Genomic DNA, 72,089 nt, shown 5'->3' on the forward strand with positions numbered 1-72,089 from the left:
TAAGACGAAATCTTGTCACTTATACTTATTAAACAGTGGTGGCGTTTTGGATGTGTCGCTTTCCGAATTCCCTCGATTCGATTGTGAGAACCACAATACTCAACTTTCTTTCCATCTCAACATCTCTCTTGGTTTATTTGAACCTTTATTCTTAATTACGGTAAATGCAGATAAGTTTGGCGTGCTTGTTTATTATTTAGGCCATTCGTCAATTTGTATCGAATTTGGTTATCATTTGCGACGAGGGCACACTGTCAGAGAGTCCAATTACCTGGTTACAAATGCTTTTCAGGAACAACATAACTATTACTATTAGAATATCACAAAAATGCAACAAAAACTCCCGTCATGACGATGACCTGGGTACCAAAGTGACCAGTGAAAGGCGTTTTTTTTACACTTACACACTAAAGTAACCTTACATTTTTTCCGCCATTTAAACATGAATACAAAACAGGAAAAAATTAAAGCATTGGAAGCCACAAAAATTTAGTGCCCATCAATTCTACCAATGATGACTAACGAGTCTCGGGGCAGTTCTAGGAGCCCACGAAAGGAAACGTGTTCTTTCGTACTTTGCATAAGGCATCCTTTTTAGTTAAGCACCTAAATAAAAATTGGAAGGGCTATATTTTTGGTGTAACATACAAACATGTAATTGTCTATTTCACTCCCGTACAAGTCCACGTAGCGACTGCAGACTGGAATTTCACAATATTTACAATTTCACTGTGACCTACGTATATAGGAGAACTTCAATAAATACGGTGTAATGTTCGAGTGGCACTAGTGGCTTATTGCCTGATAATATCCTTTGTTGTACTTTCAATAAATAAAAGTTAAAGCCATGTACGTCAAGCATACTCCTTAGTACAAAACGATAAATTTACAATAGACAGTAATTCCGTAACTTTTCCAATTTCACTGGACACCAGTGTTGACAAGCATGCCATATTCGGCGTAATGCAAGAGTAGTCCTAGGAGTCAATTTTGAAACATTTTTTTTTGTTTTCACGATGCCTACAATAGATCCAGTGCTACAGAGCATTCACGAGAAAGCTGACTTTGCCATACTATTCAAAATTATTGGTCAACACGACTCCGTAGACGGCCGCCATTGGGGAGTCCGAGACATAAACAGTTTGCTGCAAAACCATTTGGTTGCTTTTCCATCTCACACATTTTGTAATGTATTTGTCACTTGACTTCAATAAATTACTGGATTTTTTTCTTCGTACAAACTTTTTCCAATTTAGGGATTGCCTATACTGGTCGATTATGACCCCTGAAAAGGATGAAAAATCGTCAGAGTTTGAAAACGAGTCGTTCAGACGCTTACTGAAGACGGCGAAACGAAGTCAAGGTGGTACAAAATATTAGTACTCATGTGTATAGGGCACCCGTAAAGGTCTCGTGGAATTTTATAAATGTGAAATGGACCGTTCCGTTAGATATTTTGAGTGTTTTGCGTGATTTTTCTGAGGGTAGGGAAAATTTGGTACGGAAAGCCCATTTCTTAAGACTTCATATATGTTAGAATCTTTCGAGTCTTCTTGCTTCTTCACTGAGGTAAAATATTACTTGTGGTAACGGGTCTTCGAGTTCATCAAAATAGGTGCTTAGCCTTTTTTTAAGATTATCGCATCCTAAACAATTTGTTACATTAATTTAACGGTTCTCTATACTCTCCACAGTGTACCAAATGTCTAGAAAATTTATTCTGACACGGCACTATTCTTATTCCTAGACCTACGCAGCGGCATTTCATACTGCGTGGACGGTTCGCGCCACCTCATGCATCCAACGTAGCAGCATGAACCTATATAAAATCCCAGAAATAGCCAGTTTGTTTGATGGTGTGTTGGAAAACGATTCGTCAGATCTCAGACAGATCAATAAAAAATTACACCATCTTCCCGAGGAGAACTCTGAGGTGATGAGAAGCATCGCGGAGTTCCCTTTATTTTCACTTGCGTGGTTACCCACATCGCGTGAACGTTGTTGGAAAATCTGCGATGCTGCGCATCACCTCAAGGTTCCCCTCTGACAAACGGCTCTGTTAACTGGTTGGCTGACGCTGGCTGAACTTGTGCCCGCCAATCCTCTAGCAGGACTGTCGGTACTCATCAGACGCCGGAGCGAGACTCATCCGACGAAGCAACTCAGGCAGCGGCGCGTGCACGCGGTTATATAGAGCGCTCGTTCTACTCTGTTTGCCAGTGCGGAACGCATGCTTTGCAATTCGTCACCCGAGTTAATTAGCAAGGAAAAGTCATCAGCAAATCTCTTGTTACTGAGGTATTCTCTATTGACCCTTACTCCCACCGGTTCCCAATCCAATGTTCTGAATACTTCTTGTAAACATGCTGTCAATAACATTAGAAAGATTGAGTTTCCTTGTCTGACGCCCGTCCTTATAAGTATTTTACTACTCTCCTTATGGAGGATGATGGTCGCAGTTGACCCGTTGTAACTATCCCATAGTATTCTTAGATAATGCTCGTTTACACCCTGGTTCCGTAATGCCTCAATGACTGCTGAGGTTTCGACCGTGTCAAAGGCGTTCTCATAATCGATGAAGGCTATATATAGAGGTTCAGTATCTTCCACGCACTTCTCTATCACCTGATTGATCGGCTGAATAGGGTCCATTGTTTAATAGCCTTTACCACACCCTGCTTCTTCTTTATGTTGATTGAAATATAAAGTGGCAGAAATTCCGTTAGCGATTACTTTGGTAAGTACCTTGTAAACGACTGACAGTAAGATGGTCGGCCGGTAATTTTTCAAGCCCTTCATGTCACCTTTCTTATGGATTAGGATGATGTTCGCGTTGCTCCAAGATACCCGTACACTCGTGGTCATTAGAAATTGCGTGTACAGGTTTGCCGGTTTTACTAGTACAATTTGAGCGGCAACCTTCAAGAGGCCAGCTGTTATCTGATTTTCACCAGGTGATTTTCCCCCTTTCATTTTTTTGAAAGCCTTCCTTGCTTCTTCGGTCGTTACTGGTGGGATGTCTATCTCCTCTGAACTACTTTCTCGTCCGGCATTATCCTGGATGTCCAGGCTACTGTACAAAACTCTATAGAAGTCCACGGCCACTATGGCGATGTTATCCCTATTTGTGGTAAATGTCCTAATTATCTTTGTTCAAGGATGTGGGCCGCATTTCAAAGCTCACCTAAATTAAACTTCGCACTAGGCAGGCAGAAGGTCCACAGCCAGAAGTTCCTGCACAACATACAAAAGTGTTGTGTCCTCGCGCTCACAATAATGAAATGCGCGAAACTTCCGGGCAATCATGGGCAACATTTGTAATATGATCAGGAAAAGCTTCAAATTCTTGGGTTACTTTACTACCACTTTAGGGGGCATTACGTGGTGGTTGAGTCAGATTTTCTATAGATTCACCCTAGACACAAGGTGAGAGTTTACGGAGGTAACATACTTTATCGCTCTTGGTCACGTTTTCCCAGTATTATAGTAGCTGACAACGATATCTTTGAAGAGTACGGACATCACAGTGGAAGAATTGAGGTGAGATATTTTAGAATATAAACAAATGGGTTGTTCCTAAATAAAGAACAAAGGTAACTAGGACGCTGCCGGTGACAATGATTCCCGTCACAAAAGATCGATCTCTTCTTTGGTTCTTCAGGTTTAAGTGATTTGGGCGTTGTTGCGTTAGGAGGCAGCAGGGTGTCCAGGTCTCGCGATTTTTCGCCGAGCTAGCGATTTTTTTAGCCTCGTCGGATGGCAAACTTGGTGTGCCGACTTCGCTACTTTGTGGCTTCGTTCAGCATTGGTAATTTCATATATTTCCGGTGCATTCTTACGCTCCAGGTGCCACATAAAAGGCCCTATATTACATTTCAGTGCATTTAAGCCGTCAAGACAAACTGAACAAACACAACGAAGAAACTTTTAGGAACATGACGGGGATCTGGCAAAATCTAGAATAGTTCCCAACGAATCAGTCACTCAAGCACAACCCCTTACAGCCCGTTTTAACGGCACGAATCAAAATTTACCTTGGCCTTTTTAATATCCGGCACCTGATAACGTATGAACAGCGTCAAAGCCTCCAGGCAACGCCATTGGTTTAAAGTGCAACGCTTCAGTAATTACGGTAGCTTGACATTTCATGCAGAGTAGTGAGAAGTGTGTATGTGTATGACGATGTGTAATGGCCACAGCAATGTACGGAGGCAGCGAATGTAGTCAAACACGGTATGAAGACAACGCCCGTTCTCAGTTACTCATATTCTTTGAATGACTTACCTAAACATGCATACTTTAGCTTCTTTGTAGACAGTAGTCAACCGCTGTCGCTTTCGCGCACGACAGCAAACGAAAAAAATTGGAGATACCATACCATTTTCTGCTTTCTCCTTTCCAGATACTCTGCACATTTTCCGCCACGGTAATCAAAAAGTACTTAGTAGCATCCCAGGCAGCAGAAAGTGCAATACCCAGGCGTGGCAAGTCATCAGCGGCCAACATGTTTGAGCTTGGCAATACCACGGCCGTCATTATTGGCTCGTGTTTAGGAAAGGTCCCCAACTACCAATTGTCCCAGCTCTGGAAGGCCAATATTGGACAATGATTGGCAAGGCATATTACCATGCTAATGCCCGCTCTATTTTCTATGGAACCCCCTCTATTTTCATGCACATTTTTGCTTTGTGGCCAGTCCTTATGGCCTATGCCTGTTTTACGAGTTGCCTCGCCGCCTTATTTCTGTTTTTTACATGCCATTATTCAGGCAATAATTTATTGCGCACTCGTGAAATAATTTCCTGTACAATAGCAGGTATAAAAGAGAAATCAGACCGCGAGGCACAATAAAAAATTGCATTAACTTTGCGAATCAATCACGTGACGTGTCAAAAACAATTGAGCGACACAACACACCAGGTCTCTTTGCTTACTTTTTTATTATGCATATCAAATTCCCAACGAGAAACCTGGTTTAACGGTGCCAAGAGTACGAAACAAGCCTCTTCAACACACAAACACGAAAGCAAACGCAAACGCAAACCCAGTAGTTGAGAAAAATAAAAAAAGCGATGCTCATGAAGCGTGAACCACTCTATTCTTCGTTTAATTGATTGAGATCCCTACAAAACAGAAGCATTTAGGTAAATGAAAACAAGACCCTCCTCCCCAGTAAATCACCGAACTGCCAACATCACAATATGTGGTTGAACGGCACTATTGTACAGAATAGTCAAGTTTGGAAGGCCTCTCTTTGCCGCATCCACCACTTGTCCACGGGAAACACCTTTATGTTGTAGCGCCTGTAGTAGGTAAAAAAACTTGTTCGCTACAATGGTAAATGCACGCTGCTCACAAAATACAGCATCTAACACGATCCTTTACACATGCGCGTGTGAAAAAATTCAACATAAACCTTTAGCTTCTTAACACTCGCGATGAAACATAAAACGTACTGCACTCTATATTTTTCAAGACTGCGTTTTACGGTAGCAGTTACTTGGCTCGTTCTTAAGAAAACAGTCCCGAATTTCACCGAAAACGGGATTCACACTTATTGCAGTCGAGCAAGGTAATATAAAAAAGTCCAGCGGTTCCCTGAAAATTTGTTGTGGGTACTGTAGTCACAAAATTTTTTTCTAGACAGAAATGTCGTGCCCTCAACGTTATAGTAGCGTAAGTTTTGTTTTTTCTAACAGCTCGGAATCGCAGACTTTTACAAGGCAATGCACTACACAGTAGGTTCGGAGCAACGAATGCTAGTCTTTTTTTTTGCAAGACATCTATGCCAACTTGGAGGCAGATGAGAAGCGTTGTGACCTTTCAAGGCGTTATATTTTTAAGGGGTAACCACATCAAGCGACAATTAAAGCGACGCTACAAATCTAACTGATTTGGTAATAAACTGCTCACGGTGTTTCTGTCACCGCCGCTAACTTTTTCCTCGTCAGACGCGTCAGGTACGCACGGAACCGACGGAGAACTTGGAGAAGCCTTGCGGTAGTGTTAATGCTTTGTCGCTCGACCATATCTTTACGTTGCTCAAGAAAATAATGAAAGAAAACTTAATTTATAGCCAGAGTTTAATGAAGCCAGCCTAATACACCCGTAGCATTTACACCGCAGACGAGTCTTGCTTCAACGCATGATGAACGTCGTGAACCTGCAGTAGGAGCACGGCCGCTTGCTCGGAAAACACGAAGCCGGAAAGAGGATATACCTAGAACTGGCGTCCCCCAAATGGAAACACATGTAGGTTGCCGTTTAATTCTTCGCAAGAACCAAGAACACTAAGAAGCACTCACGCGCGCCAGTTGTTATTAACGATAGCTGAAGTTCTGGCGGGAACGAGCACGAGCTATCCCATTCCGCGCAAGGAAATATGAAATGGTGACTCACGTTTTCAGCGGCCGCCCGCAGCAGGCAAACGATGTTATTCCACCAGTCAGGTATACTTCAAAAACAGCCACTGACACCAAAACGCACCTCACAGACACGTACAGGAGTACTACAGCGGTTTCAATGCCACAAAAGAGACGCAGACATCAGATCGACGCGTCCACCTACCAGCCCAGCCAAGGAGAAACCGAACGCGCAAAGGCACAACGCTCAAGTAGTCCGGCGAACCCCGTTGCGTTAGGACACGCAAATGACCCATTCCTAGGGATGTGTAACACTATCTCGCACGCTATCTTGAATACCCTGCGCTTTATTTTGAGTACGCTTTGTTTACTGTCACGGGGCTGTGGCTCTTTAGGTAACTATGTTTTGCTGCGTTGTTGCGTGTTTACCGCACTAACCGTCATGTTTCTACACAGAAGGCCCTCGACAAGCGTGTGGCCTTATTGCGCTTTTATCCGTCTGCTAAACATCGACTTCCTATGGGCTTTCCGTGTGACATTACTCCCGGTCGCTGTTTGCTCGGCGCTCAAGCAATCTTTCAGCCGAGTACCCGATGAGTGGCCGATAGCTAGGAAGCCAATGGGGTCCCATGGGGCTTCCAGTCATTGGCAATCGGCCTCTGCTGCTTGGGATCGCCTTGCTTAACATGGGGGCTTTTGTAGTTCCTTTTAAAACATTCACTTTAAGTTCGCGACTGTTTTCGCTACACTGCGTAGTTTCCGGGCGACGTTTCCTTCTGAGAACTTCGTGCCCGTGGGAGGCAGAGTGATGCAATATCTGAGAACGACGGAGTAGATATGGCGCGCAAAAATATATACGCTCGTCACCTGGCTGGGGGGCACGCCGGCAAGCTGAAAAGCGGAGGGCCAGCTTCCCTTGCGATGACAAGTCTTGTAGCTCTCGCGACCACTTGTATCCAGTAGAGATTCGAGTCATGCCGCCAGTGCGGGCTGCCGCCTAAGCAGAAGTAATGGAAATGACGGCGAAGAATTGCCGCTATTGCTCTGCAACATGAGGAACGACAGGTGTCCAATGCCACTACTAAAGCGAAAAAATATGACAACTAAGATGACTAAACCACTAAGCAAGTTTGGCGCGGTGTACGAGTGGCGTGAAAAAAAACATTGCGTGCCGATCCTCTGACGCCGGAGTAGTACGGCGCTCGCATCGGGGTGAGCCTCAAGCCCACGAGGGTCAGGCGAGATTCCTCCGCATTCAAAGGGAATGACGAATAAATCATCAGTTATTTTGTCTTTCTTGCTGTATATCCCTCTAAAGTATAACGGGAAATACTCGGTGTACATGGAACTAAATATGTGTCGGCCAAATATTTTCACACGACACCGAATATTATTAAAACTTACGATGTGCCTTCCCTCATATAAACTTTCACTTTTTAGAGCCAAAGCTCTATTACTCCAGGTACACTCTATAAAACGCCTAGTCCTTCAGTTCCTTGCATCCTCATCCTTGCCTTTAGGCTCAGGTGACGTCAAGCCAGCGCATCGTCTGGTTGCGCGGACTGAACGCGTTCGCTTGTTCCTTCGAAGTGGAATGGGGCGAAGAGGGAAGCTAAAGAGCAAAAATATAAGAAAGCATTCCATAGAAGGCGCTGGCTCTATCAAAGCCGACTGCACGGTCGCGGCTCGACAAGGAGCTGCTCCGAGAAGCGCTAATTGTCGTGTGGTGCGCGTTCGCTGCCTGTGGTTTGGCGAAAATCGAGCTATAGCTCGACAAGCTTAGTTTCATTGGTTTAATTGCGTTCCACCACAGTAGGTGATTTGGTACACCCTATAGTTACTGCCAACCATCCCTCCGCCACGCATACGTAATGTCTTATTTCGCAGTTTACCTTTAACAGCCTTTTGTGTTTCTAAATAAAGCTTTCTGCATTGCACTCCCGGTCTGGTCGCGTTTATGGGGATTACACCAGTACCACGTAGGCTACGAATCAGTTTTCTTTTCCTGCCACCTAGTTTACTATTTCCCGACATTGCCTGGACCTGTTTTTTGTATACCGCACATCTTCATTGCACAATAAAAACTATATTAACCTTTCTTCTTGCATGACGCATTCAAACTTCCAAAATTACCACTTGGGGAGGCGTTATAAAATTCTGACGGAATACACGGCCATACCCCCACATCAAACTTTTTAAAACCGCTATGTGTGCTACAAAGACTGGAAATATTTTTCGAATAACTATTAGAGCCACACCAAAACACTCAAATACAATTCTTTCGGTGAAAGCAAGGAAAGTTCGTGTATGCCCAAATATCATGCTATATTTCCGTTGGGAGATTCTATAATTATTTTTCCTGCAAATTTAGTTTCTAAAACAAAAAAAGCTTAAAATTCTGGGCACTGTAATGCACATCATAGCGCAACTGCCGAATATACCGCCTCGTTATTTTGCAGGATAACACGTTAGTAACACCTACGTTCAATATTGTATACTTCATATCTGCCTATTTCCCCAACGAGTGGAATGTCCGGTTGATATTCAGGTTTATTGAACCTTCCTTCTTGTCTGTCAGGTCACAAACACAAGTTAACTTCGGAGCGTTTCTTCTGAAGTTTCGCTAAACCTTTCCTTACTTGAAAGTCCTTCTTAAGAGCAGTTCTTGTCTCCGGCGCTTGTTAAAATGTCGAAGGCTCTGACAAAGGGTAATGAATAGCATCGCCAAGAGCTCCTTGACACCTCGGCCGCATACTCCAGCAGAGCCAAGAAAAAGCTTAACCAGAGCTGAAATTTTCTGCGGGAATATCGTCAAGGTGATATACCCTTAAGCCCGTTGTGAAAAGGCCGGAATGCAGGTCGTTAAGCGTGAAATTGTCCGTTATGAAAGTGTGTTTTTGCGGAATACATATGCAAGTTAGCAGGAACAACTTCATTCAAGTGTCATAAAAAACCACGAACTTTGCCATCCCTTCCGTGAAAGTTTGTCGTTGAACCATTTGCTTGAAAATCCTTATTATTTTTAGGTGAAAACAATTCTGTTATTACGTTTGCATCGAGGAAATGCGTATATGTTTATATTCCGGAGTTTTTGTCTATGAATAAGAACTCTTCTTAGACAAGCTCGCAAGTAAAAAAGGCCGGTAGATCTGTTTTGTGGCACAACTATCAATAATAGTAATAGAAATGATGCGCCAAATAAAAATTGTAGCATTTTGGGAGGTGAAATTATAAAAGCCTAATTTTAGTGCATGACATTTGTCCTGGTCGCTATGTCTATTTTTTAATAAACCGTGTACGTTGTGGCTTTATTGCGAAGCAATTTACAGGCGTGATTACCATGGGCATAGTCGGTTGTTTACATTCTATTTATGGCTTTTGTCAGCATAATAGAGGTGCGGTGTGCTGCGAGATGTGTCGCACCCAGTTTACTCTGATGCTGGCCAAAATTTTGGTTGTTGTCATTCAACCCAGTAGTACTAAGCAAGGAGCCATCTTCGGAACACCCAAGGCCGATAGCACATCCCCAGGTTTATAGTGCCTGCTTCTTCCGGTCAAAAAAAAAAAGCTGAAAGCCAAATAAATGCTCTTATGCGAGAGTAATGAGAAATGCTGACTTATTCCTGGCGATGGCGAAAGCAACGCCGCGCCAACCGCGTGGGTTTCAGCCGTGGCTGGGCGTATGACTGTGCGAGGACCAATGAACCGGGGGGTGAAGCTAGCGAAGAGGCTCACACGACGAGGTGGACTCAAGAAAAAAATCGGAAAGCCAGGCGGAAACGACGTCGTACGGCGCTTCCAGTAGTTCCCCATTTTTTCGCTGCTTTGGACTTGGCAGAGCCGCATGCGAGCAGCATGGCGTGCTGTCTTAGCTCTGGCGTCGCTGGAGAAGGCGCTGAATGGGATTGCAATACCAGTAAGTAGGTTGTTGGTTCATGTGATGAGGTTGGTTCATGTCCCTACAAAAGATACGACAAGAATAGCCAGCCGTATTTTCACAGGAAGAACTATAAGCAAAGGTGACATCCTTATTCATGAACAGTTAAGAGGACACCGACGCACTGCTGCTCTCCGACCTCTACTGCCCTACCGTAAGACACCAATCACTGGCATTCAATTATTTGTTTGATGGTATTTGTCATCCGCAGCCAGCAGTCGCAGCAGAAAGCCTTGTCACATCAAATAGTAGGGTATAAAGTTTGCTGTTGATCGTTCGTGGTTTGTCGTTGTTACCTGGGGCGTTTTTTTGAAGTTTGCGCCAAGCCTCGCTCGACTAGGCCTCCGACATGGCAGTTTCAACAGCGGAACTGTTCATGCCGAGCAGTATACGTCCGTCGCATCAAGGTGTGAAGGAAAGTTGAGAGGGTGCAAGGAGCCCACGAGCAGGGTTTTGGAGTGCACACCTCAATAGGAAAATGCGGTTATTAAGATGCCGGGAATAGAACCGGGACTTCTACGCCGTGACACCAGCAACCGAACCACTGGGCCACCCAGACGTCCCGAGGGGTACGGGGGTAGTAGCGGCGGGGGCCAATAACATGCGCAGACAATCGGAAAGAAAGAAAACGCTCCCCGTGGTCGGAATCGAACCTGGGACCCTGGCGATATGAAACCAGCGTCTACCCGATTGAACTCTCATCGCATTCCGGGCGCACAGCATTTTCTTTGGGCTCGTAGTGTGGGCGTTGGCTTTGGACTTGTGTGTGGATTCTAGCAGGTGCTACCGTGGCGCACTTTGGGAGAGATGTGAAAAACTGCTGACGAAACGATCCGGGCCTGCAAGTCATGGTGAACCGCCAGCGGCTAGTTCGCAAATAAATGTGCGGGGAAACAACCGGGTCCCCGACAAAAGGATAGGGCCGCCTGCCCTGCCGTTTCTGCAGCCTTGCACCCCTCGTGCAAGCTGCGTTATTTTTATCGTATCAGACAGGCATGTTTTGTTCTTTCTTTGAACGACAAGAATCTTTTAGAAATAAGTGCGCTGATACATGATTAAAAATGAACTACGGAGCGAGCTGATGAACGCCTGACTTTCAACAAATGTTTACTTATTATATAGCCCTCAGTGCTGGCGCTGACTTTTTGTGGATAGGTGTTATTCATTGAAAAAATTAACAGCCAGTTTCTTCGCTTGGCAACACTATAAACGGTCATAAACTAGGCTGAAGCACCACGGACATGGCGTGGTTTGTGCCACTACGGCAGCTGACAGATGGCGCCACCAGTCCACGACCCGCGCGCCGCTCGTGGGACCTTGTTCCCGGCGGTTGCACTCGGTCTTGCAAGAGGTAGCGTCAAACATCCCCCTCGCGAGGGGCACGATCAAATGCAGAGCATTTCCGGTGGCGCACGACGTTGAGTAGTTTGCGTTACGTTGATGTTGTTGCACTTGTGGCAACTGCTGACGAGAGAGCGCTCGTCAGCTGTAATTTGAATGAGTCAAGGATATAAGGCGCGTCCGTAGCCTCCCATTCTGTGTCGGCTTTGTGGCGCAGTGGTTAGAGCACCATGTACATTGCGTTCGCCCGCAGGGTCGAGGGATCGAAACCAGGCGCCGGATAGTATTTTCTTTTATATAGTGTAGAGGGAGGGTTGCGGACAACGACGGTGCGGACTACGACGTGACAACGCGGGTGACATCGTGAGTTACTGAAATGCTCTGCATTTAAAAAAAATAACACCGGCATGCGTCGTCTGCTCCGTTTCAACCCGATTATGAACGATGGTGCCCCCATAGTTGTTATTAATTGCACTCGCACTTGAGTCGAAGCATTAATTTGCGTTCGGCAGGCTAGAGCTTGGAATGTCCAACCCATATTACAAGCTTAGCACGGACAAGTACCGCCATCCCGTGAAGCCCGACGTAACCAGTGACGGCGCACTCACATGGTTGCCTGCATTCGTGCCTCGCTATTGAATACAGGCTATAAAGTGTAGGCAGTCAACCTAAAAAAATTGTCAGGTCTCGGAGTCACTTGTTTAAAGATAACGCAATTTTTTCTTTAGTAAGAGTAAGAGGGTAATCAGTACACTCGCCTACGAGAGATTTGTTCTAAGCAAAAAATTTCACAGTATCTTGTGTCACCTGGTTGCGATAACAGAACTTGATTTGCTTTTTCGGGGAATTTCTTTGAAGCCATGTTGACGGGAGTGACAGGTGATTACCACCTCTGGGGGTGGGGCATAGGCAACCGTTGACGAAGTTCATCTACCGCGTCGTACACACCACAACCTGAGTGCCAGCAATCCATTTCACACATGCTTTGAACAGCATTTGTTGTACAAACACTGCTGAATGCTACGCTCGGGTAATCAGTTACCAAACAAAGTCCGTTTATGGCCATCGCACAGTCACGGAAGATTGAAATGGGAACAAAAAAGTATGAACCGAAACACGCCAAGTCAAAGAATATGATTAGTAGAAACTAAACACTAGCTCGCTAATGGCTAATTTGGAAATACACCTTCTGATTATTTGTCAATGTAATAAATTTATGAGAAAGAAATCGCGCAACTTCTGTCTTCAGGCTCATATTTTTGTGTTCACGTTTCATTTGTCCACGACTGTACAAGGGGTGTTTTTCTGATATGTCCATAATTGCCATGCTGCAGTTGATATCAATAGGTTTATCAAGAAAAAGCTACTGCTGAGTTAAGACGTGTTTGTACGCCCTTCGCAATGTGCAGAAACACGACAATGAACCATTAGCCGCCGCGAACGTTTATGCAGAAACGAAAACACTTCCATTAAAAACGAATTGATGCCTCTCGTTCTTCGTTGTCTTTGTTCGATTAATTAGCATCCGCGAAAATGTAACGTGCCTCTAACAGAGAATGCCCATGGGGTGTATCATGCACATAAATGGGCCTCATTGGTCGTCGTCACGGAAAACCGGTACTCCGGACTGCCGTCGCAGTAACTATTGTGAGGCAGCAACGACGTGTCTGTTGTACTAGCCCTTAAAGTGTGGACAAAACTTAGAACCCGTTTATAGTTCTTTTCTGAGTCCATCTAATTACGGTAACCTCATTGATTATTCTAAGTACCAGTCCCTCGGAAGAAGCGGAAAAAAATGTGGTTGATCCCCCTTTCATAGGAATCGGCAAAACACGAAATTTAAATGTGCCTTCACAGGAGCAGCTGACTGTTAATTGTGCATCGATATAAACTTCCACATCACTATTTATATTACATCGGTATGGAACCGTTAGGCGCATCAACATTAGACACTGGATTACACGCTCCGGTGAATTGTGTAAATCAGAATGAAACTGCAGGCGCTCGCCAACCGTGCGAACGATACCGAACGGGTTGGCAGGGAATCGTTTGGTGAAGTCACGGTCTGCTACAGCGAAAAGAGCATGATTGCCGGTCGGCAGCAGTCTTGTGAGTGAGCTTGGCGAGCGACGTCCTTCTGGCTGTCGCTTCAAAAAACGGACGACCACTTCGGTCGTGCTCCGCAGCCCGTCTGGCAGACGCTGGCGATGCGACGAACTAGCTTGCCGAACGCGAAAGGCAGAGTTCTCAATTTGATTGTGAATGCGTGAACGCGTTCTGCTTGCCGCTGGTGTGTCTCTCGTCGCAGCAAAACAGTCAGGAGACTGACATTCACCAGTCGGCGGCGTTGCCATTCTGCCTTAATGCAACAGCTTCCCTACACGGGGCCACGGTGGAGGAATCTACGGAGGAGGAATAAATTATTCCTCCACAGTGCACGGGGCTATCACACCCGCAGCATAGGCGGCGGACGGATATGAACACACAGCTTACTCTGCTATACGCTTCTCTATCGAGGCGCCAACTAATCATTAGCGTCATGACACACTACTTCGCTTCACCTCTCCTAGACGACAGCATTATCTGAATGAAAAAAGGTATAGGGAAAGACATTAGGCGCGTTCGTACATTTTTCCGGGCTTGACTTCATGGTCCAGTTGGCACAGCGGTTCTCACCTCCCGTTACGGTCAGAGCGATCGTGGGCTCGAATCCTAGCCCCACCGCGGCAATGGAAGTTTTCCTGGTGATGTCCGGCGGGGTCTGTGTGCCCCGGCATAAAACACTTTCGTGTTAAAAAGTCCTTCCGTCAAAGTAGTTCGAGCTCACGTGTGGGAGTCGATGGCGTCGGTGAGCTGGGGCGGTGCACTTGCTCGGTGCGATGGCCGCTGGCGCTGGGCCATTTTTACGATGACGCTGGTCGTTGCGATAGGCACGGCGTGCTGCCACGGTGCCCTTGTTGATTATATTGCTGGTGCCGATAAACGACGCATGGAATTCGGCCCGGGTTCTCCGCGACCGGCCTCGACTGAAAGGTGCGTCGTCGTCAACGGGGAAGCTGTGGCTCGGAGCGGTGGTTCCCCGAACGTTCGCGTCCGGGACGTCGCTCCCCGAACATCGTTCTTCCTGCTACCAGGGTCTGCGGGGCAACGAGAAGGCGCATGCGACCGCCCGAGGCCTCACTTACCGTCCGATCGCAGCTGACTCACCGCCTCCACGCGAGGAACCCCTTCCTTCACGTGATGAAATAAGGACATTATAAGAAATAATTTCTCATTATAAGCTCGGTCGCAAGACCTATCCAGCGGAGGATAAACAGCTCAGCAAAAAAGAGGAAGTTATGTGGAGGAAATTGCAAACCGGGGTGTTTCCGAACCGTCAACTATACAGCAAATGGCATCCGGAAGTCTTTATTCCTAAGTGCACTCAGTGCAATAGCATTGCGGACCTAGTCCACATGGTCTGGACATGCCCTTTCTATAACGACCCGAACAGAAATGTGGAATCCTGGGATATCTTATTACTCAACCATAAAGCACAAGAGCAATCATGAAACCATAAAGGTTTCATGACCCCACTGATGACGTGTTCGTTGCGTTGGCGTGAGGTTTAAACGTGGCCGTCAAACAAACCAATGCGACCAGTCCGGTGTCTTCAGTGGTAGAGGGGATTGGGTTGACAAGTTACACAAACAGTAAGATGCCTACGACGCGGGAGAGAAAGAGACAGCTCAACGTTTTTCCGCTAGGGTAAAGATAATCATCATCATCATCAGCCTATCTACGCCCACTGCAGGAAAAAGGCCTCTCCCATTAATCTCCAATTACCTCGGTCCTGTGCCAACTGTGACCAATTTATCCCCGCAAACTTCTTGATCTCATCTGCCCATCTACCTTTCGGCCGCACCCTGCAGCGCTTGCCTTCTCTAGGGATCCACTCTGCTACCCTTAATGACCAGCGGTTATCTTGCCTTCGCATTACATGCCCTGCCCACGTCCATTTCTTCTTCTTAATTTCTACTAATATGTCTTTAACACCAGTTTCTGCCCCGTAGGTGGCAGAAACTCGATCTTTACCCCGTAGGGTAAAGATCGGGTCTTTCCAAATTTCATTCAAGCAATTGGCTAGGAAGTATGCTCAGTCGTAAAGTACAAACAGACCTGCTTTATTTCTTGCGCTCCGTGGAGGGCTTCCAGATTTGCAGGTCATCCGTTTTCGCAGAGTGGATGGGCACTAATTCGTTTTATTTATTTGCTTTCTCACGAATTGCGAGGTAGCCGAAATGGTCCCTGTTGTGTGGTAGCCGTGAGGGGTGGCAACTGCGTGCTTTGTGAAAGAGCAGGCAGTGGGTAATCGTACCTAACGTTGGTCATGCCGGAGTCGAAGGAACCTATGGCTGAGCGAGTGATAGGCCGCCGAGAAAGTTGTAACTGAAGAAAAAAAAAAGAAACCAAACGGACTTCGACGAAGACCAGATACCCAAGGTACGGCACCTGCGACGTCCATATCATGCCTTCGCCCACGACTGTTTAACGACATGCTTTCCTTCTTCTGCATGTATCAACCAACTCGCTCAGCAACGAGTTTTGTTAAACTGCAGGAGAAGATCGTTGCAAAAGTTCACCACGAAGCTGACGTTTTCATAGGCACGCTAAAAAAAATCCAAGCTCTTCTAGTAACTTATTTGAAACAAGGGTAAAATCAATACAATAGCAGTCTTAAAAACTATCCCACAAAATATTAACGTTACTGTTAGCTACCCGCTTAGTCTGTTGAATCGTACGCCCAACCATTCCGGTAAAAATAGGCTTTACTTCCTTTTTCCGTAGCTTAAAACAGCCTGTTTAATTTTCCCCTGATATAATACCGTAACATTCTTTGCATTTTTGTGGCACTGTGTTCGAATATACAGCAACTAAACCGGTTTAATCCAATCCAATGATGAAACTAAGGCGAGTGCATGGTATAATGGCGACCCATGTTGACACAGGCGGCATTGAAGTGAGGCGCATAGACGCTAGCACCGGATTCCTCTCTAGTGTATATACAGTATTCACTGACGTAATGTTCGCACTTTTTTCCCCCCAAAATTGATGCAAATTTAGCGGTGCGTTCATAACGCGGGGTAAAATTCTCGCAGAAAACTTTTCAGCACAAGATAGGAACGCAAGTTGTGTGTCAAAATGTTTACGATAGGTCTCGTGAGTATAATAAAACTAATAAATAAAACATAAACACTCCGCACACCACCGCAAGCCGGTTTGCGAAGTGTCGCAAAATCCAGTGATTTCATGAATGGCGGAAGGCGTCGGAACGAGTTTGCTGCGAGGTAACAGGGAGACCAAGAAGTAGCTGCCGCTATCACAGGGCGGATCATCAAGACAGACATGGGGCCGACGAAGCAAGCTGAGCGCATTTGTTTTATTGTCTTGTGAGTACATTATGTGCATGTGGTGAGATTTTCTTCCTCATCAAAACTGAACGCATGCTTGCCGATATCGCTAATATCGGCAAGTCTGCGGCACTAACGTAGCCGAGTGCTCTTTGAACAGGAAGGAAACAGAGGTAAGCACGATCATCATCAGCTAGACTTGGAACACATACGGCAGACTGCTGCGGCAAGTTCAGGGTGCATTCGTTGCGTGGGAAGTTAAAAACAATCGAATGTTGACGACAAACTTCATGGGTGCGATCACTATGCGAGTAAATACGGTAGTAAGAAACTCTATGGCGGCAACGGCCGCGGCTACATTCTCGGCGGCGGTGGTGGGGCGCCTTCAGGGGTTTTTGCACCCGTTCGCGCTGCTGTTGATTCTCCGAAACTATCCGATAATTGGGCTACGGCCGCTGTCCAACGACCGCGTAACTTGTAAATGAGGCATCGGTGGTTGCCAGGGTAATTAGCTTTGCATTAACCGTTGCAAAGGAAGGGTCGGCGGTGGCGAGGAGGAGCCCCAGAGCAGCGCCGAGTAAATATCGCCTTCACTGGAAGGATAACGGGAGGGGTGGGGGGAAGGAGAGGGGGGGAGGGGTTAGAAATATACTGCTTTGCAGTAAAATGACCTCTATAGCTCTACCAACCAAGTGATGTCAGCAAAAACCTATCATCATTAAGAAGGCGTCAACATACTCATTCACTAACAGCAAGAACATACCCAGGTGGACTGGCCATAACGGTAAAGATTACAACCGTGAAAGCTACTCCGAGTGCAAAAGTTCCCTACAGAATAGGCATCACGTAGTAACATCACAATGCTTCAATGTATAAAAAGGGAGACTGGTATAGCACCTCCTCCAGTTCACTGCAGGCTACCTTGGGTAGACCACGGAAAGTAAAGACACCACAAAAACAGCGAGACGAAGAAGAAGAACATAAATGAAAAGCCCGTGATGTTACTCACCGACTCCCCGTCCGGGTGCATGGCTCTCTCAAGAGAAACTTTACATTATATTCTTAAAAGTTTTTATTCTTGGGTCCCCATTCACGAGCGGGAGATTCAGCTCGTTTGGCTGCCCGGCCACTTTTGGTTAACCCTCAATGAAAGCGCTGACATTAGCTAAAACAGCTTTGGCTTTAGCGATCGTAGAGGTTCTTCTTCCGTTTTCTTGCGTGTTGTTGGCACGTTATCGCCAATACCTGTTGAATCGGGATGCCTCTGATCACGGTATGAACACTTCTCCTGAATTTGAATATCTCAGGTACCGCTGGAAGAGAAGTATCTGCAAAACTCGCTTGTGGGAAGTATTGCTGACTTCTTTTCGCTGTGGTGTGCGTCCACATAATCGGTATCTACATAGGGCAAATCTGACAACCTCCAGCTTGTGCAAGTTTTGCCAAGAAGATTTCTTTCTTTTTTGCCGCCAATTTTCTAACCATCGGAGAAGGCTGCTGGAGATTCCTCTGCTACGTCTTGGACTGCCTTTGTACCGGGCTTTTGTCGTTGGGGAGGACTAGGCTGGGTTGGTGCCATAGGGACGTGCGCAACGCCATCCACTCCTTCATTTCGGAGACAGCTCGTCTGCAGTGTTAAAAATATTCCGATTAAGCTGACTTTAGGCTTTCCTACTCATCTTTATGTTGTTTTTTACGTGTTTTTTGTGCTCTCTCTCTCTTGAACTTAGACCAAATTCTTCCTTCTGCTCCACTATTCGCATGATTGATTACAATGGAAACATAACTCTTCATGGCCAATTCCCCTAAGTGGGTATGCGCCATTTTTCGGGCCACCATCACTAGTCTTGAATGTCGTTGTACAGTAATATAAAAGGTAGTTAAGTACATTTCAGCTGTTTTTGGTTTCACTCTTTGGGGAGTCGTGTGTGAGAATTGAAGTGATATCGCATGGGTAATGGTTCTCGGTGTCATTTACAGCTTCGCAGTACAACAACTTTCCCCGCGTGTATTGGAGCCACATTTTTTCTATGGTTTTCCGCACTTTGTCTGATCTACCTGAATAGCGCGACACATGAGTCCTATGGAGCGAACGCGAAAGCTTAAGAGCGAATAACTGAATGGCGCTTCGTGGTGCCGCACCGTGATTGCACATGCCTCCGTACACTGGAGCGCTTCCGCGAATGATCTGTTTCATTTCGTGACGAACAACATGACCTCCTACTGCGTCCGCAATATCAAATGATTTTTCTTTGTACCTAATTTTTTTTTCTAACAATAAACTTCGAGGGGACAGAGGGAGTCAACGGTGAAACCCAAGCTTGAAAAGGCCAGTGTTGGCGAGTGCGCCGCTGTCGCCATCTGGCTAAGTCGGGCCTAACTTCTCGCTGGAAACGGTCTATACGCAAATGCAAAGTACCTGGATACCAGAGTTCCAGTTGCGAAACCTCCTATTGGTGCTATGTATCAAAAGCAGGTCATTCGTTCCCCCCCTGCGCATGGGCAAGCGCAGGGCAAGTTGACTAGCGTGTCGTCTGTCGACAGAAAGTTTAAGCAGTACTCAAGTGCTTACGGCTGCTGCTGTGTGTCATAAAAATAAAAAATTGCGCCCACCTCCCCGCGAGGGGAACCCTTTGTAGATGGGACGCATCGTGGGGTCCACTTGGTGTTTTCGTTGGATTGATACTGAAATCGCGTGAAACGTGTCGGGAACGCGTATGATTATTATGTTTTATGATTACTATTATGTTTTATTGGCCAATCTTGGTCAATCTCTCTAAGTGGTATGCTTGGGGCTTCGCTGCCGCAACGACCTTTACTCCATCGTTGTTGTTGTAAGTGGGAGCTTCTTTTCTTTTTGTGCAAGTGTTAATCATTGCCCCATCATGCGTTGTATCAGTAGCATCTTTACGTAGTTTGAATGAGTCAAGGATATAAGGCGTGTTTGTAGCATTTGATTCCGTCTCGGTTTTGTGGCGCAGTGGGAAGAGCACCATGTACCTCGCGTTCCGCCCACAGGATCGTGGGATCGAAACCGGGCGCCGCTAACTATTATTATTTTTTATAGTGTAGGGGGAGGGGTGTGGACGGACAACAACGCCGTATGGAGGGACAAGGCGAGTGAATGAGATGCAGTCGCATCTGAAACCATGAACCATAGGTACATTTACCTCATTAATGTCTTGTACTTCAAAAGAAACATTTAAATTACAAAAAATGCGATTAAGTAATAGTTTATCCAAGTTCTGTTTTTGTTCCGTAGGAACGGGCCAGTACAATTGCCCGTCAGCCTCAACAGAGCAGAAGGGCGCGCGCCACATGGACTCTGAAGCGGAGTTTCGCAACTGGTACATATTGAAGAACTCTGCGCTAAACGGTCGCGGTGGCACCAGACCTGAGCAATAGCGCAGCGTGTAAGAAACGCAAGCGGGCCCCTAATTGACGGTGGAAATGTCCAACAATTGCGTGAACGACCGTATTGTCAGAGTCCTTCAATGCTTCTCTGGTCATGAAACTCCCGGCCAAGTTTTGTACGGGGACAAAGGCGACCGCGAGGGGCGCCAACGCAGATCGGAGGGCATCGGGCGGCCGCCTCTGCTCTGCAGCCAGACCGGCATTCAGGAACGCATTAGCAGTATGCCCGTTCGCACCAATTTTTTTCGCCACTCAGTAAATGAAAAGTCGATTTGAGCGGCCCATGACGCGTAAAACGAAAGCGCACTGCTGATAAGGCAGCCAGCGTCTGTTTCATCTTACTCTGTGGTCCGTTCCCTGCCAAACGCGCTCTGACCACACCCCCGGCTGCCCTCCGATCAACACCAGCGCAGCGGCGCGGCCTCCCTGGGCAGCGTACGAAGCTCTCCCATAGAGGGACGGCGAAGTTTCATGACCAGAAAGGCATTGAAGGACTCTGGTATTGTGCTTGCCGCCCCCCAAAACTAGCCCCCCCCCCCCCACCACCCCTGCCTGTCCTCAAAACACTCGGTTCCCTAATTCCAAAACTAATGCGCGGACGCCAGCAGGGCGACCGCGAGAAATGACCGGCAGCGCCTGGGTTCCACCCGTAGTAGGCGGAGCATGTGCCTCGGCTGCTAAAAAAGGCATGACGTAGCGCCAAGCGGCACCAATGACTGCGCGTATCTCTGAGCGCAAGAGCCGTGACAGAGGTCTCAAGCTCAAGCTAGTTTCCCCCCAGTGCTGGTGAGCTCGTAGTGTCAGCAGTGCTTTGAGGCGGAAGAAAAGAGCAAAAGCCTCAGGCTTGATGGCTGGTCCTTTTCAGTAACTGAAGGCCCTGTTAATTCGTTTTATTTTCAAACCATTTTTGCAGCTGGGTTAGTACTCCAATGACTGCGACCGTATATTCGCACACTCGTAGCAGTATTTAGGGCCCCTTTAAGGGGAGGCCGCTGGTGCTGTTGTATGGCCGAATGCGCCGCTTCAACGCTGCAGATGCCTCTCACCCGACGCTCCAGTGGTGCGAAAAAGAATCCTGGGTTTCTCACAAAAAAATCACGCCATATCGACGGAATGAATGATGATAAGTGGGGCGAAGCTCAAGGAGGGGGAGATCATCGGTAACCGTAACTCTCCCGTGAAAGTTCGCCCATTACATCATTAAGAAAGACGTAAGACTGTGTGCGTACATTGTACAAATCAACTTTTATTTTCGGAGTCAATGCTCCCAGGCCCAGACCAGGTGAAAGACCCCGCGCCATCGAGGACTACCCCGCACCTCCACCACAATTTGTCACGTAGGATGGGACACAACGGTAAAGAAAGAACTTTTTTATTTAGGGCGAACTTGTGCCCGAACAAGACGAGAGGAAACGAGCAAAGGTCCTTGCGTCTCGTTCGATCTCCGAGAACGACTGCCTGCGTTCGTTGCGTGATCTCTTGCGTGATCTCCCCCTCGCAGTGCACGTGCGCTCGCGCCTCCGTTGGCGAACACAGACAAGCTCGCGCTCCCGGTGCTGAGTTTGCGCTGCCGGTTGCAGCCGGTTCTTGCGCGTGCAACGCGGCCCACTTTGCGACATTTCCGAAAGCATGCGGCGGTCACGTACCACGAGACACAAGGGATGGACAGACCCATGGCTTTAGGAGCTTCGCCCCTAAAACATCGGGTAGCACGCAGGCTTCCGCAGCCGCTACTGAGACAGTTAATTGCATCCGCAGAGCTTGGAGCTGGCGTTGGAAGGGCTTTAAACCATTACGCAAGCACACGTTAGCAAATATGCTAAAACAAATTACACCTACTTCACTGACTTAACTTGGCGAGCGCTGCTGTGAACAGCGAAGCTGCCTGGCGTTGCATAATGACAAGGCTATGCTTCATAGAACTTCTCAAGGCCAGGAGACCGATTCCAGTTCGTGCCAATTTTTTTGTGCCGCGTTCCACTCCTCACGACCTCTAAAAAAACCATTTGTTACTTTTGAACTCGGGCGACTTCCATGAGGGAGCAGCACGTGCGCCTTTTTTTTTTTTTTTCACGGCGTGTATTTTGATTTGGCAAATATATATCAAGTACCCATGTAATTAAAATAACAATGCAGATATCACTTATGTATGCCTGATGTTTTTTTCTTTTTTGCTTAAAACTTTTGGCAAGTATATGCATTTCCACCTCATTTAGTAGTTAAGAAAAGGCTTGTTTATACAGTTGAAACCTGATCTAACGAAGTCCCCGTGAACCGCCAATTATTTTAGATAAATCTAGAACTTCATAATATCCGTACTGCTGTTGATTCGATGTCCAAAGGGAGGCGCATCTCAGCATCTACCCTGACGCTGTAATTGCGGCGGCCGCCGCGCTGGCGGGGCTGTAATGGAGCCATGGCCTATATGTCCGCGGGGAAAATATTAACCATGAAACGCTTGCGCTTCGTGGGGGCACAAATTGCCAAAAGTCTGCTATTTTCGCCTGCGTGCGCTTCGTTCAATTCGGCGGGAAGTCGTTTCGTAGCACGCTAGTGCGTTCGACGCGTCCTCTGTTCGTTTCTTACCCTCAGCAAAGCGCTTGGGCAAATCAATAGCGTCAATTACGTGTCCTAAAGCGGGAACAGGAATTTCAACTATTACTGGGTCTTCAGCATCCTCTGACACCTCCTCTTTTGTGCCGAAAACTGTAAAATTTCTGGGTCTGCTAGGTTTATCTCGTACAGCTCCGTAAGAACAAAACTGGATGCCTCGGTTTTCTTCTCCTGACGTGCACGCGCAATAATCATCGTGGCGTCCTGACGAAATACTTTCAAAATGTCTCCACTTTTACTTGTTTTATGTGTCTGCCTCTTGAAATACTTTGTTAAATCAGGAATGGCGTTGACTCTATTTCCTCAGTTCGGTTTCATAAAAGCATTGAGCCGTATACGCACCTGCGAGGGCAATCTGAATTCGTTTGTTACATCGGGAAATTCGTAAAGGTGGGCTACGTTAAATCACGTTTTTATTGTATAAACGTTCTGTTCAAGCATTTGTATCTTGCTTCGGCTACGTTAAATCACGTTTTGACTGCATAAACGTCGTCTTGAAGCATTCGTATCTTGCTTGGGCTACGTTAAATCTCGTTTTGACTGTATAAACGTCATGTTCAAGCATTCGTATCTTGCTTAGGCTACGTTAAATCATGTGTTGACTGTATAAACGTCGTGTTCAAGCATTCGTATCTTTCTCCATGTTTTCCTGGCACATGATGTGCTCCTGGCTATCTATGCCCTCTCCACATGGCTGGAGAAACAGCAGCGTGGGCGGTTCTCTCCCTTCGTTGGACACCCGGGTGCAGCACCTCACATGAATTTACGAACTTGCCGCTGAAAGATCTCCGTGGCTAGAAGCCCAGGATCGTGTTGTCCGAACGCTCTCACATCTCTCCTAAAAACGGCTGCATTAGCACGCGCTAGAACTCGCGGCTACCTTCTTCGTAAATGCGGCGTCTGCAACGCGAACTCGGCGGCTGTGCTGCCCACTGCAGCCGCCAACGCACGTGAACTGGTGCGAAGAACAGAACGCGAGAGATGACACCACAAACGAAATTGCATATAAGCTAGTTTCATAATGTGAGGTACCCATGGGAGATGGCGACCACGGGAGGCGTTTTACCCCTGGTTCGTCTATATTTGTTTCCTGCAGCGGCGGCGTTTACATTGCTTTCGGTTGTGCTTGATTTTGGGGGTTAGGTTACTGCTTTTTTCGTTCTTTTGTTCTGTATTTCCAACCTCCCAAACCCATGTCTGCATTTCCCTTCCCGTAGCGTAATCAGGCGGTCTGGAAGAGCGAGATGGTGTGGTTTTCGCACGCAATGGGCGCCGAAATTTGTTGATAGGGTATTTTTCCCGCTTTTAATATTAACTAATTTGTGTACTACTTGTGAAAATTCCTATGTGACATTGCTTTTTGTAGTTGTGGCAGCCTGCGCACCGACAAAAGTGTTTTTTTTTATTCCGATTAGCTGCACATGTTTTTGTTTCTGCCGCTGCTAACAACGTACCCTTCAGGCTTTTGTGGTGGCCCAGTGGTTAGATAGCCGGTTTCAAGGAGTAAAGGTCCCTGGTTCAATTCGCCCGACTTCCCTAATCACATTTTGTTCTTGAGGAGCGCGCCCCCAACATCTGCTCGTGGGTCCCTTACCTCCTCGCGACTTTCCCTGGCACTTATTGATCTATATAATTTCACCCCCTTCACTTCGCCAATCATAGTGATCTAGAAACTTCCCAGGGCGGAACTAAAACCTTATACAGCTCCGTGGTTAAAACGGCCACGCGGTTTAATAGGCTCAAAGGCCTCGTGCGGAACATTAATTGCCCTGCGGTGGAGCTGAGCTGTTTACCCGTTTCTCCCCTGACGCTTTATCACGCCCAATGCAAACTGTGAACGCTTTAACCGTCACGTTCTTTATGTTGACCGACTATAGCTCGTAGCGTCGTATGCACATATACTCAGGACCCTAGCGGGTCACCTAAACAAACTTCTCGTGGAGCACGAGGCTCTCGGAATCGCTTCTTTTGTCTTGCTCTTTCCTCTGTTTGATTCTTGACGTCGTCCTCGTGCGTGGGCCTCCCTTTCCGAGTCCCTGTTGCTGCCAAGACGGGCTCCTTGGGCAAAAGAGCCTGAACGACCACACACTTCCGAAGTCAGACGAGCGCCGACGCCACTACTATCAACACTGTGCCACACCCTTCGAGAACACGCTTGTATGCATACGCGAAGAACGGCGGACGACAGGGTGACGCCATCCCCGCTGTCTCACCCGAGCCCCGACAGCCGTTCTAGCGATAGCGGTGTCGGTAATGCTTATCCGGTGGGGGAATGAGCTGCACGCAACGCTCGAGTCAGACCGGCAGGAGCGTGTCGCAACGGCGCCTGGAGAGCCAACTTGCGGGTGATAAGTGCGTTCGCCAAGTGTCGACGGCTTGGTTCAAAAAGAAAGAGTGAGGACAAAAGTTTCAAAGAGGAAGAGAAGGTGAAAGTACAAAGAGAAAGCAGAGGCGCGCGTAGGAGTAGCACTCTGCCGTGGCATACTGAGAGTCCAACCAGCGGACGAAACAGTTAGCGAGCTGGGCACGCTGAGAGCCTCCAACCCCAGGCCAAGTACGTGCCCGTGCGTACGGGAGTTACGCGCACCTTTGTGAGCTTCTTTATCGCGAGTGCATTGCCTTACGCTGCTTCCATATCGTAATATCTCGCTCTCCCCGCCTTTCCCCCAACAGCGAGATAACCTGCCCTGTACCCTCCCCGAACAAGCACCGCCTATCCAACAGGTCTTACTGGCTACGTAGAGGACGACGACAACAGTGGTGTGAAACACGTCCTTGCAGGGAAGGTGAGTCACCTTTATTCAACGTCCCCAGTTTTTAGTAATTGTCAATCAGCGCTGGTGTTTGCCTTTTAAACAGTGATCTGTCTCTTTACGAGTGCGCTGGCGAGTTAAAAATCACAGTGAACATTGAGGGCAGGTATGCCACAAATGAACTCCGTTGTTTCTTGTTACACGAACAATAACGGGTTACTACAGATAGAGTTCTCTTTCTGATGCCGTTTATTCGGACAGCCGGTATTGCAAAAGTGAATTGTTTTTGAGAATTTTCTTAAGTGTAGTTTTATTACTGCAGAGTATCTACAAAAGGCACATGGGACAGCACGCGCGTGGACGTTGCCTGTACACTGCACCAATTCCAATTTCTGTTCCATGCCCCCCCCCCCAAAAAAAAAAATAAAAAAAAAGAATAACCTGGGGAACAACACCCGCTCCAGCAACGCTATGGCAGGTAGCACTTCCATTTTTTGTGGCGTTGAAAGTACATTGATAGAAATCCGCTCTCCATGACTCATGCAGTGTGTCTATGGTATTGATTCTTGTTTTTGTGTGTGTGTGTGTGTGTGTGCGTGCGTGTGTGTGGGGGGGGGGGGGGAGGGGGCCTGTTACAGTTGGGATTGTGAAATGATATCCCAACTGTAACAGGCACACCATACTCCATCAAACTTTAACAAACATTTTATTTTGTCCCAGTGAAGGCTCATTCATGTCTTTGAACCTTCATAAAAGACACGAGGCACCATAGAACTACAGCGCCAACAACAAACAAATCGCCAAAATTTTTACCTCTCGAAAAATAAAAAGATTGATTGGCGCGAATGCATCCGACCAAAATATTTCATTGATAACTAACTGCAAAAAGTTTCTGAAAATAATTTTCGCACGTCAAGCAAGGTAGTAACGAAGAATGGTCTAAAAAGGTGGTTGCACAGATATGAAAAACATATTTGCTGCACTTACGTTTTCATACGTGGTGTGAATGCGAAAACGTTATGATTTATTGAAACTGACAAGCCATACTTACGAAGGACAAAACAGCTGGAAGAGGCCTGTAAAATGCGCTATTAATAATTAAATACTTTGAATTGCTCAAGACCTATAAAAACCGACACGTACTGTGTAATTCAAAAATGATATAAGAAAAAACTACAAAAAGGGACTTAGCTACTTCTTGTGTCAGTTACAAGCAGACAGATAATGCACTTCGTTTCGAAGGGAGTACAGATACGTAACACCGACACGCTGTTTCCTAACCTAGGCGTCTCAGCCACTTCTATATGGCTTCATCTGGTGTGGTCTTGGGGCGGGCCCTTTACCTTGCACGGTCTTTCGTACGGGAGAATGTACCCGGAATTTCTAAGACACGTACTTCATAAATGTAGCGCTCATGTGTTTCAGGAAAGTTAAAATACCCAATGGCATTTATTTACCGGAGAACTGGCAGGACCATTTTAAGAACGTCACTTCCAATGGTTGTTTCCCCTTCCCTCCCCCCCCCCCCCCTGATATCTATAATTCCGGCACTTGTTTTGTTTCCTGGTTTGTTGCCGCTTGATACCTGAACAATGCACGCTCCGTTCCTTTCGAACAGTTTTCGCAACCATTGTCACTAAGCATGAGTTATGCATGCTATTTCACTTGAACGGTAGGTTCACCTTTTTCCAACTAGCTTTTGCAGTTCCGAAAGGATACACATGGGCGTAGTTTTTTTTTAGTTGGCTTGTAGCAAAATGTTCAGACCCAGGTTGTTGGGTTTTTGGGGTTGATTACGGTTTTGCGTAGGCAATGTACATAATTTTGTTGGCTGGAGTTTATACATTTCAGGACACTTTGAGTGCCAAATTAACGCTTTTTTGCGAGGAAAAGGTTAGACAGAGGCCTTCGCAGGAGCAACTAGGTGATATATTCAGAGAATGCAAATCGCATTAGAAACATCGCATCTGGCGCAAGTGACATCCCGAAAAGAGGTACCTTTCGGCCATGTTCCTGAAAGATTTTATCGTTTTTCTTACTGTCAAAAAGAATTCCTAAGCGCGCAGTGCTTGCTTAGATTGACCAGAAAATTAATCCCGTACAGAAGACTTCGTCACATAACTGAATGACTGAATGAATGAATTCCCCTGCCGGCATGTTTTTGGTTGGTTGAGAAAACCCAATAGGGGTGGGAGGAGTGGCATCTCAAGTTTTGTTGCCGGGTTTGGCCTACACACTGCTCTCCTGCTGTATGGGCGTAGAGGGGTGTTGGGTGGTTGGCGCAGGCTGTAATACTAATAAAAAATACTCTTTCCGCATTTAGAGTTGAGGGGCCCAAGAAAAAAAAAATACCAACAGCTTGACTAGCGCTCCCCCCTCCGAAAGTGAGGCGCAATATGACACGTTCGTGTTCTAACCACCGTACAGGGCAAACATGAAGCAGCATAAGTTAGAGAAACAAACATCCCAACTAAGAGGAAAACAAATCATCAGCGGTTTTTTGCAGTAACAGGATGAGAGCAACAGTCCCGTTTACACACATTTGAGGTGACCAAGCGTATTGCCTTTCAAATCCAGTCAGGATCCCCTGTCCTTGTCATGAGCAACGTTTCATAAAAAAAAATTGCCTGTTTCAATGGGCTTTTGATATAGTGAGAAATCCGAAAAAAAACTCACACGAGTCCTTTATGAAACAATGAAGATGAACTCTTAAAATTCGCATATTGCTTAACAAAAATACATTGCATACCTCAACGCTCTCAAACGGACATCGAAGTGATGTATAAACATTGCGGGATTACTAGCGCAAATTGTAGTCCGGAGTCCATAGGCCATGGTTCGACCACTTTGAGTGAGTTTACGCGAATTTATTCAGTACAAAAATCAATTCGAAAATGCTGTCTTCCTGTCTGCATCCTCGCCCATTTTCTGTGGCGTTTTCGTGTGACATCAGGAGGAAATGACTTGGCTTGACTGCGCTACTGCGCGGCTCGCCGACCTTCCGACGGCCCAGCGTTTAGTCTACGGGCCGCCGAGTGGTCGTCACTATTTGTTCGCTCAGGCGAAACTTAGCCACGACACGTTTGTGAATGAAAAAATGTACGTTTCTTTAGTTTGTTAGTTTGTACCCTGTATCATGTTCCCAGTTCAGGTCGCTCCACACAAGCGCTGCTCAAACGCACATGCGACGCTTCACTCACTGGTGCGCTAGTAGGAAAATCTAAGGCCACTTGAAGGCAGGCGAAGAGTCAGTGAAGTCAATACAGACACAGTGAAACCCCGATAATGCGACTTTCAAGGGACCGCGAGAAAGCGCCGTATGACCGGGGTGTCGTATGACCGGGGTGTCGTATGTCTGGGGTGCGGGTAAATACCGGCCTAGTAGACCGTCTCACGCAACAGGTGGGCCAAGAATCGACTTAAAATACTGTATTTAGCGCATTCTAGACTAATTTTCCAACCTTTAGCTGAAATCTCAAGTTTGAAAAGCACCGCCCACGTTGTGATCCCTCCCCTCTAAGGCACCCGAGCTAGCCCGCCAGCCAAGCGCTGTGCGCTACGCGATACCGTGCAGTCCGGCGCCATTTATAGTCCGCCAGCCTCTCGCCTGGCGCGCGCGAGATAAGGACAACGTGGTCGAGCAAATTGAAAGGGGAAAAGGCGAGTGCTAAATGGCCGCTGCAAAGCAAAACGAATGATAATACAAGGCGGAGATGAAAAAAAATTGCATTTCGGAACAGGGTGGACACACCTTTTGAACTACAGGGAGCCGGAATACTTGTATCTACTTCACTGTATTTTGAACGCTCCCGTGCCGTCGCTATTGTGTCAAACTGCTGATCACACAGCTGTTTTCGTTTCCCACATGTCCCAGCAGCATGAAACTGGTAAGATGATTCAGACTTCACGAGTTAACCGTGTTGAGGCGGAAATTATAGAGCGGTCTTGTTTACGGCGGGCAGTGAGTGACCCAAGGTGGCGTGCCAACGAATACGTGTGTCAACCATTGCGGCGGACGTGCGTGAATGGAGGAACTCTAGCAAAGAAAGGAGCGCAGTGACAACGCGGCTTTGAAAGACACTGATAAGCATCGAGCAGAGATATAGGGAGTGAGAGCATCGTGAGCGGGCGGGGAAAGCGGCTGTTGCGTCGTCTGTGTTTTGGCGTTCGTCGGCGGCTTCAAATTCGTGGTCCTGCCTGCCACCTTAACTTCGACTTCTCGCGGTTGGCGTGCTGCTGCCGCGTGGGGCCATCGCCGGTTAACTCCCGCTCACGAGTACGCGCCTGCCTGCTTCCGTCTGTTCAGCAAGTGGTCTGGCCCGCCTGCAGACCTTTGCATATCAAGCAGCATCAAATGGGGGTTAAGAATAAAGAAGGTGGGGACGAGGTAGCGAAGTGGTTTAAAATATGGCGAAAACGCGGGTTTATCTACGCCAGGGTCCGTCGTATGATTCGGACCGCGTGCATCTGAGCGTCATATGATCGGGGTTTTTATGCGTTGTTTCTATGAGGCGTTTGCCGGGACCGCGGTGATTCGTCGTAAGAAGTGGGTCGTCGTAAGTCCGGGGGACTTATCAGCGGGGTTCCACTATATATATATAGTTTCTGTTAGATATATAATATATCTAATATATATAGATAATACACACAAATATTATGACCCATTAAAAGCGTTAATTTACGCCGTACTACAAAATTAGGTCACACGTTCTGTAGCATTACCCGAAGGGAAATGTTCTGCGGTTCTAGGTTATGGAACAAGTTCAGTATTAACTGGGTACACGAAATGTTCTGTACAAATTGGCAGCAGTTCTATTCTCTTCTAGCTAGGCTGCGGAATACGCTCCATATCCATAGCAAACAGAGAATGTTCTGTAAAGCTTAACTACGGGAAATGACCCGCATAGTTGGCTGGAGCAAACTCTGTAATAGGTGAGTAAGGAACATGTTCCGTACGACTACACTACAGAAAATGTACCGTGCGACGGAATTACAGTACAATGCCTATTCTTTCAAACTACAGGAATTATGTTGCAATGTCTTATTGTGGCACATGTTAAAGTAATGACATAAACATGCGTAAATACCACAAACCGTGAAACTGCAAAATTTACCCTGTGCTAGAACATAGGTTTTGTAACCATAAATACACTCCCAGCTTACGCGCTGCCTGGAGAATATGCTGGAGTTCAATGCATTTTTATTCACTCTGAATTGTTCCGCATTCAAGAATCATCAAAAAGAGCTGGAAGCTCAAGACGACTTTGTTAGTGCATTTGGAGCAAATAAAAAGCAGCCTTGATCTTGCCGCCTTTTCTTAAAACTTCGCGAACGCAAAACAATTCAGATTTAATAGAAATGCATTGCAATCCAGCATATTCTCTGGCTGCACATAGCTGCGAGTGCTCGTTACAATACCAACGCTCTAGTGCAGCACAAAGCACATTTATCCCTTCAAACCAGCTGCGGTGGCCCAGTGGCTAAACCGTTCTGCTGCTGAGCACGAGGTCGCGGTTCGATTCCCGGCCGCGGCGGCCGCTTTTCTGATGGCGGCGAAAAGCAAAAACGCCCGTGTGTACGAGATTTGGGCGCACGTTAAACATCCTCAGGCGGTCAAAATTAATCCGGAGCCCTCGACTACGGCGCCCCTCATCGCCTGCCTTGCGTCGGCGCGTTAAATCCTACAATCATCATCATTATCATCATCATCATTCATCTCTTTACGATTCATTAAAAATCAACTCCGGGCAGTCTGCTGAGAGCCATACTTCCATGCCCCCATGAAATATCGGCTGCAATTGAGTAATGCTGCCTATCTTGTGTTGACTTCTGAACTTGTAGCTTATGTTGGCTCATACTAAACCAAACACGTTTTTCGGTAACATGTCAAGGAAACACAAAAACATGCTATAGCCACCAATACACTTACACTAAAAGGAAACAAAAACTCCCAGAAGTTGCCGACAATCGCTTCCTCAAAGCGTGGAGCCACAACTGTGACCTCACCATGTGTGAAATAAAAGGCTTGTGATGTCAGGATGGAAGAAATATTTCACCCTCGTAAACGACAAGACACAAAACTGCTAAAAAAAACATGCGTTTTAAAAGCGATGTCATGAATGGTATCGATGCAAAGTTAAATAACGTGCAAAACATGAGGCCTTCAAAATTTCACCATTTCAAATTAGTGTAGGACAACCCAGCCTTTCATCCGGGGCGTCTCGATGTTTTTGGAAGGTGCTTCATACTTCGGGCATCATGATGGTTAGTTTTCTCGAAGATTAGAGGGTCCACCTTCTGGCCTCATGCCCACAAGTTGCCTGGAAAATAAGGTTCACAATTAGTTTCTATAAACATGCAGGTTAGCATCCTCGCCAACAGCAGCGAATATTAAACGAGTGCTATCATGCAGACTGAATTATTTTCAGCATTCCATACAGCCAAATTTAAATTTAAAAAGATGTTAGGAACACCTTCTTTTCCCACGAAGCTATTGGTGTATATATCAACTGTATTTTTTTGCTTGAAATAAAGCTATATACAAACACCACAAGCTTCACTAGATCACCAAACGTGATTTATGTCATTTAAAAAAAAAAAACCTGCTGAAATTATTTACCGACTGATCATGGGTTAAACGGGCCAACGCTACTAAGGTGATGAAGCGCGCTGTGGTGGAGGCCTCCAGATTGATTTTGACCACCTGGGGACCGAAATTTCGAACACACTGGCGTTTTTGCTGTTTGCCTCAATCAGATATGCGGCCGCCGTATCCGCGAATAGAACCCGCAACCTTGGGCTCACCGGTTCGTATTGACAGGGAACACGGCGTACGGGACAGAATACGAAGAGCATCTTTTCAGGAGTCAATAGCAATCATACTAGCACTCTAAAACCAGTTTTAATCAAGACATTGATAGAAGGCCAGACACCTAACTTTGCAAGGCGACTGCGGCGCTAGGCAGTCATGCATTACTCTGAGGTGGTTGAGCTGCGCTGGTTCCCTTCAGCGTCAGTGAACTTGCCCTCCAAAGGCGTGTAGCACGACATTATTTGCAAGTATTTTCTAAACACTGCGCAAATTTCTCACGCAAAACAGGGTGCTAACGGCAGCCCAACGCCCAACCCTACCTTCTGAGTGGTGCGCCAACAGAACTCTGAAGCTTGCCCTCAAAACTGTGCGTTCCCCCCAGATTCCTTTTCTTCTATATACAAATCTGTGTTCACCGCATTTTGAACAGTAGAGTGAGTGCGTGAGCAAATTCTGTAGCTGTAAAATGCCAGCAGGCTGTCTAATTTGGCCAGCGTGAAAACCACAAGTGGAATTATTAAGGGGTGAATCTCAATGGTTTCATTATCGGCATCATCGGATATTTCATGCACTTCTAGCGGCATTTATTACATATAACTAAATGTGATACAGACACTTCAGGCGCTGAAGTAGCGAAATGTCTTATGAGCTGTCCAAGAGCATAAAGATATTTTTCGGGGAAAACAAAACCGAAAGAATATTGTCTCATCTACCGAAAAGCTATGGAAATTAGAGATAGCATTTGCCTAAATAAAAAGTTGAAATTCACAAACTGCAACTGAACCTTTTCCACAAATAGCTTTGCTGCCAATCGGGTAGGCGGGACTAAATGCATTACAATTACTTACAAAGATCCCAAGTCACAGCTTCAGGTGTATTAAAAATTTACGCGTATCTGCTCCTTATGTTGCAAATGTCGACAAAAGACGACAGCCTTTATCGCATATGCCAAGTAAATCGCTTTGCCAAGTAAATCGCCTTTGCCTTCCTTCGCTTTTCCGCTCACCTCTCATGTTGTTCCTCTTGCGTCGCGCTCCTCCTAAGGAAAAGACGCCGAAGATTTGCTTAAATCATTTTAAATTTACCGCGTTCCGCTGCTCCAGGCCGTTTGTCTCAACGCCAACTCTGCCATACGGCGGAGACGCACGTGAATCGAGGCGCCCTACTTCAACGTTGATAGAAACACGTTTTCCTACTCCACGTGCGTTCCAAGAGGAACGTCGAACCTATTTAGAGAACCTTTCGTAACTGTTGCTGGTTGATTTGTTAAAATGGCGCCAGAAGCTATAGTTGCGCGGGCGACACCAGTCGACGGTGGAGTGAAGTTGTTTCTGCAGTTGATGAAGTATTTATTTTCGCAAAAATCAAGCATGTATGATTTTTAAAGGGACACTGCAAATATCACTTCTGTATTAATTTGTTGTCTTATATTTGCGTAATGTCTCGTCCTTCTTCCACAATGCCGACAAGTATGAACATTACACCGGACTTAGACGGGTAGATTTAGCTGTGACTAAATCTACCCGTCTTGTTTTTAAAAGCATAGCGAGGGCCTCAGTTCTGGCAGTCTTGATGCCTAGGTAGCATAAAAGTGCTTCCCGCCAGTTACTCGCTCATGACAGGCTGTAGAAGCTCGAGTCACGCCCCGGGGGCTGAAAAGAAGGCCTCTTCTCCCCGTGTAGTCATAGTGGCGCTGGCTGCCACCCTCAAGCGTCAGATACACTTCTAGTAAATATAAATAGCACAGAAACTGAAGGAGAACACAGTCGCCCAGATAGCCGAATTGGTAAGGCAGTCGAGATCTAATCGAAAGGCGTGGGTTCGGTCCCCACTCTGGGCGCGTGTTTTTCTTTCTTTCTTTCTTCCGTATATTTAAAAAAATGTTAACTTTACTAACCGTAATAAAAAAAGAGCCGAACCATACCCCTATGCCTCCTTTGGCGTTGTAGACTGCCGACACCTATATTTCTGTATTTCCTCAACGAGATATATTGCTACGTGCCACCAATGCAATGCTTTATGCGCTTCAGGTTTGTACTTCATACCATAACAATAAAAAAGCCTCTAAATAATTTTTCGGGATTTTTACTGTATGGTAATTTGCACTGCGCTTTAAGAAAAAACAACACCAAAGGCAAGACAAAAAAAAAGAAATAAAAACACACGCGGGAAACACATTACACCGCATTCTAAAACACAAAGCACGCTTGCAGTGTTGTCTGTGTGTGCAGGACCTTTCATACGGTCTTCTGTAAGATCTGGCATTCAACTCCAACTGAAACCTCGAAATCGATCCACCTCGGTGCAAAAAAATTCACACAGAGAGAATTCGTTCGCTGAGTGGAAAAATGTAACCGGATTTTCGAAAACTAAAGTGGATTCGGAGAAATTCACCCTTGGCTGTACTGAAAGACCCCGTCTATGCCCTTAAAATACTATTACTTCGGTCACCTCTGACAATCAACTTCACTCAGCCTTTCGGGACTGGACATGGAGTAACATTCACAACAATTTACAGGACATCCAAAACACGTGAACAAAAGACCACCCACACGCCTAGAGAAGAGCCAACCGCGTAAACAGCACAGGCGCGCACACTGGAACATTCAAAGTTACTTTTTGTAGTCTGGTCTTCTCCTACAGGCGCTGCTTAACTGAAGCGGGGGGTCTGAAAAATCAACTTCCGCCCTCTGAGTCGCCTCTTCCTGGGGACATAAAGCATCAACAGGGTGGAAAAAACATGACTCACACATCTGTGCATGACAGACGCCCACTTCTCTCTGAGTGTACGGATCCAGCAGGAGTTTCTAATCTTTATGGAGGTCCATACCCGCGGCGTTTGCAGTTCCTTTACGAGAAAGAAGGAGGGTTCTTTTGGTTGATGGCGACACGTTTTCATCAGAAAGAGATTGGTATTGGGTTGTTTCTCGACTTCTCGTTGTTGCGCGTTTCCCTTTCATTTCGTAACGCTTTTTTTCAGCTAATCCTAACCATGTGTATACATGTATTTCCAGGACTTCGTTTGTGGGTTTCAGGTACATTATATCTTGGCGAAAGAGTGCCATAATTTTAAAAATCAGCAGCATCTGCGTTGCAACACGTGTCTCTTCAAAAATGGAAACCCAATTCCATGGGACGACCCTTTCCTGCTTGTAGCCGGCGCACTGTGTTCTGGCTAGACGACATAAGTTTTGCAAGAGGTTCACTACTGTCTGTATGTTGCGTAAATATGTTGCCTACATACATTTATATCGGAGTTTGAAGTTTTCAGACGTTGATAGAAGACCACGAGTGAAGACACCTGTGCGTCGTGCTTTCGGGGCACGATAAAAATCCCCTGGTGGCCGAACTCCCCGAACTCATATTGTTCTTTGCAACATTTCTCTGTTTTTCTGCCTCGTAATTGCTCTCTGCCAAAAAAACATTCCTAGTAATTTCGTAGTTCCGCCTTGCAAAAATTTTGTCGGAAAAATCTGCTGAAATTCAGAGAATTCTCTGCTAATCAGTAGCGAGTTACCTGCAGCCTAAAATGACTATGAGTAGCCAAAGACGCCGGTATATTGTCCTTTAAAGTCTGTGTTGTTTCTTTTAGCCAATCAGGTGAATTTATACCTTAATAGCTATGAAGTTCAGCCACCGAATGTTTTAATAATATCATTGCAGCGTATACCGGTGTCTTGGTTAACACCTTATCACCATATAAAGCGGCAAAACGAGTGGGAATAGATTACACAGTTCTCATGCGCAGATCAAAGCCTCCAGTGAAACCGTCGTATGCCTTACACTTTTCCCACAATCAGGACACAAACCCTTACCTCTGGTAATCAAACGGGTATTTACATCGATCTGAGGTGACAGCGATTTCGTGTGCGCTTAGTTCACATCAATAAAGATGGATGGCTCGTTACAAGCGGAAAGTGGTTGTGTCTCACTTGTGGGAACACCCTATCAGACGGCGGTTGCACTGGTGGCCTTGTTTTGCGCATTTGAACTGTGCGATCTACTTCGCTCGTTTTGCAGCTTTCTACCGTGATAAAGCGCTGACCCACCCACCGGTCGACGCTCCCGCGATTTTATTAAAAATTCGGCGGCTGCACTGTTACTTCACTAATTATGTTCATTCGAAGATGCAAGATGTATTGCAAAGTTAATCAGTTTACGCTCCTTTTATTCGTACTTACAGGTGTTTTTTTTCGGAGTTTTCTTCATTCTGTAGTTTTGGGGGGAATGTTTAAAATGCTTTTAATTTTGTCGTATCATTTTTGGAAATATTTTAGTTGTTCAATTTTTCTTTTGTTTGGTATATCAAAATGCTGTGCGACCAGAATCTCTATTTGCGCTATTGTAACGATACTAGTGTTAATTTTGCTTGATTTGATAAGATGTGTTCAACTGTTTCCACACAAGAACAATTATTACAGTGCGGATTTGGCGCACTCCAAGGCGAAATGCGTAACTATTTGTGTACGCAAAATTCAGCCGTAGACGATAATACATCGTTTCCCATTTACGAGGCGGTTATCTCACGAGTCTCGACTTTAATTCTGGGTCAATAGTGTGTAGAAAGCAGCGGGCATATTGCAAGCTACTCCTTTCATTTACGGCAAAGAGGCGAGCCGTAGCAAAAACTTCTGCGTTCGTAAAATACTCGTTGCGGTATTTCAGGTGCAGAAGGCCTTTAGGGGCCTCTTCGTCGGCTTTTTGAGTCCCTTTGATGCCGCTGTGTGCGGGTATGTACTTTAATTTAACGTTGTGGCCAGCATAGCAGGCAATGTGATGAAAGTACGAGATGTCACAGGCTGTGATTTTTTGGGGGAAAGCATACTTCGTTTTGATAGATTTTGTAGCGCTGCCTTAAAATCCGTGAAGAGAATGTTCCGCCTAACCGTGATCCCACTTCTTTGAAAACATTGAACGTATTGAACAGGTACTAATAACTCTGAAGAATGTTTTAGTACCATGGATTTGTCCCTCGAAGAGCACCAAGCTCTTCCGAGTCTCTTCTCTTATTTGGATGACATTGGCTTACTTTCAAAATTGTAAATTACGTGGCCCAATCTCAGGCCAAAAACCAAATTTGTGAAATTCCGTCATCGCGCCAAGTCCAAGACAGTTTTCTTCCTTTCTCCTTCCTGCCCAGCTCTTTCTTGGGCCTTTTCTTCTCCCCTCCAATACCCCAGCAGAAAAGCATGTAGGCGACTGTAAACGCCGGCAAACCTCTCAGCTTTCTCTCTCTCTCTCTCTCTCTCTCTCTCTCTGCAGCCAAATTTCATTTTTTTTGGAAATGCTGGTTGTCACACAGCTCGCGAGGTTAGCTATTTTTTCGTATTTTGAACGTTCTCTTACGGACATTTTTGTTCACTGTTCGATTTTGGGAGAAGACGTGAGATGCACATTTGTGATGTTAGATCATTTTTGTAACAGATATATTCGTTCCATTTTTTTATATTTTTTGGTTTTTCAAAATTCTGCCCTAAAATAATCTCCATTTACGCTATTATAACGACCAAAAGTGTTTTTACTGGAAATTTGCATTTTTCTTGAAATGCAGAGCGTTACATGGTCCTGGCTTTGGGGGACCTCGTTATAGAATGCTCCGCATTAAAATAATTTTGTGAGTTCCTGGCTTGCCACGTTTGACTCTGGACACAACTGCGAGACCCAGAAGTTTAACCTCTTGTGTTTTTTGTTCGATCGAATAAAGCCTATCTGACGGTTATACACATATCGTGCTAGCCTCGGCTGCAGCGACTAGGTATTTACATTGGAATTTTTTTCTGAAGCGACTACAATGCATCTCAACCGTACATTTCAAACCTAGTTGTAGCAATATCTAGCTATCAGCAGTCCGATACCTTCGATTATTTTGTTTGTTTTAAAGCTTCTCCTTGCCTATTTTTGCCAATGGTGCCCATTTGCGCAAATACATTGTGATGATTTCATTCCGCCAATTGTGTATTTTACACCTATACACCGTGTCATGCATGGTGTGTTCGTTTTCACCATGTTTGCTTCGTGTTTCCGTTGTATTTTGGGGGGGAAAGATTATTTTTGTCTTTGTTTAGAGCGGAGATGTATAGGATGCCTATTTTATTTTAATAAGTTCGCTTCATCAGTTTCATTTTTCTGATCTCTATTTGTTTTTTGAATATCTCTTCGATCAGTGTCTCCATTTACGTTATAAAGGTTAGTCGTGCGGACAACGGCAACCGGGGATTTTTTTTTTATATTCATGGCATTACGTTGTGGGAACGTTGTCACATTTTCTTATTTGCGTTTTCTCCGTTTTTTCTAGAGCGTTGTTCTGTCTTTTTTTGTTTTTGGGGAAATGTACAAACCGCATTTATTTCTTCCTTTAGGGTAGCTACCGAAAGTTTTATTTTTTTTTAATTTCGGTTCGGTTACATTTTGTCGGTCCAATCATCTATACTTGTATATACAAACTAAAGTGTTTGCTGTGCCTTTGACAGATTTTTGTGCGAAAGCGTGATGCAGCACGGTTGAATCGTTTTGAGGATTTTTGTTAATGTTCTTGCCGTGCTATCGGGCGTTTGTATTTCCATTTCGCTTTGTTGGTTACATGTTCAAGAGGAATGGTTGTAGTTTTGTAAGTTAACATAGGTTATTGTTTTATATTTTTATTTATGAACTCTAAATAACTAGATCTAATTTCTAAGGCTCTATCCCGGATCAAAAAAGAGCAATAGTAGTTATTGGTGTTATTTTGAGCTCCATATCAGAAATATTTAACTCACTTGAGGTACTCCGGAAGCAGTAGCATCAAGTACCTCAGGAAGACGCGCTATTGTATTTTTTTATCGTATCACATCTACAGTTACGGTTTCACTTTTCGCAAGAATGGTAGTCAGGGCAACGAGGACTGAGCGCTCAATCTGCTTTCGTTTTACGACCGCTAACTCTGCCGTCTATTTTTTACGACCATGCCGGGCGGTCCTTTCGTGTTATTCATAATTCCCGCTCATGGTGGTTGCCCCGTAGTTATCCCAGGTGGCGGTATTTTTTTTTTGTGGGGCTCGCTTTCGCACTGGTGGCATTGTTACGAAGTGGGCCCACTTGGGCGCTCTCCCTCTACTCAAGAAGCAATTATTCTGAACGCTTTTATGGCTGATACTTTGCTCCCTCTTTTTCACATTACAGCTTCGCAGGGCTTGCCATAAACGTCCGCTTGGAGAAGGCGCACATACCCCAATGAAACCCTCTCCGCAACGCAGTCGCGCCATCATCATCGACCCCTACGATGGCGCCGGGTGCACTTACGAGAAACCATACGGACGTGCCGGCCCTCGACGCAATCGTACTGCGGAAACCACAGCCTGGGAAACAGCAAAATAAACACACCGCCGTCGTGGATTCAGCTGAGCCGAGGACAGCGGGAAGACGCCATAAAAGAGGTCACCCGCGGCTCCGACTCAGCTTCCAAATCGCCTGGAGCTGCAACCGCAGTCATGGCTGCGGCAATTTTCGTCGGTGGCTGGACTTTGTCGCCACCACTGATACCCTTCACCTGCAAAGTAGTCCTTCTGGTCGCCGTGACGCTGTGTGCTCCTTCATCGTCTGCAGAAGATGCGCTTGACGTGGCGGCGCCATCGCTGGCGACAACGACGCAAGAACTCATCGCCGAGAGGGTCTCAGCGGGTCTTGACCAAAGTGATTGTAGGGATCAGTGCGATGGGAACGGTACCGAACCTAACATGTGTACGTGTCGAGCTACCGCCCAGGAGTGTCGTGATAGGGGCGACTGTTGCGCGGACCGCTTCTTCGAAGAAGTCCGGCGTCCACGGCTTGCCTGCGTTCCCGCATTTGGCCGTGATGTGGTGGCTGTCGTGCGTTGTCCTGAATCGTGGTCACAAGCAAATGACGGCGACGAGACCAAGTTGCGATGCGAGGATGAAAACCGAAAAAAGCTAGAGCTGTCGTATTTAGACGACCTGCCGGTTCTGAGCCTCGGTTCTGGAGTTGTGTACAGGAACGCCTACTGTGCTTCCTGCAACGGCGATACAAGAAGTCTTCGACCCTGGGAGCTCGTGTTCCAGTGCTCACCCAAAGATGCGTCTGAAGTGAGTGTTGATTTTGACACTCCTACTGTGCAAATGCAAATGACGGGATCTTTACCCAAGCAAGCAAAAGAGCTAATTTTCGCATGAATTAATTTGGAAATGCGATGACTGACCTTGACTCGTCATTCATTCAACAAAGGTGCAAAAGCACCTTAATGTACAAAAGCACAAAAACAACGAAAAGATATCTAAGCCGATGTATTTGTCCAGAAAAAGATAGAAATGCCGCAGATCTCTAATCATTTTCTGAATATTTTTTGTCCAATTTCGAACAAATGAAAATTCCAAACAGTCGGTTGTCACCAAAATATGCTAGTAATAAAGCTAATACCAACAATAATACAATATTAATAAGGTCATACTAGCAAAACCACACAATACTAGGGATACTGATTACTGGTACTCTATCCTTCATAATCCCCAGATATAGTGGTTTCGTCTGTTTCACCCCCAGCCCCCTGGATCGTAGAATTTCGTAAGGTAGGGGGGGTGTGCCGCAATCCACTGGCCGTCCCTGAGTACTCCACGGCTCTCAAATACCGCTTGCACAATTAGCAACCGACAATCAATAAACCACAGCACACTGGGTTCCAAGCCACTACCTCCTAAAGCGCGGTGCCCGGGCAATTGGTGTGTTATGAGGCAGCAGGAAGGGCTTAAAATTTAGCAAAATCAAACCTGATTGCAAGAGGGGATCAAATATCTACGCCATTGTTTGCGCTTTTGCTTTTGCACAAATGCCTTGCTCAGTAGGCGAAATCTGCGCATAGATATAGCAAAAAATGGTGGTGGAACTCTTCCAAACATTGCTCTCAGTTGGTACAATGTAGGCTAATAAATCAGGAATGAGAAAATGTAAAATGATACAATGAATTGATGTTCAGGAATGTTGCAACGCATCCTTGCACCCTCCCGCAACCTTAAAATTAGACCAGTTGTCTTTAAAAATCCGAAACGGGGCACTCCTCGCGAGTCCTCATAAACACGGCCGCTCCAACACGGCCGCTCCCTTCGAGCGGCCGTGTCGTAAATATGCAGGCTAACAATGCTTCGCAGTCGCAGCATATATCTCGTCACATTTCTCACTTCTGTAGGGGCCCGGTTTTCGTCGTCGCTCCTTCGGAAAAATGGTACCTAGCCACCGTAGTAATGCGTAGCGGTTAACACGGCGCCGCGCACCGTAAAAGAGGCTTCGAAGAGATCACCGCTTCCTCTGGTGGGGATTGAACCTGGGTCCTTCGCGTTACGAAGCCGATATCAATCCGACTAACACATAGAGGCACACGTTCTTTATATGCAAATTGTTCGGGGTGAGTTTTGCGCTCAGTTGTTGCCACGTAGGTTTTGCTAGCCCCAAATAAGAAAACATTTACTTAAAATTCGGAATACAATTTTGATACAACCAGCTCAATTTCCCAAAATAACGAAAAATCAATCCAGTGTTTCTTTACAGGCCTTTTTATGGGCTGCTGGGCCCTCTTGTGACAACTTGCGATATCAGCGCCAGACTAGTACTAAAGCTAGTACAGCGAATCCGCCACAGTCCCTTTGCTGAGCCACTGCTCGGCACTTCATAGCTCTTACGTCGAATAGAACTGCTTTCATTTCTTTCTTGAGGTGCTTGTGTGACGTTGGGCTTCCTCTAGTGGATTTTGTCAACCACAGCAGGCACAGAAAGCTTCGCTTTATTATACAGTTAAACCAGAAATCCCAGCAAAACTAAATGAAGTATTTTCGGTATTCCTCCCTATTTATCAAGCCTACACTAAAATAAAACAAAAATGCCGCTATTACTGATTTTTCTCTCAAAATTAAACATATTTTTGGCTCTCTGCAGGCACTGAAAAACGGTACGGCCACTGACATCAGGTATAGCTCCATCCGCAAAGCACTCGTATTTCAGTGGGACGGCAGCAAACCTAAGGCCCAATGCCGCATCTACATCAAGGAAATGCTGGATGCTGACTTTGCTGAAAAGTTGCACGTGACACCATGCACACCTCTACATCTTGTGAGGACGTGCCCAGACGACTACACAAACGCTGACGTCCGGATCAAGTGCCACAGCTATGCCAGCATGGTGGAAAATAAGGTAACGATGCTCGGTTATCGAAACCTGCACTGCGCAATATGCAACGGAGTCTCTGCGAAAGACTTGAGCTGCAACCTGAAAGCACAGCTAGGTCCATCAATATCACGTCCCTCAGTAATGGGTGCATCGTACGCCATCGTCATGGACTTCAGCAACTGGCAGGCGGCAGCTCTATCAGGCGCACCAATGAACAATGTCTGCGGAAGGGACGAGCTCCACGATCCGGTGACTAATCGATGCGTTAAATCTGGTTGCCCAGCGGACGTGTGCGTGAAGCGCGATGACTGCCACTGGACCCGTGTAACCAAGGAGAAGGTACATGTGCGAGAGGGCTCATTCCTCGAAATCGACAATTTGTCTGAGCAACTACAACCAGACCGTTGGCACCGAGACGGTCCCAACGCAGTGATGGCTTGCGTGTCTACGACGGAAGACGCCACAGCATTAAGGCCAGTGGAGTTCGAGGACGTGTTATCAACAATACTACTCCTTATTTCCGTGGTGTGCCTCATCCTCCACATAACCGCGTACGCGTTGCTGCCGAAACTGAGAACTGGACCTGCCAGGCTCGTGCTTTCCCTCGCTGTTTCTGTCCTTGTAGCTCAGGGTACGTTCGTCGCAGGCGGCCTTCTTTTGACACCCGGCTCAGCGTTCTGCAGCGCTTGTTCTGTTGTGTCTCACGGAACCCATTTGGCGGCTTTCTTTTGGATGAACGTGATGGCGATTGACGTACACCGCACATTTCACAAAGGAATAAGTGGCACCTCGCGGGCAGCGACCGCTTTCCTGGCGTATTCGGCGTATGCGTGGCTGGCACCCGCACTACTTGTGGCAGCGGCGGTGACCATACAGTACGTGCGGCCGCAGTCACCCTGGAGTCCATCCTACGGCTCACCGTACTGCTGGATCAATCGGCCTCTCAGCCTGGTCGCCTTTTTCGGCACCCCCGTGCTTCTGCTACTGCTAGCCAACACTGTCTTCTTCCTACTGACGGCTCGCAGCATCCACCAGACCTCAAAGCAGGTAACCGTTGAGTTCTGTACAGACACAATTCGGGTCTTTAATGATTGGTGTCTTTAGGCTGGTACTATTGCAATCTATTATTTGTCGGTTTGTCTCAAATATGCCTCATATTTTTCTTTTCTGAATAATATTTGCAAGTATGAAGTGTGTTTCTATATTTCGTTGTTTGAGAAGGTTTTTCCTATGTAAACCTTTCATTCATGTAATATTTAAACTTCCGACATGAAGGTTGAATCGAGGGACGGGCAGAGAGACACACATACAGACAAATAGACATTTCCTGCGACAAGTAGCTCAAGAAAGACAACTTCCTTTAAAAATCGGAGCGGGTGCCGGGAAACGACCCCGCTGCACTCAAGGAGGGCGCTACGAAAAGGCGGCGGAGCGCGCACTGGTAAAGCGAAACAGGAGCATCCGAGAAGGGCTCTGAAAAAAAGCGACGGGTCTCATAACGGTGTAGACGTGCCTGGTATAGCTCGTCGCTTGTGTTTGGAACTTGATTCCACATTGCTGTCGATGACGACACACCCCACATTAATTTACCAAAACTTGTTGGAGGGCTGGTTAGTTCATAATTCTTAATTAAATGCGTTTAGCGCAAAAACCAAGTAAGCAAGAAAGGAGGCAGTAAAAGCGCTAACTTTCAACTGAACTTTAATCATCGCCGGAGACGGTAAATGTAGAAACAACTGGAGCATGTGCAGCATGCGCCACACTAGGATATCGCAGGTATGCATATGTTTCAATCAACAGAGACGCTCTAAAAATTATTTCTCCGAGTTAAAAAGGACCGCCGACATATCACTCATACAATTATCGCCTTTTTGCGTGGTATAAAAAGCTCCCAACAGTTCTCATGCCGTTGCGTCTCTGCTCCTACCCAGAATCGTAATCTCTCCCAGAAGTGGCTCAGACTTCGAGTCATCGCAATAGACCCTATGCAAAATGCGCCCCGCCATCTCATGTCGACTCCAGTAACTAGGTCCGCCATTTTGGTACGGTCGTTTGAAACCGAAACCAATGAGCAAAGCATAGAAGGCGGGCATTGACCGCTCTTGGTGATGAACTACAATGCCGGAGCATTGCTTCGTGCCGAATTGCACGCAATGGGGAAATACCGGTCCAAATGGAGAAAAGGTACGTGAAGTTCCACGCTTTTGAACGAACTTTCTGACGCGAACTATGCCGGCGCGAGCAACCTTTGTTACACGCGGGCGCGGTGCGCTGGGAGCGAATATTTGTCGTTGGTTCGCTAAACGCGGGATTCCGTAGTCGCTGTCCGGATGAAAAATACAGCTGCGTTGGAGTTCTGTGGTCCAGCCTTTGTATTCTAAATGAAGCCTGAGCGTGCGCTACCTACTCATGCGACTGACAGCGGCGCTCGACCGGGAAAACTACCACACGTTGCCAAAATTAGGCTGTTTCTTTACTCGACCCTGTGGCTCTGCGCCCGCTTCATTTCATTGTTAAATGGTGCCGCTTAGCTCTTACATGAGCCTTTATCTTACCTATGGCTGTAAACAAACTTTTCGTGCCGCACTACGCCGTCACGGCGCGGTTGAAACTTTCCTCTGCGGCGGACGCGCACGGTATGAGAGTGTGTTGTTGGTTTCTTTTACGTTGCATTTAGCCGCGTGTCGTTGCAGAAGTGGCGTACACTGTTTTATGATGATCTAACGGTGGAAAATTCGAGCTTTTACACTCGGTTCCAGATTTGCCGGGCTGAAAGGTTTTTTTGTTATGTCAAGTTAACTTGGTGCCCATTTTCATTTAAGCCACGATGTATTTAATGTCGAATATTTTGCGACTAAAATACACACTCACTCCTCTAGTTTGTCGCATGCTGCAAGCATGCCTCCGACGTAATGATAGTGGCCATTGATGTAGGTAGCTAAGACAATTTTCAAGTTTTATTAAAAAAATAATAAAACGGCCAGAGTTACATCAGGCCGCAGCGCATCAGCTTGAGTGCTTTTGCATTTTTTGTATCCACAGTGAAAATCCCAGTAAATAAACTACTTCGCTGAATTATAGCGTGTACAGTATAGCAAACTGTGGATATAAATGGAATAAAGGGAAGCATTCGCGCATCCCTGCATGCCTCGGTCTAGTAAACACGACGTTGCCCAGCCTCTGCGTGCTCGCGAGATGACCAAGGCGAAATGTGGCATGAATGCTAGCTGGTAGCTCATAGGTGACCCTTTAGGCGTCATGCCAGTTCTTGTTTCGGTCACTGTTGGGGGTGAGGCCAGCACAACTGGGGCAAAAAAACCCATTCCCAAGGCTACCAAGTTTTCTCCCAAGCGCCTGCACGGCACATTGTTGCTGCTCGCATTGCTCCTGTACTCGACGTGAATGGAACACACGCATTGGCAAGGAAATGGAGGGGCCATTTTCTCGCGGGCTTCTCCAGTCTTGGACACTCGCCGGCTTGATGCCCTGCTGTCTCGGACGTCCTCACTGTTGTGTCAGCTCAGTGCACGTACGCTCCGGTGGCGCCTCATAAAACCTTCGACTTGCAAGAGGGCGAGTAGGTGCACAGCAGCCAGGATGTGACTCCATGCTCCACTGCAACCTGCCGGGCAATCGCACGCTGCCTCCCAATCGCCCCACTGTCCGTCTCAAACGTGAGGCACACAACATAGGGCCGGCCACTTTTCTTCTGGGAGCGAAAGTAGATTCTGAGCACATGGATGAGGCGCAACCTGCAAGAACAGAGATAGTAATAGTAAATAGCACTCAGGAAAGAACAGGACTAGTCCGCTACAGTTTATGGTAAAGGGACATAGCAGAAAGAAGTGGCCGCAAGGAACAGACTCAAAATGACCAGATTTTGTGTCTTGCTAACACTGTTGCAAGGGCAATAATCGACATCTCAAACAGCAATGATGTCAAAATTGTTTGTCAAGTTCGAGCGTGCAAGTATCTCTGCATGCTTTGTTAATGCATTTTCAAAAGAAGGATGTTCAACATTTAAAAACCTCACCGTGGGTAATGATACCAGTACCCGCATAATCGTGTTCGTCATAACTTAAGCAAGCAATAATATGATTATCTGGAACTCACTTCCAGAACCTTTCGAGATAAACAGGTAAACATTCGGGCTATACCAATGACCCATCGAATTAAAAAAAATCTTCTAGTTCAGTGAGTTCGAGCTAACGAGGTTTTGCTGTATTATCTATTCGTGCACACCAAAAACATGCGCTTTAGAAATAAACACAACCACCCCACCGCCAAAAAAGGAGAATAAAGACACACAAACAATTTTTTGCGGCAGAACATAAATAATAATAAATAAATAATGAAAACACAAAAAAAAAGAAAATTCACGGCGTATGAGCACTTTTGTAGTTGACTTCGCCGCAGAGCGCAATTGCTTTGCGGCAAACGCGCGGGCGGAAGACTGTCACGGAAAACGTCCGCAACCTTTCCGTAAACATCTTCGCCAAAAATCATGCCGCAAATTCGATGTACAGCTTTTGAAAATACCTAATCCACCCACTAGCGTTACGGTCTGGCGATTGTCACTTTCCTCTTTATGGGTTGCTGCAACAGGGTCGCCGCTACGCATTTGCATGGTAGACAACGGTGAACAAAGTGCTATACAAATGCTCATACCGGTTAACTCGCGTCAAGTAAAAAACAAAGAAGGATTTACTTACTGCGAGCCGCACGTGTTTGTCCGCACCGATGAAGGCGAGCAATGCGCCTCTGTGGCTAGGCGGCATGCCCCGCTCCGCTGCCGCCCGGATGGGTCTTTTGGCGCGGCACCCCGAGTGGTATGAGCCTTCAGACACAGTCGGCAGCGCAGAGAAGTCCTTCGTCCACAATCAGCGGTCGGGAGCCGGAAAACGCCGTCCAGTTTGAGCCATAACGCGCTACCGTCACCTACTCTTCAACAGTAAACAATACCAGACTTCCCGATCGGCGCCCGTACCAATATGGCCGATGGTCTCGTTTACATCAGTGTTGCTAGATCACCAAGCAATTTCGCATAAGGTCTATTCGTGGGTAAATGAGCATTTCCTTTATTTTTTATCGACAATTTATGTTGGCGTGCTCGGTCGTTGATACATCGGCTGGTCTAGCGAATATGGACTTTCCCGCTAATAACTGCAATTGAATACACGACGCCCATAACACCATCCACATAGGGCCTGCTTCTTGTCGCACCCTTGCTTTTTTCGCCCATTGGAAGAAGTGCGCGCGGAAAGTCGGGCCAGCTTACTCGGCGCCGAGAACAGGATCCGTGCGCAGTTTTTGTTTTTTCGCGCTAAACATAATTAAACACCAGACATTAGTCGTGGGTGGGGACGACCGGGAAAGTGCGCCACGGGGGAGGGAAGAAGCTAAAGAAGCTCGAAATGCCGCTCATCGTAACCACCACTTGCGGAGCTGACTGTCGCTAAAGCTGCAGAAATGGCCCACAGCCGCTTTATATCGAGCGGCCGTGAGTGGTCTGACAAGAGCTGTGGAACAGCTAAAGTTGTACTTTAGCTGATCAGCAGAAGGCCCAACTAGGCTTCCACCTTCACATTCTAAGAAAATTCCAAGCATTCCCGTAGTTTTTCTGCTTTAAGACTATTTCGATGAAAGCTAGACTGCCAAATGCGTTCAGTATATAATTTTCTCCAATACATGCTTCTGCCGCCGTTTAATACTTCGGGTTTGCATTGTCCAAAATTATTTAGCACACTCACACGTGTTCCTAAATGAACATTTTGTGCTTCTCCTGCTGGTTCTTTTCGCGACCGCAATAGGCGTACATAAATAAAATAAATAAATACTCCATTTCAAACAGTAATGCCTAATCATACTTGTGCTGCCTTGCAGACCAAGCTGGCCCGTCGAGCGTCATCGGGCCCAAGCAATGACCAAGGACGTCTGACCCTATACGCAAAGCTGGCAGTGGTCTTCGGCCTCACCTGGATTTTCGGCTTTGCCGCGGCGTTAACTGGACTCCGCGCACTCTGGTACCCCTTCATCGTGCTGTGTGGACTGCAGGGCGCCTTCATATTCCTTGCGTTCACCTTCAAAAGGAGTGTCTACCGCATGGCAAGTTCCTTAACGTATTTATGGCACACTTACGATACAGCTTCCGGAATTATGAGCGCAAGGTTCCCTTTTCGGCTGCGGAGAGGAGACGTTATATAGCTGATTGTGGTGACACATAAACGCTCCTCAATTCCATGCTCAACACCGAGCTAACATTTACATTGTTCGAGAACTCTATAGCCTTGGGTGGAAGCGACGGCCTTTGTTTTATAATTTTAACTCCCTCCACTCTTCAAGTGTGTAATTTTTTGCTCACGTACTAGAAAGAATAAAATTAATTGGCTGCACAAGTTCAATGTGGCGACATTTTGTGGACACGCTGATAACCAAATTATACTGAAATTCTCAACCGTGGAACGGCGCATGTGATGGGTTTGCTGACAATCAAAAATTAGCGTCCATCGAACTGCGAGAAGCTTGTGGAATTTCGCGTTGTTTAGGTAAAACTAACTGCGTGCACGATGAAGTTATTACAACTAAAAGAGGGAGACATGCTATCACTGCCGGCCTATGCTTAGAGGTAAATGCATGCAAATTCTTATTTGGCGGTCAGGGATGCACGCATCATCACGTTCAAACCATCGTTAGATTTCTGAAGCTTGGATTTGCATCGATGGAGGGGGCTGATTAAAGCAGACGAACGTTGTCGAAAAATGGCAGTAGTGTCTGTTCTTAGATACCGCACTTGCTCTTAATTAACAACACATTACCAAAACAGGGAAATATTAAAAACGATGGTCCAGAGACCTTTATAATGCCGCTGGAAAAGTCAAGGGGCACAGCAAGTCTTGCTTCCAACTGCGTCTGCTGTTTAAAGAGAATAAACTTCTCCAAGCACAGCCAAGGCAATAGCGGAACGGGGTCGGAGAGTACTGTGTAAACCTATGAATGTGCTATCATCCTGCCCGTCACATTATAGAAGAAGAAACTTGGGGTTTTAAGAAGCGGGCCAAGTTTTTTTGCCTTAAGCTTAGGTCAGGGGTTTTGAGTTTTTGAACGGGTGGCGCAATGGTAACAGACGGAATATTTCCGTTATCGGTCGCCCAAACGTAGACTAAAGCGTCAGCTTAACGTTAAACGGCCGGAGAACACTGCTGGTGAAAACATTGCAATACATTTTGCGTTTACCCACCGTACTACGCAACAGTTTCCTGCTGTATTCGATGAAATATCGCTCCGCTTCTACTTGTGAGGACCACGAGTCGAATTCTAAATAAAGATGTGGGCTAAATAGGTAGAATACGAATATATCACACATTGCGACCGACGCATTCTTCAGCTCCGCCGAAAGTTTCCCTTGAGGAGTAAAACGGGTAAAACATTCCTGTTGCTACTAGGACTCAAATATTACTTTAACCACAAAAACCACATCGGCAGGGGTACAGCCGGAAGCTTGTCTTACGCGTTCGGTGCAACCACAACAAATTTAGATTAATTCAAAATTTCTTCTATACTGGCTGTATTGGGAGCAGGTCGAAGAATTACCACTTATCACAAATTTATACGTAATTTTGAAAGCTGACACCAACATTTCTTTTTTTTAGCGATGTGTTTGCTTCTTTACTTTGCTCCGAAATGCAGGAAATTTGATCTCTTTGGGAATCTGGCTACTCTACCTTTTAACTCCTCGCCCAGGTCCATGGGAACCCAGTTCAAGCATGGCGGTTGTAGTTGTACTAATTTCATGCGTACAGCTTTTGCTGCCATTATTTTGAGGACGGCAACTCCCGCTACATGGCTGCACAGGTCAATGCCTACTACGGAGGCTTCCATACATATCTTCCAAAGGGTTAAGATTCGCCGAAGTTTAGGCAGTTATGAGTGCCTCCTAATTTCTCGCTCTAAGGGGATCAAGCAAAGTGGCTTGCGCACATGTAGTTTGAACTGGCAAGGATTATCGGTGCAGTGGGTACGCTAGTGCAAGTGTAGGTGCAGTTTTCACTCCGTAAATTCAGGAAAAATTAAGCTTCTGTAAACCCCGAAGGGGCGTCGCCCTGATAAGGGCTTCGTAAACTGCAAGTTTTTACTCATACCCCAGTTCTGTGCATGTCGATAACTAATACGTACTTACCTCATATTCCATGCCCACATCCAATTGCCCTGCGGAGGGGAAGCTTAAGCATTCCTGCGTAGTTCTATAGCTGGTGCTGGTGGGAGTGTAGGTGCGTCAGGAGAGACGTGTTTATTATCTTTTTATGTTTATTTTCTGCTATATATGGTTACCGCGTATGGTTTCATAAGGACACTCATTGTGCCTTTTGATTACTGCAGAGCCTTGAGTAACCAGCTCATTTTTAGTTTACAGTTATAGTCTCTCCAATGAATAATTGGTTTGTTTCTCTCTCTGTGCATATACCTAACTGCAGCAGCTTTCCTGAGTAGGACTGCAACTAATTGCTATAATATCTCTGCAACTGTTTTGCAATGTAGTGTAGTTCAGCATAGGTAACTGGATAGCATACCCCACACTTAACGGTGGTAAATATTCGTCAGTTGCTCCAAATAAATTGCAAGCGTAGTCGACCGCGTGTCGTAGTGGCTGGCTTTGGGCACCAGGCAGATTGCAGGGGCATTAAAATGGTATTGTTACAGCAATAACGGCGTGTAAAACCGACGTGTACAAGGCAGGTAAAAAATTTAGCACAGGCTGTAGAGATAAGGACAGATTGAAAACACTTGCTAAGATGATAAAGGACTGATGTGTGTGTTTTCGCAGGTCCGCGAGCGCCTCTGTGGTCGCAGAAGCGATCGACAGCGTGGCAAACGGAGCTCCTCCACCACATTGACAACCACTCTGCATTCTACCCTCTCCGGCACTTCATCGGTCCTCGCTTCTGTGGCGAAGAGAAAGGAGAAGGCGGTGCAGTCAACGCCCGTCTCCAAAGGGGTCCAGAAGCCGCTACTTCAGCGCACTTAGTCACTCTGCCTAACCTGGTTCCTGATAAACAAATTCAGACAGTTAAGAGGCTGCGGCCAACTCTACCTGAGCACCACCTTGAGGGAAGATCATCTGAAATAAAAAGCGAAAATGTAAAATGACCATCTGGGCGAGATTCCAGCTGTTTTTCCGCAATTGAAGCTGCATGTGAAAGTTTCGTAGTTGTGCTCGTTGCGATGGCACCTCAAGCTGTGCCAACATATGCCGTTCCCAAAATCCTGGCTGCATTGTCACCGCAGGGCAATATGTGTGGATGTGTAGTTATTTCATGTTTTCTATGTCATAACTTCTTCAACTTCACATCGGAACATCACTTTAGCTAGCGTAGTGAACTCCCCTGAATACAAATTACTACTAAATAATCGGGCAATCACCACGAATATAGACAAGCTTGGCCTGAGGGGTACGGGCATCATGTCTTGAATAGCATAATTCAAATTATTGTTCGCAAGGGTAGGTTAAAACGGCGGAAAAGCAGTTTGCCACCATGAACCGCATACTGATGCTACCCTGTGCAAACAATTCATGATGGCTTCAGAAAATCTGGCGCGCCACATCAGCATGATTAAGTAAATAAAAATGCTTATTTGAAATATAAGAAATCCAGCACTACGGCAGGAATGCGCTGCTCCACATCCCAAGCTCGACCGCGAACAATCTACCACCTGCACCGCTTACAAGCCACACGTATCAACATAAAACGTTACTTGATGCGAGACACCGTGGACTTTACCAGCGTCCATGCTGGTATTGCGAAGCAGAACCCAACACACTGCAACACCTGGTGCTGGAGTGTCCCAACCCGCCCAGACCAGCTTCGTTGCCACTACCAACACATCTACCACCCCGGCACGTCCTGCCCTCTAACCCCACCCTGTACGCCCAGCTCTCGCTAACAAACGTGGCGCGCGGGCAGCTGAACACCATGACTTCTTCGACTGCGGACGCCGACCAGTAATGCAGAGCCGTTTTATTTTCTAAATAAATGTTCGTTCCTTTCATCATTGCATTTCCAATGAGGAAATATCGATTCTCCAAAAGAAATGTGCAAGCAAAACGCAATATCGAGCACGACAAAAATTGGTAGGAACTCCCAAGAAGGAATTGTGAGATCGTGCGCCAGCATTACTTTGGGGGATCTTCTTTGCTCATGCAACTCCACTTATGTTAGCATTCAAGGTCGTAGATGCTGAATACAGTGTATGCTACTCAATAATATGCATTTTATTATAAAGTTCCCAGGCCCCTATATTTGTGATGGCATTAGTTCCACTTATATATAGCTACATTTTTGCGGATGGACTAGCGAATCAATTTAAAGATTCCTAGGCGGAGCCACCCAATAATGCTTACGCACCTAAAGAGACCCTGCAACAGTTTTCGAAACTTTTTAGTAATCCTAAATTCTTTCATAGCGTAATCCATTAACACACCCAGTACTTATATTACTGGTTTGAAAGTACCACAGCCAAAATTTACTGATCCATGCCCACTATAGTACATGGAAACTTAACCGAAAGGTTTTTCTCTCTTATCCGGTCTTGGTGTTCTTTGGCTACTCGAAATACGTCATTCCAGCAACGTAGCTGCCATTGGCCTGCTTTCTTTTATACGCAGCACTGAAAGCATTCGATAGCCCCTTTAAAAAGATGGCAGAAAAAGCAAAGCAGTAACTGAAGGCAGATCTGCTGCGATGATCAATTCACGCAGTGCCGCTTTGTGCTGGCAATTAGTGCAGCTTTCACTATGCCTCCTGACGCGACGCAATGAGTGAAAGCGTTTACCTGAAGTGTTGCAGAGTCCCGTTTATATTTATTGGTCTGTGCCGTGAACTTATCATTAGCGCTAAAATACACTGTTGCCCTAGGTGGTTCGTCGTTATTTTGTGTTTAGGAAGGTTTGGGCTGCGTTAAAGGTGGTTATGAGTATACGAATTAGCGGGAACATTGATACTGCAACAATTGATTTGAGATTGACGTAAGATGCTTTAAAGAGGCTCTGGAACACTTCGGGTAAACAATTTCGCGTCTGGAAGCATTGGGAAAGCTAAAGTGGTCGCCAGCATGGAGCGGAACTGCGTGACTTGCTCGTCACAGCAGACGTGCCATCAGTTCCTGCTTTGCTTCAGTAGCTTTAACTTTAAAGTTGCTATCGAATGCGTTCATTGCTGCAAAAGAAAAAAAGTCGCCCAATGCCTGCTGTACCGCTCTAATGATTTATTTCCAGCGGTTCACGAACGCCAAGACCGGGAATCGGAGAAACATCTTCTGAGAAAGTTTGGAAGTTACATGGTGAGGTAGTTTACGAACCACTAAAGTAAGTGCTCACTGCGTTAGTTCTCTACGTTCTGCAAGAAGTGATGGCGGTTTGGTTTTCATGGCGCAAGGCTGACTAAGGACAAAGAGCGCCAGAGAAAAGTTGGTTCATGAGCAAATGATAGTAGGTGCAGAACATGTAACAACAAATATATGCGAAATGACACAAAAGGCAGTGAAGATGACTGGTGTAAAGGGCCAGGGTTTTAACATGCATGGTAAGTAACGAGGTGCAAAAACTTGACATCCTTAAGAAACTTAAAAGTACTCTTGTGGGTGATTATAGGGTCGTTCACTAAAACTACGATGGGTGTAGTGGAATGCGTTGTCTGTATAGTGTTGAAAAGTGTTGGTGTCGTGTTGTTTCTAGTGCCTTGCGTTGTATGAGTATATGGATTACGGATAGGCCCTCTTCACACCCGCTGCACGTGAGTCTTGGAGATCCAGTGAGCATGGTGCGAGTATGTTGAGTGTGTGTGGCCTATCCGCAACCTTGATAAGGTCACTTCAATGTGTCTGTTGTGTGAATAAGTTGTGTATCGTCCCAAGTGTGGCTTTTTTGCGTGTAACTTGCTATCCGCCTGTTCATTCTATCGTGCTGGCCTTTTGTTGCGAAGATGATGTCGAATTTGTAGCTTAAGGTCTGTGTGGTAGCGTTGTTATGTCTACTGTGTTCCTCCGTGCGGTGGAAGCGGCCCTCACATCAGCACCTCATTTCCAGCGATCCCATCGTGGCCTGGAACCAAGCACAAACGTTCTGCAAGAATTGACGATTTAGAAAAACGTTTAACGAAGTTTTGCAAGGCCTTTTTATATTATGCTTTAATGTAAATTTTCCTGAATAGCGGCAAGCAGAGACAGAAAAATGATGTTTCCCCTGTTACTGCATATCTCCTTTCAACGCTCGGTGTTACACCACAGGATAAAATGATGGTCATGATTCATTCATCCTCGCAGTAAGACGACTTGATATATGCGCAGCACATGCAGCGGCATGCAGAGGTAGCCAAACGCGGCGGTGAAGCACAGTGACAAGAACGTTTCTTCCAGCTAGAAAAACTGGCCCCACCTATCTTTCTGGCCCGGCATTGTTTTGCTCCGCACGTGGGTTCTTCGGCAGTTAACCTTGCCTAAAAGCGCAGCTTCCTGCAGCGCACCTGGCGTTTTATAATTGGGAGTTTTACCCGACAAGACAAGTTCTTTTTCGCTTGAGGCGAATTTAATGCTCTCACAAAAAAGATACGCAGTGTTTTACTTGTAACCTCCCCTTTCAGACGGTTTTAAATAAAATGATCAATGCACTGCGCTGACCAGTATCCACATTTCGCTAATAAGTGACATTCTGCAAATAAAATAACCAATACCTGTAAACATTCTATGAGACCAAGGATTTTTTAAAATCTAGCAGTTGTGTTCGAGCCTTCAGTGCACACTACAGCTGCAGTCCCCACTCAGGGGACGATAAAATTCGCTTATCCTCGCTTCCAGAAAAAAAAAAAAAAAAACTTATCTCTAACGCAGCCTTTTCTGAGAGTTGTAAAAGTACCAGACTAAGAGTAGACTGCTGCGCTTTTTTGAAACCTTCGTTGAGCTGTCCTAACCAAAAACATCCTTTTCGGAGCAAGTTATACTTCTTTAAACAACAGATCCAAAAGGTCCTTGTTTCTGCTATGGTAGGTTCCTTCCTTCCAGGGCCTGTGTTGCCTCTGCCGCGTCGTGGCCCTAAGGACAACATACTTCTGAACTTCATGGTAGGAGCTAGCCAGAGCTGCCTTCCCTATCTTATATAGGTCAGTATTGTTGCTTACAGAAGGCCATAAAATAGGGCAACCCTAAGATACACTGAATACAGTCGATATCTCACCGAACACATTACATGTGTTCGACAATTTAACGGGGAAAATCTTAGATAGCCTGAGAATATTGGGATACGTGTTCGCCGGGATTTCTGGAGAGTCTGATTATTTGCAACTGATAAGCCTGTATCTGTTCAAAGAACGAGAGCTGCGCCTTTTCTCTGAATGTTGAGGCGCTCACCGAAGGTAATGAGAAGTGGATGAGGGAAGCGAGGACTACTGGCTATTGCTGCTGGCCCATTTTTCTTGGTAGAGGGAGCGCTTTCGATTTCTCTCTTGCGGCTTTGCTAGTCCGTGACGCGCCATTCCGCGCAATGCGTGTGGGTGGGGAGGTGGGGACACCGATAAGGAAAGACGCCCACATGGCGGCAGGTTCTAAGCGGTAAGGAGGAGAGGAGGGGTGCCGTATCTTTGGGCCGTGAGTACAACGTCGCCTTAGCAGTCGACCCTCGGCAATGGATATGGCGGCGAACTCGCATGGTGGCCTGCATGCATTCCAAACCAATGAATACCTTCTATAGGCGGTGCTGGTTATACACCGGCTTCTATAAGTATGGAGGCTAATTGTGCAAACGAGTAACGTGTAAAGTCAAAAGACAGTAACACTTTGTCTTGAGCTGGTGGGATATTTCGGTATATTTTCCACAGGCATATCTACCGAATATTCGGATACGCATAATAGCAAACTGCGCTCAAGAGGAGGATCTGGGGAAGAAGAAAAGTTTAACAGTAAAATCGAGCTCTTTAGTTGGCGGGCTTCTCAATCCAGGACAACAGAGCAAGACTACTTTTCTTCAATTCATTTAACGTCATCCCGAGTAGGCCTGAGTTTGTTCTTTAGGCCGGAAGGATTTGGAAAACAATAAAGAGCTGCTCGCACATATACAACGGTTTCGATTCTTGTCATACTGAAAACCAGCACGTATACTATTTATTACGTTCGTTACCGAGTATGCCAACACTTCAACACCCTAATCATGTCATCACTGTTCGTGTTGTAATTCAGTTCATTACGATAATGATGGTTGCGATAAAATTTCAGAGAGAAAGCCGCCTTTGAGTACTCTGTACAATGTTGTCTGCACAGTTTTGCGGTGGCGTTGCACTAACCTTATCATTGCATTTGCATGTTGCCAAACAACGCACTCTTCGGATGTGCATCTTCTTGTACGCAGCCATAACGAAAGCCACTTTCTGAAGAAGGTATTGTATGCCTTACAGCCCGAAGAATAATATCCACACAAACTTTGTGAGCCTTCCAAACATCCCAAAACCTCATAATAATTCGTTTTTGATGGTGCAGAAAAAAATGAATGCATTGGGCACAGACAAAAAAACATTCATCATCTGATACAAGTTAACAACAACGATAGAAATCGAAGACGGCCGTTTTATTTCCTGCTGTGGGATGCGCGTGCACGGACCCGTTGCTTGGTGCGTAGCATGAGACTGTTGAGTCTTCATTAGAGCACCTTAAAAATACTCCTGGGGAGCCTACGCATTTGGATGCTTGCCGAGGAGCCCTGAGCACTGGACCTCACGAATAAGCTAGAAAGGACGAGGTACACACGATTATCTGATGATGCCGTTAGGAAGCTAATCTCTGTACACGTCTGTTGCAAACTTGTGAGGGATACAGCTTGAAATTATTCCGAGGTGCCAGAACCTCGCAACAACAATGAATTTCTGAAAATACGCTTTTATTGCCTTCAAGCATAAAAGCGGGCAATTTCTAGCACAGCACTGCCGCTCCTCACTAACGGATGACACCGGCGTGAGAGTAGCAGCGGCGCGAGTCCCTAAGCTGACGTCAGAGCCAGGGGGCGCCACTCAAACATATCACTGCCAATGGTCGCCGTTGTGAATTCCGTCCTCGCCTTTCTTCAGATTCGATCAAATCATTCGCCCACCGGGTGCCCCCACACTTACTTCATCGATGGGAACGACATAGCCTGTTTTCAATGGCGCACTGCAGGCCGGCGATCCGTGCATCTGCTGGAGATACGCCTCTCTCGCAAATTTCGGCAACCAAGGTCCTCCGTGGGCGAATGCCGGAATAACGACCAGAGGCAGCCAGGCGATGTGGGCAATCGGCATCCTCAATTTCGACTAACATTTTATATATGGTATATTTTCTCTTGCGCGCAGGGGAAAACATATCGCAAGTTATTTTCCCTACGTGAAAAAAAACTCCCAAACCCGCCTCGGCTGGCAGGTGCGTTGGACGAGTCGCGCGCAATTCGAAACTCTTGCAGCGATAAGACAAAAACTTTTGCAGCTGTTTCCGCAGGTAGTTTTCTGCAGACAGTTTGCATACCGTCAAAACAGTTAAAATAGTCATTCTTTCATTTCAAGTAATACTGCTGTGATGAGAAAATTACAAACTTGAAACATTTAAATAATTTCTCAAAGTGTCGGTCCCTGTTTCTCTGCATTTAGACAAGCTACGGAGCTCAATTTCTTATTGTTATTTCTCCAATATTTTCTATTTTTGTGCCAATTTCAGTTTGTGTAGCAAAAACGGTTCATTATGAGAAATGCGCTGCATTCTAATTCAGCAGCTTATTTTGGTCTAATTTGAAGCCCAATATAAAGACGGCTATCTTCGTCTTTTTTTCAACATTTCACAAATAGAATCCCGATTTGTCCTTTGTCACACGCTTGAAAAACACGTTTCATTAATTTTTTTTTCCTAGCTATGAAGGATGAAACGTGACCTTGTAGCTGCATTGCTTGGGTGTACCAGAGCGGTCTGTGGGTAACTTCTGAGTGCAAAGTAAGGCGAGAAATAGCCGGTGCAGCTACAACGTCCTAAAAGTCAAATGTAGGTGACCATGCTTTCTTGAAATTAGATAAAGTAAACAGCATCCTCATACGTAATGAAATGCTTTCCAAGTAAATTGCTCAAGTTAGCCGACTGAGATTTTCGATATGCCTCTCTTAATTCAGTTCTCGCTGTATTTCTCTGTGCCACGTGTCGGCACACTCACATTAACAGAAATGTTAAGATGACCTCCAGATCCTCGGGAAGAGGCTACTGTGTTTAGGATATGTGCTAGCGCTGTCCAGCTTTTGAAGATCAACAGTTGGGCTAGTTGGAAATGGTTCGTACACATTTTGCGACTTGGGACGGACAAAAAAACACCGGGAAGCACTGTCGTCTGTTTGTTTTCTTTGTTGTGTCCGGGTCGAGTCTGTTTTATTACCAGGTGTCCAAGTCCAGCTTAAAGTGTCGGGTACAAGTGCGCATTCATTCCAGCGTAAAGCTACAAGTACTGATGGGCTGCGACTGTTCTACCTGCTTAGGTTCAGTGGGATATAATATCTTTGTTTAGCTCAAAACGAAATTAAACCAGGAAACACCCGTAAATATATGTGCCGTCATGGACAACAGAAGAAACCTCAAACAGCTTTCCAACCTGCAAGCAGGTACTGCGTGATCACTGCCAGCGTCTATTCTGGTAAGTGCACGACTCCTAAGGGATTTCTATGTCACAAGAAAAGTATAACGAGAAGCACGTGTTTCAGGCCGATAAAACCGCAAGAGGCAAAAGCATCTCAAAAGAAATTCCGCAGCTTGATATCTGCACACTCTCGCGTTGAAGCGGTGCCTCCATAAATGAAGCCGCCACTAGCTACCAAGGCGCGGATTTATTGTACTACAGCAGGACCCGCCACTTCAAAGAACTGACTAGATTCTTCAGACACATCAGCATCTTAGGGAGTGTTCGCTCCTGCGGACTTAGCTGTTGATCAGCTGTATTCAGGGCTGTTGATAAGCTGCTGATATGCTGTGTTCAAAATTTTAAAAAGCCAGCTCTAAGCTACCACCAAATTGAAACAATGTAGCTGGAGTTCCTACGCCTGGTCAGAGCAAGAGGACATAGTAAAAGATCTCGTGGTGAAAAGTCAGATAGAATCTTATTTAAGCAAATGAGGCAGAAATCTAAGCCGAAAAATGAGCGCAACGACTGTCCACGAACTTGAAGCATGCATTGGACGCTTCATACTCGCATAAAAGGCGCTGTAGCCCACTGAGACAGTACGGCCTCGTCGGTACTACCTTGTCGGTGGTGGCGATATCTTATGGTGCCACAGAGATTTTAAAATTGCCATGTAGTCAAGACTGCAGCCAAGACAGTTGCATGCCGGTTGCGAGAACCTTAGTGTGAAGCGAATGTTAGTTGCCGATCTGGTAAGGAGCAGCTATAAGCGAACACAATCATTTGCCATGTAGGCTTTTTCAAAATTTTTTTTCGCTTCTCGCATGGGTTGTCTCTTAACAAATGTAATTATTTTTCTAATTCAATATTCTCATCTGTCTCCAAAAGGCCAAGTTTGAAATTGCATGGATAGGCCCGACAAGAAGAATAAGCTTTCAATCATCCATTTAAAATTCAGAGAAAGCTGTGAAAGCTTTGAGAATGTCTTTTAGGTAAGTAATTTTATTTTCAGTAAACTAACATCACATATGTTTTCACCGGCGCACAAAGGGCTTTAATTATATTTTCATCAAAATTTAAGAATTTGATTGAACACGCCTGTCTCATCTCGGGAAAACAACCGACAAACTAATGTTGCGTAACCGCAGCACAAGATCTCAAAGGCTGCGTGAGGTCTCCTTCGGCAATGCTGCCGCCGGTGCCCGATCGGTGGGTTCATTTTTTAGCAATGGCGTAAGCCGCTGTGTTTCTAGGGATGATTTTAAGGTCCGAGGCACATACCATTTTGATTGACTTCTTCAGGCATTACGCTTCGTGGATGCTAAGGACATTAGTGTGCACTCTTCCCCTAAAGAAATTACTGCTGGCGTGATGGTAGTCGCCGTCTGTCTGATCCGTTAGTTTGGGCAACAGCAAGAGCAATCGCCATTTTCTGGCTTATAAAGCAATGTTGCTTGCAAGAGGGAGACTACAATGGTGTCCACTGTTGACGACTACGGTGAACAGTGTCCCTGCCCTACCCGCATGAGCGCCGCATTAGGACACGTAATGGTTTATTGGTTACCATAGTCCTTTTGTATGACTTTTCCTTGCTGTCTGCAGGTCAACGTGACGCTCGGGATGCATATAGCGTTGCAAGGGGAGGACAAAAAAAATTCCCACAGGCTTCAGGGTATAAGTCCCTCACGTGTGGAGGCAGGTAGTCGACCAGGGCCGAAAACCTATGCCTGAGAGGATCGCCTTCCGTACTTCTGGGAAGCTCAGCCTTGATCTTTACATGGTGAGATGACCCTCGACCAGCTACGTAGCCGTGTTGTGAACAAAGACACGGAGAAGTCATCCGGCTCTTTGTACTATTTGTAGGCCTTGTTGATCACCGTTTTGACTGTCTGCGCATCGCTGATGGTGAACAGAGTGATAATGCATTGATGGCTGTTCAAAGTTTCCTTATTTTCTGCACGGTTGACGTTCTACACACAAGCTTGATTATTTTTCCCCGTCTGCCAATGGACACACCTGGTAAGACATGCCTTTCCATGGATTACAGCGTCAGCAAGAACAACAGCGAGAACTCTCCACCAGCCAAGACTCCGTCACGTCGTCAAGAGAGCAACGCCACAACGCTGCATTAATCAGTGTCAACTCAGCACCCAAAGCGTCTTGGTAACTATGGACGTGAGCTGGAGTATGGTCACTTAAAGTGCACTAACCCTACCCCACGCATATAGGATAACAATAGCACGTGCCGCGGGCTTTCGCCCCCCGGAGTCTGCTTGTACCGTTAGGACAGGACACGCGTAAACCACTGTGCGTACTTGTCCTTTTATCAGTGCTCTTTGCTGCGTCATTCCTAACACATTGACCGGGCTTCTTACTTGATTCCTGCTACACTTGCGAAAAACGCTTTCACTCTTACCTTTCGCTCCGGAAGCACTATAAAAACTTTATCATTGCAATCACAAAGCAGCACTGCGTGATTTGCTTGCGGCGTAAGATGCGCCGTCCGTTTCTTCCTTGCTTGTGTGGTGATATTTGTTAAAGTACTAACTACAGAATGCGTTTTTTTTGCGGTAGCAAAAAGGCAGCCAGCCAATAGCCGCTACGTCACTCAAATTACATACTTCAAGAGCTCTGAGAAATACTAGGAAAGTGTGTCCCAGTACTGTGTGTGTCTGTTGACTACAGCCTGAACGCGTTTAGGATTTAGAGCAAGCTTGAGAACAGTGTTGCACGGTCTCTTTAATGTGTGGCTTCCGACCACACCCCCGCACTACATGTACGGCCAAACAAAATGATTAAAAGAAGCCCTCAAAGGGTATCCAAACCTCACCTTAAGGGATCCCATATATACCGTATACCCAATGCTATACTGTACATACAGTGCAGTGGAAACAGTATCGATAATTTACGCACCCGCTAACCGAAGAAAATGTATCTGCAACTGCTCGCCGGTGGTTACTAAATAACCATGCGGGGTGGAGCAATGCGCCCCGTAGCGCGGCTTCTATCATGAATTTCGAGGCACAAGGGCCTAGTCACGTGGCAGCAGTAAACTAAGGTGCCAGCACCGCGCTTGCGCCCTGCCCCGTAGAATTCCTAGACGACTCCATCACTCAACGTCTGCATCTTACAGTTTTCTCCCCACAGGACATGGTGCAAGGAAATAAACAAACGCACGGTGTTTTCTCACGTTTTCCGACTAATCTACGGCCTAAAAGGCATGCCGTTTTGTTTTCAGCCCAAAGTCGTGTCAAGCAACGTCCAACTCACTACATGTTCACCAAAGGGCTGTGGTCGGGGAGGTTAGACCATAAAGCGTAAAATTGGTCCTATCATCGGGCCGTCACGCACCCGTTGGAACCTTGGTTACCTGCATACCGACGTTCACAGCTACATTACACCTCGCCTAAAATGGCTGTCTCAAGCGGACGCCCACGATCACGTTATTTAGTTTCTTCATCACTGAAGGGCCAGAATTTCCGGTGCGATGCTGAACCTTAGATATAAGTTGTGAAAGTCTCCTTAATGACACTAAACCAACGTGAAAGATGTGAAACCACTCGTATTCACGAAGTAAATGCAAGGAAGTGATCTTAGAGAACATTTTTTAATAAAATAATTCCGAAAATAAAAACGGCAGATACGCTGAAGCTCAAACTCGGGGTGCGAGCGTTTAAAACCCCCTACGCTAGCTGCTATGACACAGAACACGAAACAGGCAGCTTGTGTTAGCAGCTGATCATGTAGATTGTGGAAAGGTTACAAGGTAACCACTAAACAGCGCTAGCTGTAAAAGGAAGTGGTCGTCCTGTAGTGACTTGAAAACAGAATGTCTCTCGCATCCTCCTTTTCTGCCATCAAGACGTCAGGCTGGCCAATACTCGCATTAGAAGCAACCTCAAGCGCCGCACTTACTGGGGACGTCAGGTTGGCGCACACGCGTATTCACAACTGTGGCCGTTAGATACAACTTTCTGCTGCCGAATTTCAGTGAAGGCACTGATGCAGGTTTGCTTAAGGATCCAAATAGAGCTTTGAGACTAAAATGCAGCTTCTGCGTTATGAAGAACACATCCTGCGAGAAAAATATTTTTTAGCTCGAAACGCGGAATGGCTGCGCCCTGACGTGCCTATTAAGAGCCAACGTCGACATATGGCCGCTTACCGACCAGAAAATGCGTTAGCGTGGCGTTAACCGCAGTATTAGCCGCAATGGTGTCATCCAGCCGCTTCTGATAGTTTCTACATCGACATCGCCTGGTTTCACGATGCTTTTGTGTAATCGTGCATTATGCAATCTTAGGTAATAATTCGGAAACACCAGTCATCTCAGTAGGCTTAAAGAAATCGGTCTTGGAGAATAGATAGCTCAAATTAGCACCATAAATGTTAAAAAAGTGGCTGAGGGTTCCAAGCACAATAACAAAGATAAAAAAGATAAACGATCGCATTTGCATGGAATTTCCCAAGGAAGCTAGTGCAAAGTACAATAAATGGCTTTCAAAGAAATCATCTAGATATGTGTGTGTGGGTCAGAGTCCAAACCATAATATAGCAAAAATAGCCAGAAAAACCGTTTTTTGGTCGCTGTACCTTCCTGAATGTGGAACCTCAGTGAATGTGTCGTAGCCCTCTTCACAGGAACGTTTATTAGACACATACACTAAGGCGAGCACGAGTACATGATTAAGGATCAGGGCGAAAAAAGTGACACAAAAGAACGAGAAATAGACAGGAAAATAGACCTTCTATTTTTCTGTTTTGTTATGCCGTGTTTTTTCGCGCTGTTTGTAATTATAAACTGTCACCCACAGTCTCTTGAACTGTCTGAGTAATTGAAGCATGCCAAGATGTAACATTCACACGAATAGACACGTACGTTCTCGATGTCACCTTTGTCACCCTTGTGCGAAGATGCAAAGACTGCATGTGCCCTTATAATACACAAAAGAAAAGAAAGTGGCTGACAATTACCAAACTCCGTCATGCGAAATTTGAGCGCAGTTGTTAAACTGTTGTGACTTTGCAAAATATGTTAATTGAAACAATTTTAGATAGACGTACGTGTATGGTTACTTAACTTTTTTATTCTTCGCATATTACTCCTTTCAATCAATGCTTTGTTTCTATACATGGCATCAGTGTACGTGCTTACCGCCCGCCTGAGTGATCCCGTCATCGGTCAACACATGACTGCTTGCGCTACTTTGGCATCCTTTCGTAGCGGGTCACCGACCCGTAGCAGGTCTCACGCAGCACCCGGGGCACTCCCCTTTTCTCCTCACACTTTCGCCATACCCGTCTCCGCCACCTCCTCACTCGCTCTTCTTGGGTGTCGTCCTTGTTCCATAGGTTACAATATTACGCACGCAAGGAAAGCCGCAAAATAATCGAAGCTGCCGCATAAGAGCTGCGCTCTAAAAGACGGAAAAGAACAGGGTCGTGATGAAAAGAAGGGGAAACGTTCAGGCAATTGAACCCTAGTGCATTCACATTCGCTCATTATAAGTAGCGTTAGCGGTCTTAATTACATTTCCACGTAAGAAGGGCTTTATTCTGCAGAGCCAAAGGACGGATTTATTTGGTTTCCCATGGGGAAGATGTTTCTGCATGCCGCCACCAATATGGATGTGTTCCGCAACTGCGTGAGGTAGAATTATGCACTTCTTTCTTTGGCACACTCATGAACCTCCGCCTCCACATGATGCTTGGGTCCGCATGACAGCGGGTATAACAGGCAGCTGCTTTACGTCCTTTATGCTCCTGTGCGCCGACTTTTACAAATATATGTTATTATATCTTTGCTTCAAGGCGGCTTACGCATAACAGGAAAAAATTGCCGACCATGGTGTGCTGCTCTGGCATTGCTTTTGAATCAGTAGCGCTGTTGTTCTAAAAAGAAATGACATCGCCCGTGCGCAGAACACCTGCACTGCGATAAATTTCCGGTGATGTTACCATGGGGGCCACTGGGATGCTGCAAGGTCTTCTGGGTGCGCACAAAAGGAAATGTTTCCTTTGTTCTTTATTGCACTGTGCTGGTGCACATTGTATGCTCTCGTAAATAATACGAACGACGCACCTGGTGACGACGTGCAAAGCGAATTATTACCTCGCATATAAAACGAATCGATACAGTGCATGCGAAAGCTGTGTCCTTCATATCAATATGAGAAAGAAAATGTTCCTCAAAACATTCTGAAAACATATTGGAGCGAAATCACAAAGTACAATTTGAAAATATTTTTCTTCGGTAGAACATTTGATGCGGCAAAAACATTGAGCAATACTACCAATTTTCCACTTTTGTTTTAATGTCGCCAAAGTCATAAAAAGTTAGGAATTCGATGTGTGACAAATTTGGTTTTATCACAAAGTTCATAATTTTCCAATGAATTGTACAGCTCCTCTGAAGGAGCACCATGGCCCTGTGAAAAAGATTGATGAACACGTGTGACGATTTGGCTCGCATTCGCGAACGCAGGAGGGTCGCGGTACCCTACACCCGAGTGACGAACCGCAGCATGCTGGTGGTGACGGTGACCGACCGAGAGCAGCTCTGCTCGTCGGTGTTTATTGGCCAGCCGTGCACAATGTTGGTGGGGCGACGAACTTAGCAGCCAACGAAGATTGGGGTCGGGGGGCGCCACACACTTGTTTTGTTGGCAAAGGTCTGTGGAGGTACTATTTAAAGACCAACTAGTACTCCGCTTCGTTATTCGGCAACTTTTCGTGGCATTTTTAAATGATTTTTTCGCAAATGCGTTATTGATGAAACCCAATTTAGAGCCTAAAAATTATTACTTAACATTTCGCTTTTACGCATTTGCTCTGCTCGTGCAGAATGCTTGAGCATAGATAATTGGTGAGGACTTCTTAGCGAATTACAAAGGGTAAAATTTTACCATCACTCGAACTATTTGTACTATTTCATAGGCTTCGTTTTCTAAGCATCTATAGTTTTTTTATCATATAGTTTTTTTATCATATTAACTGTGGGATGCCTCAAAACAATAAATCCACACGCGAGGAATAATTCATATGATGTTTTTTACAGAAGGAAATTCGGGAACTGGTATGCCTTTGTGTTTTTGGTTGACTAACTGACGACCAACAATAAGAACTAGGACTACTATCTACATTATTTTTGTGATTTAAATCTTCTTTTGTTACTGAAACCACATGCATCAGCAAAATAAGAAAAAAATTTAATTTGGCCGAGGCACCTCGCTTTTGAACTGACAGATGTCGGGAGCATGTTTTTAGAAGTCATCTAAATTGTCTGAAAGAATATTAAGGCCCGAACTCACTATTACTAAGCTTAATTTTAGCGCTGGCACAAAAACCACATAAAAGGTAACTTCAAAGGGAGCCCCGCAAAGTTAATGGAGAGTGATAACGTAGGTACCTCGCAAATCATGCACATACACCACGTCGTAGTTCCACATACGAGTCAGAAGCGCCAAATGCTGTTACTTATATTACTTAACAGCACCGATCTAGGCCAATAACCGCTATCAAAATGCCAAGTTTGGAGTTATAATCGTTATTCTCAAGCTAACAGAGGTAAGCATCCCACGTTATTCGAGCCTACTTAAAACAGGGGAGAAATAGAACGAAAGGCTGGATTTTTAATAAAAAACACCTGGAAGATGTTGCACTTCGGAACAAAACGTTCCCGAAACCGGACCTCTGTATTTACAAAGAATTGGTGAGGCAATTTCAAAAACACAATGCGAAGCCCGAGAGCTTGGCAGAACTTTGCGACCCGCCCGCTCTTGCCTTTTAACAAGCCGTTCACCCCATACATCCTTATACAATGTCATATAAAGACCCTGGAGTGAGCTATAGTCTCAACATCGCACACCCAACTAGAGGCCCTCAGCACACGTACAAGAAAATTCGCCACAAAGGCCAAAAGAGCCCTATCGTGATCCTTACTATCCCGCACAAAACGTACTTGCAATGGCTTAATTAAGTGATTCCAAATGTTGAAATAATGGTTAACGTGAAGGTTACTCTATCGATTTAAGAAAGCCTCTCGGGACCATTACAGCATTTCAGCATTTTATGAACCTTCTTGTTAACCAAATTCCTATAATTTTCCGTTTTTATTTGGTTGTCCTTTCATTTCCACTACAGCAGAGCTGTGGCCCGTTTGCGGAACTAGAAGGAAGAAAAGCCCTAATAGTGCGTCTATGCTGAAACCTCATGCGCTGTACGCGGCTTTGCCAGAACACCTCGACACCCGGCTTCAAGCAACGCTGAGGCGTAGTGATGTTTTACCACCAGCTCAAAGCGCCGCTTACGTTATAAACCTTTTTTCATAGCTGAGCACCTTCGTTTCAAAAGAGAGCAGCCGAAGAGAACGAAACTCTGCTAAAATTGGTTGCCTTATAGGTTCTGCGCTGGAGAATGTTTTCCTGGTTCACTCCATGTTGCTGGGAACAACTGCCCTAGATTATTTCCTTACCATTTGTAGAGAACAACGCCCTCTCTGTGATTCCTGTTTTTAGATTACCGCAATAGCCATATACAGAAGTTCCCTCATATGACGGAACAGCTGTATTGGCCTTTCCCAGTAGCTTTTCTCACGCTGCAACTTAGGCAGCACTGGTTTCTCTTCTGTTGTAACGGAAAGATAACAACTTCTATAGCTCCTCTGCCTTTGCTTGATCTTTAAATAAGCTTCATTTTTATAAAGAAATATTTAAAGATAGCTCTCTTGTGTTTCCAGTTTTCTGCACAATTTTCGGCTACAGAGCCCCTCACACAATGTGAACATCGACCGCCTGCATTTTCATTCAATCAGGGCAGGGACTAGTACTAGCAAGGAGGGAGCGCATACAACGTCTGTATGATTCCCCGGCGCGGAGATGAATAACGCGGAATCCGAAAAACTCACGTAGACAGTTGTCCCGATTATGAAATACTTTTGTCCTTGGTTACGGTATGTATTATTGACAAAAAATACACTATTCCTATTGTGTTCAACTACATTCAAGTTTTTACTCCAGTCCTACCAGAAAACTAAAGGTGCCACCGAAATCGAAACGGGAGTACATCTTTTCACTCCTTTGGTAAGAACCTCTTCATATTTAAAGTTGCAATTTTCGCTATTATGAAGCAAGCACTTATAAAAGCGTCTAAAAATTCATGTTCGTACCGTAATGTTTACCATAAAAACGCGTTGGAAAGACTGCAGTACGTAAGAACCACGTTTGAACATGGCTGGAGAAGTGAAGAGATTTATCTATTATTTTTTCAATCATCTCGTAGGCACTGCGGTCATTTTTATATTGTACCTTTTTGTGCCAACCAGCCCGCTTTCGCGCCGCTTGACATGCTCAGATGTAACAAATATTTACGCATAACGATGTGCTGGCATCCCACAAATTTCTTTGGCGATTTGTGTTGGCTAAGCACGACCAAGGACTTGAAGCAAGCATTAGCATGAGGAAACCTAACATGTCACCAGAATGTCCGAAGTGCAATCAAGAAGAACAAATAGCTTTAAGATACGAATCAACGGGATAGCAAAGCTTTAATCACATGCAAAACGGAAACTCAAAAGGCGCCGCACAATTGTACACAGGATTTTAAAGTACAAGCCTTATACAGTGCTCAGGGTGAAAGATAATACACCCGTGGGTGCCCCAACCAACACTAGTGCCAAATTGTCGCTGCGAGGAAAGTTTACACGCTGCAAAATATAGCAGCCACTTATAGGTATAGCCCAATAAACCAATTACGCACGATAGCTTCCGGCAACGCTCTACCTTTGGCAACGTAAAAACTCTACAAAATAACTCGGTAACAGCTCTTAATCAAATTCTCAACCTCATGGGAACTTTTCCTTAAAGATTGGGAAAGGATCGCAATATTTCCGAGCCCGAAATGCGCTCTGCCAACTTTATTTTATGTGCACTGTTTGTAGCGTGGTCACGGGAAACCTCCTCGCGTAACAGTCGCAGACAACCAGCTGGAAACAATACCCTTAGACAAAATAAATGCTGCAACGACCGGCACCTCACAGGAGAAGAGGGGGGAATGTTCAGAAGATTCCATGCGTGAAATGGGTCATCACATGCACAAGCCAGGCATCTTAGCTGGGCTGACATCGCCAGTTTTCATTAAAGACTGTTCTCTCCCTCTAATCACATGCAATGTATTGTAAAATACGACTTAGCCCAAACGAAAGAAGAGCAGGTAGGTTCATGTATTCCAAAACACAAAACACGAAGCGTAAAGTTATAACGACACCTATTGAACCTCTGCTGCACAAGCGAACAAATAACCACCTTAAGCTTTCGAGCAGAGAAACTTCCAATGATGGGCCCGCGTTTCCCATCTCTTAAGCCTAATTTTTGTCTTGACTTGCTCCCCTTCAGCCTAGGAAGAAGATGTCTCCATAGGTAGCGGTTCCCGAACATGGCGATGACTTTCGCGGGCTGTTGACGCCGCGTCAGGAAGCGTGCTTCGAAAATAAACTTATACCAGTGCGGTAATTCCACATTCTGAAACATTTACCTCAGTGCGGTGTTGGCCTGCACCTGAAGCAGCCCGCCTGAATCTTTGGAACGTTGTCAAATCCTGCACCGAAAAGTGCAACCAAAAATAAACTTCGATGTCCCTGGCAGGCTGCTTACGTCTTGAAACGGTGTTGGAAATTCTATTTGGAATTTACGGGGAAGTTCCCAAAAGATACCTTAAGATCCTCAATCCAATGTCCTCAGTGAATATAGCGTTTGTTAGAAACCATGGTTTTTAGTATTTATGGGCCACACAGCTGCAGCATGCCTACCAAATGCCCAAATGTCCTTATGCATCGTCGTGATAAGTTTTCCCTGTCCCGGACGTTTAGCGTTTCGACAGCACACATGAGCAGTTATGTGACTTATGAACGTACGCAGGGGAGAGGAGCCACTTGGCGTATGACAGCTTGACGATGACCTTGTTACTCCTCAAGAAAGCGCCAGTGTCTTCTCGCATATCGAAAAATCCTAGAACCTTTGTTCGGCTCAACCACCGCACGGCGCATAGATAGGGAAGCTGCCGTGCCCACATGCGGCCGCCTTTAAAAAATTCACGCATCTCCACGAAGTGAATCATGACGAGTTGGCGGAACACTAGGGATCCTTCTTACCGTAAATCACCCGTGGCATTGCCCAGTCGCGCATGTGAGTGAAACGGCGTGTTTACAGTATAGACAATCGCAATCCAATCCAATTCGATTAAATTCAATTTATTCCAATCCAAACCAATCTATTTCAATCCAATCCAATCCAATTCAAATCCAATCTAATCCAATCCAATGCTCGTCGCGCATGCGCAACACTGTGTGCATGGACGCCAAGCCCCGGACAAAGCGAGGTCCTCAGCTGCTTCGCCCCTAAAAGGCTACAAACTGGAAGTAGTTCAGTGCTCTTCAAGTTGTGCGCCTGAACGTATAAACTGCAGAAAACGAAGAAAAGCCGTCCCCGCAGAGGCTATTAAAATTTGCTCGGGACGGTATGTTTTGTACTCACGATATTCTGCGCAGGTTTAATGAACACCATGCCAGCTGTATGCTGCCCGCGGGCCGCATATTTGAGTCACCCTTCTCTAGCCGCAAGTTTCGAGAGCAGGCGATGGGCATGCTCCGGCCGGCTTCACATTTTCGCTGCCAACGTTGCCCATGCACACGTCACAGCTTTCGCGACATTGTGCCTTGGAACAGATATTACCTATTCCATTATCAGTGTTCGCGAGGAGCGTTTTATTTACAATAAAGCAAATATTTATGATCTGACAGCAGTGTAGTACGAGTTGTCTAGAACGTGTAATTCGCTTGCCGCAGAGCAGCATTTCGATGCCAGTACGTGAAACAGAGCTGCTTGACGTTGCACTTCCCTAAACTATGGGTCTGCAAGGAGTCTGTAAGCAACATTTAATTTGAAGCCATGGTGCGGCAATTAGCTGCGGAGTAAGTCGGTAACTTAAACTCCAAACGAACAGCCCTACTAAGACCCACGGCGCAGCCCTTATGCTTGTCAATATCATTACTCAAATATTGAATGAAACACTTGTTGTTGAAAGAGTATACCAACATCGCACGAGCCGCCCTTACGGGCGCCCGTGCAATAAAGTGCTCTCAAGCGAAATACTACAAGGAATAATTTTTTGTTTGTTTATTTATTTATTTATTTGTTTATTTATTTATATTTTTATTTATTTATTTATTTATTTATTTATTTATTTATTTATTTATTTATTTATTTATTTATTTATTTATTTATTTATTTATTTATTTATTTATTTATTTATCCACACTGTCAGCCCATTCTTGGGCTATTACAGGAGCGGGAGGGTACAACACACTTTGGTTACAAGAAGAAAAAGAAAGGACTTCTGCGGAAATGCAAACTCAGAATACTCTTGGGAAATGCAACATGGAGGCAACAATAAAATGCGCTACAAACACAGGTGAAAACATGGTTCACTTTTGGCCAGGTCATTTTGCGCGAACGTGTGTGCCTTTCACAATTTCGAGAAATTCGTTTATAGATGACGTCTTTACTGCGGCGTCTGTTAACATATTTCCATAGGTTATTGCTCTAGGAAAGAAACTGTATTTAAAACAGTCATTACGAACAGTCGGAGGCGGGATATACATGCTGTGACGT

General features: G+C 45.8%; 1 protein-coding gene across 2 annotated transcripts; it reads left to right on the top strand.

Annotated features, from left to right (window-relative positions):
- The first annotated feature begins 25,334 nt into the window (after positions 1-25,334).
- LOC144138723 (uncharacterized) lies at positions 25,335-51,912 on the top strand. 2 transcript variants are annotated; one of them, XM_077671133.1, is made up of 6 exons: positions 25,335-25,611; positions 25,731-25,843; positions 39,780-40,699; positions 42,537-43,814; positions 48,651-48,872; positions 51,589-51,912. In XM_077671133.1, the coding sequence occupies exons 3-6, from the start codon at positions 40,088-40,090 to the stop codon at positions 51,787-51,789; spliced, it is 2,313 nt and encodes a 770-aa protein (XP_077527259.1). In that variant the 5' UTR covers positions 25,335-25,611; positions 25,731-25,843; positions 39,780-40,087; the 3' UTR covers positions 51,790-51,912. The 2 variants fall into 2 exon arrangements, with proteins under 2 accessions (XP_077527259.1, XP_077527258.1); XM_077671132.1 differs by having other exon boundaries at positions 39,788-40,699.
- The last annotated feature ends 20,177 nt before the right edge of the window (positions 51,913-72,089 follow it).

The sequence above is a fragment of the Haemaphysalis longicornis genome, unplaced genomic scaffold (genome assembly GCF_048455015.1).
Source record: "Haemaphysalis longicornis isolate Haplotype H1 unplaced genomic scaffold, Haemaphysalis longicornis Haplotype H1 scaffold_5, whole genome shotgun sequence".
Lineage (NCBI taxonomy): Eukaryota > Metazoa > Arthropoda > Arachnida > Ixodida > Ixodidae > Haemaphysalis > Haemaphysalis longicornis.

Bases quoted from the DNA above. Each gene is read 5' to 3' on its own strand.
- LOC144138723 (XM_077671133.1), top strand. From the start codon at position 40,088: ATGGCTGCGGCAATTTTCGTCGGTGGCTGGACTTTGTCGCCACCACTG. The intron at 40,700-42,536 runs GTGAGTGTTGAT...GGCTCTCTGCAG, and splicing joins CACCCAAAGATGCGTCTGAA to GCACTGAAAAACGGTACGGC. The intron at 43,815-48,650 runs GTAACCGTTGAG...GCTGCCTTGCAG, and splicing joins TCCACCAGACCTCAAAGCAG to ACCAAGCTGGCCCGTCGAGC.